Genomic DNA, 72089 nt, shown 5'->3' on the forward strand with positions numbered 1-72089 from the left:
AAAACTTGTGAACAATAATTCAACATTGCCTTTAAGGATGTACTCGCTAAATCCACTAAAGACCTTCTTATAACACATTATAAGGCTATTCAACGTTTATGCATTCTCCTTCTTTACGTCTGCAGGACCGCCTGTCCTAACTGCTCCAGACCTACTGCCTCTCCTTTCTGCACAGGACCGCCCCTTTCCGCCCGGGCCTACTGTCCTTCCACTACTATACACAGTATAGAACATATCATTTTTCTTTCAGTTCAAGATCACAGAGCCATCTCTGTATGGCTCCTAGGAGGACTCACTAACTAACCCCGTACGGGTTCACTTCCTGTCCTCGTTCTTCTATCAACATCATTAAACATTTCTTACAATCAACTAGTTAGTTACATTTAACTTTTACATATCAGCATTATTAGTATTTTCTTTCAAAACATCATCATTCTTTAAGTGCTTTTGATGAACATCCCCTTTAAGAGGGGACCAAGTCTCTAAGAGGTAGTGCAACTTCTCAAGCTGCAAGTCCGTACGCAGCAAGGACTCCGGTGCTGGTTCCTAGACCAGTGTCTTCGCAAAGAGTCCTTTTCTTGCATAAAACCAGTAGAGAGCACCTTTAAGAAGGTGCAAACTATTTACAACATCAGTTTTTGAATCATTCACCGTCCATGATTCGGCAAACTGTGCAAAAATAGAAAACAAACAAAAACAATAGGGATCCCGGGTCAACAAAGGGATCCCTTTAAGAGTTAACCCTAGACGGGTTTTAGCTGCAAAACAGTGAAAAAGATGAACTTACTTACAATTCAATAAAGCATTCTTGTTTAATTAGTCACTTGAACCACTCAGGAGGTAGCACCGGCGGAGGCAACCCCCTAGGGTATTGCGCACCGCCTGGTACTGCGTAAGGGAACGTGTTGTCCCATCTGGGGGTCTGCGTACCCACTGTCTTCAGTTCTGGAGCAGCAAGAGCACCACCCACCTGAAGAGGTGCCTCCTTGGCCACGAGGGTGGTCGAGGTGACGATGCTACATGTCGTGGTCTTGACCATAGTGCACGTTGGGGTGACCTCGGTGGTCCTGGTGATGGTCATGGGCTGACCACAAGGGGGCACCTTTGCTACAGGGGTCAGCTTCACTGGCACCTTAATCGGGGGTGTCACAGGGTTTTGCCTCTTGCGGACATTCAGGGCAAACCACCCCTTTTCCCCAAAGTGCCTGGTGTAACTGACTTCGTCCCCCGGGTAGAGATCCCGGTCTGGGTGGCCCTCTCTGAGATGCGACTCCACGTCCCTTCGGTTGACAAACACCTCCGCATACAGGCCCGGCTCTTTAATGAAGCCCCAGCCTCCGCGGAGCTTGAAGGTGGTGATGGTGCCATGCCTGCGCGGGGCCTGGTGAGCGGTGGGGTCCTTGCGGGCCCAGTCCTTGACCGCCAGGTCTTTTTGATGGTAGGCCTCCAGCCCGGCCTGGTACGCCTCTTCCTTCTCTTTCCACTGCCGTGCCAGCTGGGCCTGATATTCCTCCCAGCTCAGGGCCTGTACCATCTCCCCCTCCCGTGTCTTCACCCCGGGGAACCCCATGAGGTTGGATCCTGGGTTCACCCAGCGGCATACCGTGCGCTCCGCATGGGCCTCACACAGCAGGGTAGTTGGCAGAATCGGGGCCTTCAGGAGGTGCTCCATACCCGTTGCCTCCTCCCATGGCAACAGGCGCTGGCGTCTATGGGTCCCAGGGAGAGGGGGTGCCGCAACGGGGCCTACTAACAAGCCCTCTGCTAGCGGGACAGGGTCGGCGGACTCACCAGCCAATGCAGGCTTCTCCTCCGCGACGGGTTCCGCTGGCGGTGTCGGCGGGGGCCTCAGCAACAACTCCGGTAGTGGCACAGGATCCGATGCCAGAGGACTTCCTTCCGGCGCTACTTGGTGCGGAGCTTGGGCCTTCATGTTCAGCTGAAGAAGTTGATGGATCAAGTCTCCCATCTCAGCCTGCAAGAGGTCAGTGCTATCCGTGGAGAATTGGCTGCAGTATTTGTCCGGGTAGTTGGGGGAGACTTCTGCTTCCACCCCACATTCGGGTTCCGAGCTGCTGGCCATGGCGTCCTCCACGTGAGTCGCTTCCTGGTTCTTTTCCCGCTCTCTCCTTCTTGGGCAGTTTCGCTTTCTCTGCCTCCGCCCACCATTGAGAATCAGGAGGCGGATCTCGGCTGCTGACGGTCACGTCCTCACGGTGCAGAAATATTTAGACTGGGCGGCCATTGTCTTTCGCGCTCTTCAGCTTGTCTACGCCCACTCCACGCCCCTCTTCTTCTCCTGCGCTCTCCTCAGCACTATAATGGCGGCGGATTTTGGCGGCAAGTGGCACAGCACAGTCTTTGCAATAAGTCACAGTCCAAGTATAATAAATCACAGTTCCAAGGCACACATGACCCGATTCTTCAGGCTTAAGTAGATCCTGTTCGTGACGCCAAAATTGCAGCGCCCCCACTGCTGCAGGGCCGAGGGGTACCCGGTACCGGGACTCTGAGTCTCTGCTCTGGGGATGTCACGGTGGCTAGACCCGGTCCGTGACCCTGCTGAGGGGCGCACAATGAAAGGTGGTGGTATGGTGCTGATGTTATGGTGCGGTGTAGTGCCGGTCGCGGTCAATAACGAGGACACCAAGTTGCAGTCTCTTTACCTCTTTACTGAAGGCTTCTGAGTCCTCAATCCGGAATACGGTTAACCAGGCTGCGCAAGTCCGGTCGGTCCGATGGCACCTCCAGAGTTCCCTTTGCAGGTGGAAATCTGTGCCTACCTTCCTGCGCATGTGTGTTGTGGTCCTCCCCTGCTGTGCTTACGGGATAGTACCCACAACTGTTGTGTCTGTTTCTCGTGTTCCCTCACAACTCGATTCTGATGTTCTCCCTCTACGTCCCCCTGATCTTACGGTTAGGACGCACCCGTATGACGGGGAGGCTCGGAGCTCTTCCGGGACTCCAGCGTCGCCCCACTCCTGTTGTTACCCCCCTGTGTCTTCCTGGGTCTGGGTGAGACAGCCCGCCTGTAACTGACTGTCCTGCCGTAGGTTTGAAGTTTGGCCTGGAGCTCTATACTTCCTCGGCGTTCCGGCCACCGGTTATGCGCCTCAATAGGATGTTGTCTCGTCTTACAGCACGACTCCTACTGGTATTCTCCTTGTTGCGTTGATCTTGTTTCTCACTCAGCACAATAAACTTCGCTTCTTATCCTTTCTTGGGGTACCGCCGCTATATCGTGCAGGCACGGTCCCGTAACGTTCTCTCTGGTTGCTAGGCCTCTGTCAGGATCCCACCCCTGACAGGGACCCCTCTGAATCTTCCCCTACAACACCCTCTGCCACAAGGTGTTGCCTGGTTCCAACCCAGTCAGCTTTCTCTCCTAACTTCCTGCCTAACCCCCAGTTTTACCAGATTGTGAGGAGTGGCCTAATGAATAGAACCCTTAGCTCCCCCTGGAGGCCAGACTATGAAATGTATTGGTGTCTGTGATACCTGGTCAGATGAACTCCTTCAGTGCCATCAGACGTACCATAGCCCCCCTTAGCGGCGGAGCCACAGTACTGCAACGACCAGGACTCTGGGGCGCTGCATTAGCCTTTTTTATTTGCAAGCTAAACATTTCCCGATCTTTTAACTGTTCCTTGTAGAATATTGGTCTATCTAAACAGTCTGTCAATCACATGATGCATGAGAAAAACATTTGTTCGTTGAGTGAAATTCTGAATTGATGTTCTCAGCAGCCGTTCTTCCATCACTCAGAGTGATCATGTTAATGATTGTTCTATGTACATGAAGGTGCAATTAGCCTGTCTAAACAGGCTATGAATCGAATGTTGATCGGCTTCAAGCAACCGGTCGGCGGACTTTTAAAAGCTGCAATTCTCCAGTGTAAATGTACCCTGAGCGACCCATGCTGCCCCACTCACCATACTGATCACCAGTACTGCCCCACTCACTATACGGAACCCCACCAAGCTGTCGCACTTTCCATATGAAACGTCTCACACTGCCCCAGTAGCCATAATGAGGCCAATGCTGCCCTTTCTCCATACTGAGTCCACCATGTGGCCCCCTCTCTATGCTGAGCCACCATGCTGCCCTTTCTCCTTAATGACCTCCCCATGCTGCCCCTTCTCCATACAGAGCCCCACATGCTTTCCCTTCTCAATACTGAGCCCCCCATGCTGCCTTTTCCGTACTGAGCATCACACGCTGTCCCACTCTCCATACTGAACCCACATACTGCCACTTTCTTTATAGTGAGCCCGCCATGCTGTCTCATTCTCCATAAAGATCCCTCCACATTACCCCACTCTCCATAGTGAGCCCCCATGTTCTACATATTGAGCCCACCAATCAATCCCCTCTCCATACCGAGTCCTCATGTTGATATTTCTCCATACTGAGCCCCTATTGCTGCCCTTCTCCATACCCTGCTGCCATTCTGCACCTCGCCATACTGCTCCTGCCATGCAGTTGCAGCGCCCGCCAGAGCCATGGGGTACTAAGTATCGGGTCCAGTGGTCGTTAAAGGGATGGTCACCATGGCAGCAACCCAGTCCGTGGCACTGGGCATCCAAGTAAAAGGGAAATGACTTTAAAGGGGATGTTAAATAAAGTTTGTTCATGACACCACCTGTGGTATTCGGCCAGGGATGACCAATGCTGCTTAAAGGGGTCCACTGGGGTGATGTTATGGCAGCAAGAATGGTATGGCTTCCCACAGGTTTAGCTGGGTCCCCAGGGCTCCCGATGCAGTGGATAAAGATGGTGTAGTGCCAGAAAGAACTAGAGCACACAAGATTGCAGTCTCTTTACCTCTTTACTGGTGCAAGGCAGCGACAGTCCAGGGTACTGGATCACAGGTGCTGGTATGGTCCGACCAGCTTGTAAGCGGTTCAAAAATCCCCCTAGCCAGGTAGGGTTGGAAGCCTTCAACTATGCGCCGTGTTGTAGTCCCTTGCTGCCTTAGGCCTCACAATAAGTCCTCACTTTCTCTCTATCCCCCTTTAGGTAGGATACTACCCGCATGACAGGTAACTCGAGCCTTTTTACAGGGTCTCTCCGATTACTCCAGGCTCTATGTGTTACTGTGCCTTCGGATATTAATGGTGGACAGGAGACTTGCAATCTGCTGTCCACCGGTTTCTTCTGTGTGGCATGAAGTTACCCCCACAACCTTGGTCTTCTGGCCACCGGTTTCTGTGCTTCAGTGTGGAGGAAGCTCAGTCGCAGCTTTCCTCCAGCTCTTCACTCTCTTTTGCTTCTCTTCCTCCTTCATTCTCTCTACAAAACTGTTCTGTTCCTTTCTTTACTTTCCAGGAGCTGCAGAACCATACATCTGCATGGCCCCACTGTCTTCCTTACTCCTCTCCTCTCACAGACTGACTAACTCTTCCTCCAAGCCAGAATATTTATAAGGGAGCCACCCATAAACTGGATCAGAGCTCCCCCTTCTGGCTTGGAGTCAGAACATGTTGCATGTATGTGATACCTGTTAAAGGGATCCTTCCTCGCTTCCAAGCATGGCATCACTCTCCCCATGAGGAAAGCAATACCACTGTAACAACCGGTTACTTGGGATGTTACACTCCCTCTTTACCACAGAGCCCACTCTATGCTCCTCTTTCCCCAAACCGAGTACCCCAATGCTGCCTCTTCTCCATACTAAGCTCACCCATTACTGCTCTTTCTCCATACTGAGCACCCACACTGTCCTCTCTTCATACAGAGTCCATCCCCCACACTGTTATCCTTCCAATTTGTCTCTCGCACTATTCAGTTTCATGTTTGGGGCATGGTTAATTAAAATCCATTATTTATTGGTTGCAATTAAAACTTGGTCATACAATGGTATTTTTTGTGCACTGTTTTAATCGCAACCAATAAAAAATGGATTTTAACTATTGATAATTCACACTTGAAGCTGGACTAGATGAGTTGACCTTCTTTTGCACCACAAGTTGCTCTAACCCCCGGTCTACAGTAAAACTCCCACTAATTTCCAGTCTACAGTAAAAGCCCTCTCAGTTTTCGACTCTACACGCTTACCTGCTCCCGATGCTTCTCCTTCTGTGTGGCGCTCTTCAGTGACTTCTGCAGTTGGAAGAGGTGACCTCAACATGCTACAGCAATATCATCAGTGTGAGTACAATGCCACACATTAGGGCAGGGAGCTTATTGGAGCTCCTCTGACCCCGGTAGTGCCATCACGCGCAGTGGTTTGTATTCGTGTCTTACATCCTGGTGCAGCTTCCCGTAACCCGTCTCCCTAGGCATCGGACATCCAGTGCCTGGTGACAAGTACGGGCCTGGAAAGGTGATAACTTCTTTTTACCAAAATACCTCATTAGTTAAAAAAGAAAAGAAAGCAAGTTCCCTTTGTAATTATTAGTGACTGCGTTATCAGATTGTGTAACAGATTTCCTTTTACTTTTCTCGCTTACCAGGCAGTGCCAGACATGGTGTCAGGCAAATTCTGCATCTCAGCAATCTGAGGAAGGCACCTGGACACAGCTGAAGGAAATAAGGAGATCTGGAATATATATTTCTTTTGTTTTTGTTTGTGGTTTGAGTAATGAAGGAGATTATATTTTTATATGGTACAGAAGGGTTTATGTATAGAATATATTTTGAGTTAACTTTCTTTGGTCTTCTGTATTTTTTTGCTTAATTTTTAATTTTATGAAATGTTCTCAGCACACTCTTCCTCTTCTACTGCAGTAGTCCGATGGTTGGTATAATTCTGCTCTTCCGGGCTTTATGAGGACTCTGGCAGATAGCAGCTCTCCATTAGGATGTACACTCACAGGAGTTGTCAGCATAGTCTCTGCTTGGAGATGTCACGTCGTCCACCGTGTACATAGCCTTCGGAAAAACATGCAGGCCATGGACAGGATTCTTAATTTTAGATGAAGAGGTGCATCCTTGATCATATTCTGTGAATGTGGATAATAGGAATGATTTGTTAACACAATCAACTTTTTACAGAAAAAGTTAAGAAAAATTGATATTTCCTTTGCTCGCTTATTATTTCTATTAATATTGTAATCTTAATCCGCCATATGTGTATCCTGAGATAAACTGGCATCTGACGATTGTATAAATATTGTGTACTGAATACTCTCACTATACAACTTTACCATAAAAATCTGCCATCCTTTCTAATGTGAGTATGTAAGACATTGTTTCCCGACATGTACTGGACACTGACTATTGTATGAATGTTGTGTATATTGTTACTATGCAATTTATAGAACATACTATATATACTTACATTTGATAACGGAAGCAAGAAATCGCTTCCGCTTGGTAGTACGGCCCGGATTACGGTTCTGCAGGTTTTGTTGGATTTTTCCAGATTCAGGTGTAATATCTGGAGTACAGGTCTACCTGAGGTGTGGATGGAGTTATGATCTCAAGGAGATGGACAGTCCTCGGGATCTTAGCTGGTATTTTGAATGAGAAGACTGCCCCCACATTTACGGCAAAATGTCTTCTCTTCTCTGATTTTTGTGAAACGCCCAACTCTATGGAGACAGAAAAAACATGGATCAGACAAGAAAGGGCAGAAATATTAGTTATTAGAGGGAGGACATGGATTATTCATGGAAAATTAGATCTCAGTCTTCAGTGATCTTCTGATCTCATGATATTAGTTGAATTAATGTAGTTTCTTTATAATTATATAATAAAATATCTCCTTACCTGTATCCACACCCTGCACACACGTAGTTATACGTGTAATTGATGTCATACGCGTGATACATGCTCACTGGTGGTAGTTCAGGGTGAGCAGAGATGACCATTTCAGTATAGGATAGCCAGAGTGGACCATGGCCATCGTTTTGCATGCCATCAATGTGCCAGCAGGCGGCATGGCACAATTCATGTGCCAATGTGTCTCTAAGGCGCTCTAAAGATAGAAAATATACCATTACTATAACTTATAAAGATACTTTACATGACAAGTGCCAATATGATAGACCATATTTTAGGGAAGACTCAAGAGACATTTGCCCTGGAGCTTTGGAAATTTCACCAACTATAGGACCTGAAGAATCTCCATCACCCCGGCTGACTCTTCTGATCCATCAACACAGTAATTCCTAATTACATCCCTGGCAGTCACTATTTATGTGTGTTTTATCCATTGTTCACCTCCAGATTCCCCACAACTAAGGAAAAAGGGTCCTTGAAGGCGTTTCAATGATCCAATCCAGTTAAGAACTATGAAAGCTATGAAAGTTGCAGTAATTTCGGTCTGGTCCTAACAATCTGTTAATTCCATCAAAATATCACATTGCTGCCATATGATTGTCATATCAAACTTACCTGCGGAGTCACACACTTTATCGGACAGTTCAATAGTGGAATATTGATCATTATCCTTCCAGATGTTATAACAGAATGCAGATGTGGCCCTCAGTCTTTTACTCCACTTAAATTGTATTTTATCTTCAGGAAGCTAAAGATGAGAAATGAAGAAATAAAATACATTATATAGTAATTCAATAAAAGAAAGTTGAAAACGCAGTCCCTTCTTGGACACTACAATATGGAGGTATAACTTGTGACTACTGGTCCTAAAGACTCCCGTAGGCACCAGGGCCCGGGGGTGACTGCTACCTCCGCACCTCTATAACTCTTTACACAGAGGAATAGTAAAGGTTATCGATGATTTATTACAGAGAAGTTTACATGTAGAGATACAGATAGCACAATATAGATGATAGATGTACAACCTGGGGATAATAATATTTTACCTCGTTCCCAAACACGGTGCGATTGTACAGCTTGAACAGCCGCGTCGCCAACTCATGCTTGGTCTTTTGGAAATCTTTCACATATGGAGATGTGGGGCATGTGATATCCTGTATAAAGCAGCCTTCGATGGTACAAATAGGCCTAGAAGAACGGAAGATCATACATGAAGCCTTAGATTATATCTCAGAACATTCCTTTCCCCTACAATTTAGAAGGGATTTCCCATTTAGGGATCCAGTCACCCCAGTGGTAGAAGGTCAGGGGCACATATACAATAGGAGCAGCCAGCAATTAGCTATGAGTCCGGGCAGGTGGAGGAATCATCACTGAAATAAATATCCCAAAATGCCAATGTAAGAACCCAATATCATTGATATATGAGCGCGGGTGGAAGGATTCATTGGGTGTCAGGAGTTACACAGGGAGGAGAGGGGGACTAATTAAACCCTGATATGGATTGGGGGTTCAAATAAAGGGAAGCAATAGTGCTGGATTGTGTGAACTGAGCAGATGGCTGAGGATGTCCACCAGTAGGGTGCACCACTTATTGGTTTACAGTATATCCTATAACTTTATAGAACTTACTGCTCTTCCGAGGTGGAACTCTCCAGGTATCCGGATAATTCTGTATCTGGAAGGAAACATAGAGCAGTGAAAATCTTTTCATCTTTGGTAATTATTACATTAGGCATGTGTTTATTTTTCTTAGAGAGGAGCAAAATCTGCAGTCCTTGATTGAAAGGGAGTGAGGAGGCACCAGATATTCATGGCCACTACTCTAAGCATGATGGCTGGGACCACTTGTTGGCTATCAGGTCAAGACGCATCTGTCTATTGTTAGATTATATTTAGGTGAAATATCTGTAATCTGTATAGATTGTGAAATAATCCACAGTTTTGGACACTGACCACTGAATGGAGATGTTGGTTCCATTATTATGCAGTCATCATCATCGCTGTCACTAACGATCACCGGAGATGCGCACTGTTCAGGGACAATGGCAGCTTCATTATCAGAAGTCCTGAGTCCTGTGAATAACATAGAACATAAATTGGATCAATGGAATATGTCCCTTACCAAAAATCTAGGATGTGTTTAGAAAACACAGCTAATTACTCCTTACGTTTGTGAGATGATGCTTCCTCGCCACTAGAATAATCATCATCATCATCATCATCAGATATAACAATGACATTGGTGGAACTGTAAAAAGAAATATAGAATTATGAATCAGTTGGGAAAATTCTAATATTAAAACTCAATTAAATTATGGATGAAATTACAGATAAAAATGAATCAGATAAAATAATCCAGAGCCCAGGAACCACCAGAGTCTTATATGACGCTGGGATGAAGGACACTCAATAGAAATGTCTCCCAATGGGACCTGAGCTCAGCGTTGGAGAAGATGTGATTCATCCTACCTGCAGATGTCATTGCTGCACGATGGTAAAGATGGAATTATATCTGAGGAAGAAAAGGAAAAGGAATATAGTAGATGGTTATTATATGTAACAGCAATATTAGACAATTACAGATATTTTCAAGGACGTGAAGATTGGAGACTATACTTAGGATAGACTTTTAAAAATTTGTGTGGGTCTTTTCAAAAGAATGAAGGGGCGAACGAATGGGCCACAGTGCAACTGCAAAAGTAATCATGGTAGCCTTCATTGGTTACAGCCCAGCCCCAATGGGTGCGCTGCAGTACCAGAAATGGCTGCCCAAAGGTCAAGCCTGAGGTTACAATGTTAGAAGATCTGACCCCTATTGATTAAACACTGATAGCTTTTCTTAAGAATAGGCCATTCATGTTTAAGTCACACACAACACATTAAAAAAAATAATTACTGAGGCAGGAAACCCTACAATCCCGAGCTAAGCTGCTCTTATAAACCCACTATATCTGGGGCACATGTCAGCAGAGACTAGATTGTATCGGGGATCAGTACCTGGGTCTCTAGGTTTTATCCCAGTATTGAATTCTGCTTCCTCTTGATGGTCCGGAAGTTTCAATTTTTTTTTAGGATGGGACTAGAAAAAGAGAAGAAATATAAGACTTTAAATGTCACATAAATCATCAGAAACATCAGTAAGGGTATGAAAATAACAGACGGGGCCAGTTCTGGTTTTCACAAGGGCACATGAGTGAACAGATCCGGGGGGCAGGGACATGTTATTCTTATATCAATAATTGTAAAAATTGTTAGCGACGGTGTAGTAAGATGGATACAAACTCTTGTGATTTTCTACGGTCGCTGATTATTTACCCAATACCCAAAAAGGAATATTTTCTTCATTATCAGCTATTAAGAAGCCAACAATCAGCAGTATTGATCACATAAACCATTAGACCATAGATTGGTTATATATGAGAATAATGTACAGAAGTGACGGCTCACCTGATGGTAATCCTCATCACTGCTGTCTCCTAAATCAGACAGAACGATAATACGCTTGAAACGCTTTTTGTTCGCCATGTTTTAAATCGCAGATTACCACAAATCTTCTCTCTCCAACGCCTTCAACAACCCTCAACGGAATCAGGCGTTACACGGCATCTAGTACTGTCCGCATATTGTGACATCACCAGCCATGGAACATTGTCGCTGTGACGTCATCACAGACACCATTAGAAGCAGCCATATATGTATAGATAGGAGGCCGCATCTGTACTCACACATAGTTATTCTAATAACATGGAGTAATAACAGGATGATTATTGTGAATGAGATGTGTTTGTGAAAAGTGTTGTATTGCACTGCTGAAAAAAGCCTAGATTTATCAAGTAAAATGAATCTTTCTGCCTATGACACACAGGCATACAGGACTTTGGGACAAGTATTTTACCTTGTATATCACAGGAACAATGGCCCAGGCAGGACTCGACTATAATAAAAACAGTGGTAGAGATGCCATGCACCCTGACAGGGCAGCAGCGTTCCTCCGCCCCGATCTTCTGTTATTGGAGCAGCAGAGTACAATATGTGCTTTAATTCGAAAAACTTTAAAAAAATTCAGTTCTTAGTTTTTATTACATAATTGGTGAAAAAACATATGAAAGCAAAATAGCATATTAACAGAAGTTTGGGAGCTTCATTCCTTATCAAAAATCTGCTTGAACACTTTCAGGTCTGAGACATTTTCTATAATCTCATAGCATGAAAGGGTAGACTGATGAGGAAAGTAATGATTATGACTGCAAATTCTGCAGCATTATCACTGCTAGCCTATCTGGTCCAATCCAACAGAACAGCTTGATACGTGCTGTTCTGTGTAACCCAAGAGAGTGTTCATGCTGAACCGTATTCACCACTGAAAGTGCCTGCAATGGCCTTTGGAATAATAATAATAATAATAATAATAATAATAATAATTTTTATTTATATAGCGCCAACATATTCCGCAGTGCTTTACAACTTATAGAGGGGACTTATACAGACAACAGACATTACAGCATAACAGAAATCACAGTTCAAAACAGATACCAGGAGGAATGAGGGCCCTGCTGCTCGCAAGCTTACAATCTATGAGGAAAAGGGGAGACACAAGAGGTGGATGGGTGAATGTAGGAAGAAACCGGAGAACCGGGAGGAAACTCATGCAAATAGGGAAGAACATAGAAACTCCTTACAGATGTTCCTTGGTCAGGGTTTTACAGGTATTTAATATTCATAAAAGGTAACAATACCAATAGCTCAGCTTATCTCTAATCTTAGCACACATGCATCTCATTGGCTAAAGTTAATTCTGAAGAGTCTAGGAACGGTTCTACTGTTAGTTTTGTTTCTTCATTATTTCTGAGTTGACAGTTCCAAAAACTGCTTATTTCAACACACGCACACAGACTCAAACTCCATTCCGGAAAGGAGAAAATGCATGACGAATATCAAAAATGGTGTCAGGATAGATAAACATAAATCCTGCTCTCACAAACTCATGACCCCAGCGCTGCAAAGCTCCGGTGCTAACCACTGAACCACCACACTGCCCATAATTATGGAAGACGCATTGATGCTTTATTGGCAACAGGAAATAAAGTATTACTTTAATTTCCATTCTATCCAAAGGATCCTACAAATTCTGAAGGCCACTGTGTATGTTAAGGGTAGTAATATGATCTTTATGTTGCCTAAACATTCTAATTCTAATATATACAAAAATGTCAATTTCCAAAATCAGAAATACCTGGGAAAACCCTAAAAACCTATATAACCTCTCTCATACCCATTTTGTGGTCCCATTCACGGGATTGTCCTGGAAAAATTGCAACTTTTTGCAAGTATGATTCAATTACTTAAACTTTTCTAGATATTACTTTGTGGTTTGTGAATTAGAACAGTCTTGTCCTCTTCTGAATTGCAATGTCTAGACAATACTCTGTGAGCCAAAGAATCTGGACTCCGATGGATACGTTGTAGGAAACTATCAAAGAGGTTTGTGCAGCTACTGCCGCTGTACGTAGTTCAGGGCGAACCCGAGACTGAATCCACTTTCAGGTCAGAATCCTGAAAATGTAACTGTGGTGTTCTCTCATTCACCGACCGCAAACTAGCATCTAAAAAAAAAAGTGAAATCGAAAGTGTATAAGAAAGTTATAGAAGTTTTTATTCATGCATTGAATATGTAAGGTAAGGGTAATTTATGGAGACACTGACCATGTTGGAAGAGGTACCCATCACAGGGATAACACAAAATAATGCAGATGGACAAGCATCAGTTCAAGAAAATTTTACTCGCTGGGTGGCAACGAGCTTGATGGTTACAGAGGTTTTTAAGAGGTCCCAGGTTTCACCAGAAATGGATAATTAATATATACAAAAACATGAAAAGATCATGTACCATGTTTGTAATCCTGTTGCCTGCTGACATTAAAAGATAATTGGCTCAGGAATTTAGTATCCGAGTCATACATGCCGTATTGCTGAAACGTTAACAAGTAAAATGTAACCATATGAAACTAATATCAATATGGTTCAGTGTAAAAAGATGTAAGAGTCAGGTTTTATACCTGCTACCTTTCATACACATGTTCCATCAGTAATGTTCACTTTATTGCTGTGTAACGGATTGGGTCCTTCATTGCAAATACTTCACATCAGTGGTTTCAGATACTTCTAAGAGTATGTGGCCTCAGAATGCAACATCGGCAGCAAATAACATCACACACACTGTCAAAAGAACTGGTGTTTAGAGTCACGACAGAATACCTCAACCCGTGTGACCCTCACACTTCAACTCATGTAATTGTAATTGATGTTATAGGTGTGATACATGGTCACTGGTCATAGCACAGATTGAACACAGGAGATCTTTTTGAGTGATGAAAATCCACAATTGAACACATGCATTGTTTTTTACTCTCCATCAGTGAGAAAGTAGGAAGCACACACACTACGCCCCCAGTCCCATCAGGAAGGTACCTACCAACTTGGATCCAGGAACTCAGATCGCTGAGTCTCCCACTGATTGCCAAAATTCTCCTTTTGAGTGGAACAGTAGTTGATCAAATATACTACTGTTCTATTAAATCTCCATAGAACTTTCATCAATCAAAAAGTTGTGGGTAGATGCAGGGCGATATTTGGCATTCATGCTGTCTTTGACATTTCGAGTGGTCATGTTCCCTCCTGGTAAGTCAGATTCTAGATATGTGCACACAATGCCTTTATGTGGCAGATGCAAAAGGGGTTAACAGAAGTGTGGGATGCATTCTTCAGGAGTCTTCCACTAGGAAGCTGTTCACTACTTTATTTAATACTTTATTTAATACAATTGAAAGAAAAACCGGGCAATCAAGATGTCAGAAAAAATTACCGAAAATATTAAAAAAAAGAAATTTCAAAACAAAACTCACCAGCATATCCAGAAGCATCTCCTCTAGTGATGAGCGAACATGCTCGCCACTACTCGTTACTCGCCCGAGTATCACTATGCTCGGTGTACTCGGCGAGCACCGAGCATTTCCGGGATTATTCGGCGGCAACCGGTGTCTCCACGCAGCATTTTTGGCAGACTTTAGAGACCCAATCACGCTACAGGGATTGTCTGCCAGGCCATGAAACGCCGCAGCCATCTTTGTTGTGGTCGTGCAGTGATTGGCTTGGCCGCACAGTATCATCCCGAGTATAAGAGACCTAACGCCGCTCTGCTCGGATTCAGTGAGAGTAGGGAGAGCTGCTGCCGAGATAGGGTCAGAATCGTGGTTTTTATGGTTAGTGTAGGTCTGCAACTGTTAAATCCACAACTCCTGAGAAACCAACAGTCCTTTTTAGGGCTAATTCGTGGGTCCCGATATTGCAGCGCCAGATAGGCAGGGCACGGCATATCCACATCAGTGCAAGGCCTGCAGGCACTGTATGTGCGTACATAGCGTCCACTGCATCTCTCCCAAAGCTCCATAACTGTCTGCTGCTGCAGCTTCTTTACTATATACAGTACAGACCAAAAATTTGGACACACCTCATTTAAAGATTTTTCTGTATTTTCATGACTATGAAAATTGTACATTCACACTGAAGGCATCAAAACTATGAATTAACACATGTGGAATTATATACTTAACAAAAAAGTGTGAAACAACTGAAAATATGTCTTATATTCTAGGTTCTTCAAAGTAGCCACCTTTTGCTTTGATCACTACTTTGTACACTCTTGGCATTCTCTTCATGATCTTCAAGAGGTAGTCACCGGGAATGGTCTTCCAACAATCTTGAAGGAGTTCCCAGAGATGCTTATCACTTGTTGGCCCTTTTGCCTTCACTCAGCGGTCCAGCTCACCCCAAACCATCTCGATTGGGTTCATGTCTGGTGACTGTGAAGGACAGGTCATCTGGCGTAGCACCCCATCACTCTCCTTCTTGGACAAATAGCCCTTACACAGCCTGGAGGTGTGTTTGGGGTCATTGTCCTGTTGAAAAATGAATGATGGTCCAACTAAATGCAAATCGGATGGAATAGCATGCCGCTGCAAGATGCTGTGGTTGCCATGCTGGTTCAGTATGCCTTCAATTTTGAATAAATCCCCAACAGTGTCACCAGCAAAGCACCCCCACACCATCACACCTCCTCCTCCATGCTTCACGGTGGGAACCAAGCATGTAGAGTCCATCTGTTCACCTTTTCTGCATCGCACAAAGAAATGGTGGTTGGAACCAAAGATCTCAAATTTGGACTCATCAGACCAAAGCACAGATTTCCACTGGTCTAATGTCCATTCCTTGTGTTCTTTAGCCCAAACAAGTCTCTTCTGCTTGTTGCCTGTCCTTAGCGGTGGTTTCCTAGCAGCTATTTTACCATGAAGGCCTGCTGCACAAAGTCTCCTCTTAACAGTTGTTGTAGAGATGTGTCTGCTGCTAGAACTCTGTTTGGCATTGACCTGGTCTCTAATCTGAGCTGCTGTTAACCTGCGATTTCTGAGGCTGGTGACTCGGATAAACTTATCCTCAGAAGCAGAGGTGACTCTTGGTCTTCCTTTCCTGGGGTGTTCCTCATGTGAGCCAGTTTCTTTGTAACGCTTGATGGTTTTTGTCACTGCACTTGGAGACACTTTCAAAGTTTGCCCAATTTTTCGGACTGACTGACCTTCATTTCTTAAAGTAATGATCGCCACTCATTTTTCTTTACTTAGAATTTGTATTAGGGCAAGAAAAAAGCAGCTAACAGTCTATTCAGTAGGACTATCAGCTGTGTATCCACCAGACTTCTGCACAACTCAACTGATGGTCCCAACCCCATTTATAAGGCAAGAAATCCCACTTATTAAACCTGACAGGTCACACCTGTGAATTGAAAACCATTCCCGGTGACTACCTCTTGAAACTCATCAAGAGAATGCCAAGAGTGTGCAAAGCAGTCATCAAAGCAAAAGGTGGCTACTTTGAAGAACCTAGAATATAAGACATAATTTCAGTTGTTTCACACTTTTTTGTTAAGTATATAATTCCACATGTGTTAATTCATAGTTTTGATGCCTTCAGTGTGAATGTACAATTTTCATAGTAATGAAAATACAGAAAAATCTTTAAATGAGAAGGTGTGTCCACACTTTTGGTCTGTACTGTACATAGCTCCAGTTTTTTTTTCTCCCAAAAATTAATCCCCCCCAAAAAAATATACGCTCTGTTCTGTCAGACAGAGGCCTGTTTAAAAACCATAGTTTTTCAGGCATACGTAGCATAGTTGTGTGTGCTAGCCTTGTTCTACTAATTTTTTTGTGTGTTTTAAATTCACCAAAAAAGGCCTCATATATCTGCGTGCTCCAAGCTGGGCATATTAGGCCGTTTTGCCACTATTGTTGCTTTCTGTTACTCTAATTATATACAGCACTATTTGGCATTTTTTTTAAAAACAGACCACATATTTGCCAGAGTGGTATTTCCGTGACAGCCCTCATTTATCTGCGTGCTCCAAGTTTGGGCTTTGTAGGTCGGTGGACCACTTTTTTTTCTGTCTGTTACTGTGATTATATACAGCAATATTTAGCATAAAAAAATATAAAAAGGCCACATATTGGCCAGTGTGGTATTTCCGTGACAGCCCTCATATATCTGCGTGCTCCAAGTTGGGCATTTTAGGCCGTTTTGCCACTGTTTTGCTGTCTGTTACTCTAATTTTATACAGCACTATTTGGCTTTTTTTTTAAAAAAAAACAGCCCACATATTTGCCAGTGTGGTATTTCCGTGACAGTCCTCATATATCTGTGTGCTCCAAGTTTGGGCATTGAAGGCCGATGGACCACTTTTTTTGCTGTCTGTTACTCTACTTATAAACAGCTCTGTTTTGCATAAATTAACTTCACAAAAAGCCCCCAAAAATTGAATACAGTCTGTTATGTCAAACTGAGGCCTTCCTGGTGTTTGGGTTTGAAAAATCGTAGATTTGCAGGCATACTGATCAGATATTATTGCGCTACTAATAAATACATTTGTGTTGAGCATTTGAAATATCACAGTAGTCCATTTAAAATGGGCAAGGGGCAAGGGACGGGAAAGTGAACTTGATGATGATGGTGCATGCAGAGGATAAGGTGGTGGCCAAGGTGAAAGTGGGCAACAACAAAGACCCACATCTTCTCGCTTAACCTTCCTGTCCCAGTTTCTAGGGGACCACAGCACACCACTATTGAAGCCAGAGCAGTTTGAAACGGTTGTTGGTTGGATAGCAGATAATGCATCAAGTCACTGCACCACCACCACCATGTCTTCCACACGGTCAAGTCTGAGTAGCCGTGAGTATGGCCCGGATATTCCTCACCCTGATCCTCCTTCCTCCCACCATGCCGAGTGCCCTGAGATAACTAATCCCACACTTGGACAGTCTGAAGAGCTGTTCAGTTTTCCATTTCAAGATTCAGAACTCTCGGCCCGTCAACTTGAAGTGGGGACAGATGAGATTGCCCAAAGCTTTGACCTGCCCAAGTCACATGAAGGCGATGGTGGGAAAATGAAGAGATTAACGATGATGAGACACAGTTGCCAGAAAGTCAGGAGGAGGAGCAGGGTGCAGATGTGGAAGACGAGGTGGTGGATGACTATGTGACTGATCCAACTTGGCAGGAGGACATGCAGAGCGAGGGCAGCAGCACACATGGGAAAGAAGGCATATCACCCCAATAGGCAGGAAGAAGCAGTGTGGTGGCCACAGACAGAAGGTGTGCATCCATTCCCCGTAACACCAACATGAGGGAAGTTGCCATTTCAACTGTTAGATCTTCCTGAGTCTGGTTATTTTATAAAGACTCTGCCAATAACCCCAAACAGGCCATTTGCAACACCTGCCATGCCCGCATCAGCAGGGGTAGAAAAACAACCAGCCTGACCACCACCAGCATGATCAGGCACATGGTAGCAAAGTGTTATGATCCGGTGACTTTGGAGCCGCATGAAACTTTCTCTGGAGTAGGTGGAACCTGTACTGACCGCAAACCCTGAACTAACACCGCAACTAGAAGTAGCCGTGGGGTGTGCCTAACAAACCCTAGACACCTCGACACAGCCGGAGGACTAAATACCCCTATAGATAGAAATAGGAATACTATCTTGCCTCAGAGCAGAACCCCAAAGGATAGGCAGCCCCCCACGAATATTGACTGTGAGTAGGAGAGGAAAGACACACGCAGGCAGAAAAACAGAGTTCAGCAAAAGAGGCCACTCTAGCTAAATAGGGAAAGATAGGACAGAATACTAAGCGGTCAGTATTAAAACCCTTCCAAAAACATCCACAGCAGATAATACAAAAAGTTCCACAATCTAACTAAAGACCTGGAATGTATATCTGCAACTCCAGAGAATCCAACAAGACTGAGAAGATACTGACACAATCTAAGCTGGACAAAAAACAATGAATAGCACTGAATTATTAAGCACACAGCATGCGTGCCAAAGAAACAAAAAACAGACACTTATCTTTGCTGAATTTGGTAGCAAGGCAGAGGAACCAAGCAAGGACCAACACCTCCAAAAACAATGGACAACTGGCAAGGACTAATGAATCCTGCACGCCTAAATACCCCAGTCAGAACTGCAATCAGCAGATACACCTGCCCAGGACTGCAACTCAGGGACAACTGAAATGCAAATGCAACTGCATTACCACCTACAACCACCGGAGGGAGCCCAAAAGCAGAATTCACAACAGCAAAGCACCCGACTTTGTGGGCCGAACCCCAGGCTCCACGACCACTGTCTGCAGGTCACACAACTGCTTCTTCCACTGTTTTGCATAGAAGCCAACACCCAGTACATCGCGCATGTGAAGATGCCTCTAGCCCTGCACTTGTTGTGGCCCACAGTCAAGCAGCACCATCATCAAGCCCATCCACGTCCTTGTCCCAGCACACCCTTCAGTTGTCTATAACCCAGTCTTTGGAACGCAAGCGGAAATACCCAGCCAACACTCAACAGGCTACAGTCCTAAATTCTAATATTTCTCTTCTGCTTGCGCTTGAAATGCTGCCTTTTAGGCTCTTTAGACGGAAGCTTTTCACAACCTGATGGCAGCAGCCGTCGCAAGGTACTCGGTCCCCAGTCTCCACTATTTCTCCCAGTGTGCCATACCGGCATTACACAAGCATTTGTCAAACAACATTACTTGTGCCCTCAACAATGCTGTTACAGGGAAAGTCCACCTAACTACAGACACATGGACAAGTGCTTGTGGGCAGGTATGGTACATCTCACTGACGGCACACTGGGTTAACATAGTGGAAACCGGGACCCTGTCGGACCTTAGGATGGAACACATCCTCCCCACGCCGAGGATTGCTGGACCTGCGTCAATCAGGGTTGCCCACACAATCTATAGCTCCTGCACCTCCTCCATCTCTGAAATCAACACATCAGTAAGAAGCTGGAAGCACTGCAGCACTGCCTCAGCCAAGCGGCAACAGGCTGTGCTGAAGCTAATTTGCATAGGTGACAAACCGCACAATGCAGAAGAGTTGTGGACAGGGCTGAAAGAGCAGTCAGATGTTTGGATGACACCGCTGAACCTACAGCCAGGCATGGTCGTGTGTGACAATGGCCGTAACCTGGTGGTGGCTCTGAGGCAAGGTGAGCTCACACCTTGCTTGGCCCATGTGCTTAACCTCGTGGTTCAACGTTTTCTGAAAAGCTACCCGGAGCTGCCGGATCTGCTAGTGAAAATACACCATCTGTCTGCCCATTTTAAAAAGTCAGCTACAGCTTCAGCCACCTTTGCCGTGCTTCAGCAGCGTTTGCAGCTTCCAGCTCACCAGCTGGTGTGTAATGTCCCCACGCGATGGAACTCTACCCTGCATATGCTGGAAAGGATTTGTGAGCAGAAGAGGGCAGTTGTTGATTACCAACATCAACAAGGTCGTTGATATTCAGTTCAGACTCCACACATAAGACCTCAGTAGTGAACATGGATGTCCGACATATGTACCATCCTCCAAAACTTTGAGGACTGCACCAAGATGATGAGCACTGAGTGATAACGCCATAATTAGAATCACTATCCCGCTTCTCAGTATTCTGAGAACCTCTTTGCTCACAATTAAAGAGGATGCATTGCAGGCAGAGCACGAGGACATGGAGCAAGGAAAGATGCAGAGGGATTACACTCAGCCCAGCCTCATATCTTCTCAACGTGGATTGGTAGTCAATGAGGAGGAGGAGGAAGAACAGGAGCTACTTTCATGCACTATAGATGGTACTACAAACACAGCTGTCATACCATCTGTTCAGCGGGAATGGCTTGAGGACAGGGAGGAGTAGGATGAGGATGAGAAGGAGGAGGACAGCATGGTCAGTCGCCCTGTTGGTGAGGACACGAAAGTCTTGCCTGTTAGCAGTCTGGCACGCATGGCTGACTTTATGCTGCACTGCGTTTCACGTGACCCTCGCATTACAAAAATTTTGGGTGACACTCATTACTGGTTGGTGACACTTCTGGACCCACACTACAAGGAGAACTTTCAATCTCTTCTACCAGAGACAGAGAGGTGTACTAAAATGTTGCAGTACCAGAGGGCCCTTGTAGTGGAATTACTTAGAAAATTCCCATGTGAGAATGCTGGCAGCAAACGTCAGAGTTTGTTGTACAGCCAAGGAGTCCAAGCGAGAGAGGTAGAAGTACAATCCAGCTCAGGCAGGGGAACAATGGCAAAGTTCTGGGACAGTTTTTTCAGACCCTCCCATCGTGACGGCACAGAGACAAGGGGTGCTGTCAAAAGAATTGCAATGCTTGGGAAGATGGCGAGGGAGTACCTTGAAGATAGTACAAACGTCCTCCTTGATTCCTCTGTGCCTTTTAATTATTGGGTATCCAAGCTGAACACGTGGCATGAACTGGCTCTCTTCGCCTTGGAGGTCCTGGCCTGCCCTGTCAAAGCAGGTTTTTAGTGCCGCTGGTGGAATCATAACAGATAAGCGCATCCGCCTGTCAACTGAAAATACTGACAGGCTGAGTCCTATAAAAATGAACAAAGGCTGGATTGGGTGAAAACTGCGAAACATAACCTCAAATACATTCTCTCTTTTGGGGAGGTGTATTCTCATGCACCTCTTCACAACCACACATGGGTATACACTTCCAGATTTGGTCTGTTTGTTGTTATCCTCCTCCTTATCCTCATCCTCATCATCCAGAACCACTAGATGACCAGGGTGAATGTGCTCTGTACTGTTATAGGCTGGTGCATTTTGGGGAAGGGGGCTGTGAGGGCACTATTTTATTTAGTAAAAAAAGGACCCCACATTGGGGAATTGGGCATTACATTACATTGGGTCTACATCTTAACTCTGTCTCCTGCAATGTCTCTTCTTTACCTGCCACTAGATCACCAGGATGAACGTGCTCTGTATGGTGAATTTTGGGCAAAGGAGCTGTAATGGCACTATTTTATTTAGTAAAAAAAAAGGACCCCACATTGGGGAATTGGGCATTACATTACATTGGGTCTACTTCTTAACTCTGTCTCCTGCAATGTGTCCCTTACCTGCCACTAGATCACCAGGGTGAACGTGCTCTGTACGGTGAATTTTGGGCAAGGAGGCTGTGATGGCACTATTTTATTTAGTAAAAAAAGGACCCCACATTGGGGAATTGGGAATTACATTACATTGGGCCTACTTCTTAACTCTGTCTCCTGCAATGTATCCTTTACCTGCCACTAGATCACCAGGGTGAACGTGCTCTGTACGTTGAATTTTGGGCAAGGGATCTGTGATGGGCACTATTTTATTTAGTAAAAACAGGACCCACATTGGGGAATTGAGCAGTACATTACATTGGGTCTATTTCTTATCTCTGTCATCTGCAATGTCTCTTCTTTACCTGCCACTAGATCACCAGGGTGAACGTGCTCTGTATGGTGAATTTTAGGCAAGGGGACTGTGATGGCACTATTTTATTTAGTAAAAAAAAGGACCACACATTGGTGAATTTGGCATTACATTACATTGGGCCTATTTCTTAACTCTGTCTCCTGCAATGTGTCCTTTACCTGCCACTAGATCACCAGGGTGAACGTGCTCTGTACGGTGAATATTGGGCAAGGGGGCTGTGATGGCACTATTTTATTTAGTAAAAAAGGACCACACATTGGGGAATTGGTTGTCAGCTCATGCCCTTCATTACAAGTCTCAGAGACCCACACCCCTACATCGGGCCTACTTCTTAACTCTGTTTCCTGCAATGTCTCTTCCTTATCTCTGACGACATGACCTGGGTGAACGTGTTCTGTACATTTATAGGCCACAGAATTTTCAGCAAGGGGGGTTGTGATGGCAATAGTATAAGTATATTTTTGAAAAAGGTACGCCCCATTGGTGAAACCACATCCTTGTTGGCAAAGACTTCATAACATTTGTGTACCTTAAAGAGCTCACTTGAAAAGCTCCTTTTTGTGTTGCCTGGTTGCTCACATTGGACACAATACACTTCATATAAATTAAATTTGATGAAGCAATGCTGTTAGTTTGGCTCAGTAGTTCATTACAAATATTTCTTTGTCGACTATATTAGTTTCTCTCCTTGAGAGCGATAACTTTGGCTGCCTAAAATGTACAAATGGCGAATATATAAATGGCGATTTGTTGCCAAGATTAAAATACTGTATACCGAATGCATTCAGACAATCACATAGCTGCATTCCTGGTAAAGCATTTACAGATGTGACAGACAATGCTCATAGTGACACAATCTTGAGAAATGTTTGTTTATTCACTTCACAAACAGTTCTAAGCCTCTATATGTTTGCTGTTTGTCATTGTAAAACATTAAGGTTTACTGAAACTCTGCCTGTGGTGGATTGATCTTAATCCTTGTGGCTTTTATTTTCTAGGGGTTTATGGCCCCTCGTCTGATAACTCCATGATATCTCAGTTTCATACAACCTTGAAAGATGACCACTTGAAGGTTTGGTTGAAACTAGAGTTACTACATAGTGTACATCACTATATAAGACCAGAGAAACATGACTAAGACAGTTGCCAAAACTAGGGTACGCCCATGCAGCATAGGTAATCTCCCAGGGGTTCTCTGTCTTGGCCTTGCTTCTCTGATATTCCAGATGGATGATGTTTAAAAGCCTCTTGTGGATGATGTAAGTATACTGTATGTAGTTAATCTTCATATATACGTAATCACTATATGTATTTAATCCCTATATGTACTTATTAAACTTTTGTATGTTAACATATACAAAAGTGTACGCACTCACACTATTCAATCATACTATTCCTTGAATTTTGTAGTTTGCAATAAAATTGTGTTGTATTGCAAGTATTAGCCTTATAGCCGTATCTGAACCTTAGTGTTAAAAATATGGCAAATAAAATTGCCAAATTCTCCTGTAAATAATTCAGCAAAGAGGAAACCATCATACCATTAAAAAATATGAGTGGATTTTCATGGGCCCATCCAGTATGTGAGTTCCAAGGCGTAATGGGGTGCATATGACTGACTATGCAGCAGGGCTGGTCTTGCTGCCAATGTCTAAAACAAAGGAGTACGGGAGTATAAAATGCCTATTGTGAAGTGTCTTTTCATGGGCCCATCCAGTATGTGGGTTCCAAGGCATAATGGGGTGCATATGACTGACGATGCGGCTTGGCTGGCCTTGCTGCCAATGTGTAAAACAAAGGAGCACAGTGTACAAAATGCATATTGTGAAGTGGATTTTCAGGGGCCCATCCAGTATGTAGGTTTCAAAGTCTTATTGGGGTGCATATGAATTGGTAGCAGGGCAGGCCTTGAATTCAATGCAACAATTTTTCAGGAGTCTCACCTGGACATATTATGAAAGGGGTATTGTGGTGCATCGTAATTCTTGGCAGCCCATCCATTCACAGGCTACAACAGCTTAGCAGACCCGCTGTTTAATAATGGCCCTTTAAGAAGATTAATGCCGCCTGATGCACCAGCAAAAATAGGCTCTGTGACTTTAAGAGTCCCTCCTTCATAAAGGAAACAAGATAGGTCTGCTTATGTGTCACACACCACATGGCCAGCCAGTGGCGTAACTACAAAGTTATGGGCCCCGGTGCAAACTTCCAAATGGGGCCCCCCCCCCCCACACGCCCCCCCCCACACCCCCCCATCTTCCCCTAGATACGCCTCGGACTGTTGCAGGAATCTCCTGCACTGCAACATGGTGTTGGGTGCCAGCGCAGCCCGCACAGTGGTATATCCAGCACAGACCGCACAGTGGTATATCCAGCACAGCCCGCACAGTGGTATATCCAGCACAGCCCGCACAGTGGTATATCCAGCACAGCCCGCACAGTGGTATATCCAGCACAGCCCGCACAGTGGTATATCCAGCACAGCCCGCACAGTGGTATATCCAGCACAGCCCGCACAGTGGTATATCCAGCACAGCCCGCACAGTGGTATATACAGCACAGCCCGCACAGTGGTATATCCAGCAAAGCCCGCACAGTGGTATATAGAGCACAGCCCGCACAGTGGTATATAGTGCACAGCCCGCACAGTGGTATATAGAGCACAGCCCGCACAGTGGTATATCCAGCACAGCCCGCACAGTGGTATATCCAGCACAGCCCGCACAGTGGTATATCCAGCACAGCCCGCACAGTGGTATATAGAGCACAGCCCGCACAGTGGTATACAGAGCATAGCCCGCACAGTGGTATATCCAGCACAGCCCACACAGTGGTATATACAGCACAGCCCGCACAGGGGTATATAGAGCACAGCCAACACAGTGGTATATCCAGCACAGCCCGCACAGGGATATATAGAGCACAGCCCGCACAGGGGTATATAGAGCACAGCCCGCACAGGGATATATACAGCACAGCCCGCACAGGGATATATACAGCACAGCCCGCACTGGGATATATACAGCACAGCCCGCACAGGGATATATACAGCACAGCCCGCACAGGGGTATATAGAGCACAGCCCGCACAGGGGTATATAGAGCACAGCCCGCACAGGGATATATACAGCACATCCCGCACAGGGGTATATAGAGCACAGCCCACACAGGGATATATACAGCACAGCCCGCACAGGGGTATATAGAGCACAGCCCGCACAAGGATATATAGAGCACAGCCCGCACAGGGATATATAGAGCACAGCCCGCACAGGGATATATAGAGCACAGCCCACACAGGGGGATATATAGAGCACAGCCCGCACAGGGGGATATATAGAGCACAGCCCGCACAGGGGTATATAGAGCACAGCCCGCACAGGGATATATAGAGCACAGCCCGCACAGGGATATATACAGCACAGCCCGCACAGGGGTATATAGAGCACAGCCCGCACAGGGGTATATACAGCACAGCCTGCACAGGGGTATATAGAGCACAGCCCGCACAGGGGTATATAGAGCACAGCCCGCACAGGGATATATAGAGCACAGCCCGCACAGGGATATATAGAGCACAGCCCGCACAGGGATATATAGAGCACAGCCCGCACAGGGATATATAGAGCACAGCCCACACAGGGGGATATATAGAGCACAGCCCGCACAGGGGGATATATAGAGCACAGCCCGCACAGGGGTATATAGAGCACAGCCGCACAGGGATATATAGAGCACAGCCCGCACAGGGATATATACAGCACAGCCCGCACAGGGGTATATACAGCACAGCCCGCACAGGGGTATATACAGCACAGCCCGCACAGGGGTATATAGAGCACAGCCCGCACAGGGGTATATAGAGCACAGCCCGCACAGGGATATATAGAGCACAGCCCGCACAGGGATATATAGAGCACAGCCCGCACAGGGATATATAGAGCACAGCCCGCACAGGGATATATAGAGCACAGCCCACACAGGGGGATATATAGAGCACAGCCCGCACAGGGGGATATATAGAGCACAGCCCGCACAGGGGTATATAGAGCACAGCCCGCACAGGGATATATAGAGCACAGCCCGCACAGGGATATATACAGCACAGCCCGCACAGGGGTATATAGAGCACAGCCCGCACAGGGGTATATACAGCACAGCCCGCACAGGGGTATATAGAGCACAGCCCGCACAGGGGTATATAGAGCACAGCCCGCACAGGGATATATAGAGCACAGCCCGCACAGGGGGATATAGAGCACAGCCCGCACAGGGGTATATACAGCACAGCCCGCACAGGGGTATATAGAGCACAGCCCGCACAGGGGGATATATAGAGCACAGCCCGCACAGGGATATATAGAGCACAGCCCGCACAGGGATATATAGAGCACAGCCCGCACAGGGATATATAGAGCACAGCCCGCACAGGGATATATAGAGCACAGCCCGCACAGGGATATATAGAGCACAGCCCGCACAGGGGTATATAGAGCACAGCCCACATCTCATCCCCCCCCCCCCGATAATGGCCCCACAGTCCAGTTAAAAAGAAAAAAAAAAACTCTCCTCACCTTTCCTTTTGCCCGCGCTGCTCCCGGCGGCTGCAGTCTGCCCAGGACACAGCAGGTGCGCAATGATATGACGTCATCGCGCACGTGCAGTGTACTGTCAGAGGCAGAGCGGGGAATAATGGGAGAGGGAGCGTCAGGTGACGCTCTCTCCTCCATCATTGCATTGAACTGTACCGGTGTCATAGACGCCGGTATAGTTAAATGCGGCGGCGGCACTGGCGGGGGGGAACAGTGCAGCGGGCGGCCCACTACTGGCACCGGCTCTTCTGGCATTTGCCAGAAGTGCCTGATGGCCAGTCCGGCCCCGCAGGTCAGGGGCCAGCCCTGGGCCCCTGACCTGCAGGGCCCGGTCACAATGGCGACCGCTGCGACCGCGGTAGTTACGCCCCTGTTGCCAGCTAGGGTTGTTAAACGTTGCAATGAGATTTCACAGTGAATGCATTTGTAGTGGTTGAAAGCAATGTTAAAGTTGAAAAATGCTTTAAAAATGCTGCGTTTGAAATAAGCCCAAGTGGGGGAGGAAATCTTCGGTCTGGGGTTAAATATTTGCCCTTACAGGCAAGTCATTAACCCCTTAATCCCATTGGACGTACTATCCCGTCAAGGTGACCTGGGACTTAATTCCCAGGGATGGGATAGTACGTCCAGCGCGATCAACTGCGCCTACGGGGGGAGCGCGGCCGATCGCGGCTGTGTGTCAGCTGACTATCGCAGCTGCTGACATCCGGCACTATGTGCCAGGAGCGGTCACAGACCGCTCCCGGCATATTAACCCCCGGCATACTGCGTGCGATCAACCATGATCGCAGTGTTCCCGGGGAATAGGGAAACATCGCACAGGGAGGGGGCTCCCTGTGGGCTTCCCTGAGACCCTCGGAGGAACGCGATGTGATCGCATTGCTCCAAGGGTTTCTTACCTCCTCCCTGCAGGCCCGGATCCAAAATGGCCGTGGGGCTGCATCCGGGTCCTGCAGGGAGGTGGTTTACCAGCGCCTGCTCAGAGAAAGCGCTGTTAAGCCTGCAGCACTGTAAGTCAGATCCCTGGTCTGACACAGTGCTCTGCAAAGTGTCAGATCAGCGATCTGACCGTATAGCATGATGCCCCCCCATGATAAGTAAATTCCTAAATAAAGAAAAAAAAAATGTTCCCATAAATACATTTCTTTATCTAAATAATAAAAAACCAATAAAAGTACACTTATTTAGTATCGCCGCGTCCGTAACGACCGGACCTATAAAACTGTCCCACTAGTTAACCCCTTCAGTGAACACCGTAAAAAAAAAAAAACGAGGCAAAAAACGACGCATTATTATCATACCGCCGAACTAAAAGTGGAATAGCACGCGATCAAAAATGCGGATATAAATAACCATGGTACCGCTGAAAACGTCATCTTGTCCCGCAAAAAACGAGCTGCAATACAGCATCATCAGCAAAATATAAAATAGTTATAGTCCTCAGAAAAAAGCGATGCAAAAATAATTATTTTTTCTATAAAATAGTTTTTATCGTATAAAAGCGCCAAAACATAAAAAAAGATATAAGTGAGGTATTGCTGTAATCGTACTGACCCAAAAAATAAAACTGCTTTATCCATTTTACCAAACGCAAAACGGTATAAACGCCTCCCCCAAAAGAAATTCATGAATAGCTGTTTTTTGGTCATACTGCCTCACAAAAATCGGAATAAAAAGCAATCAAAAAATGTTACGTGCCCGAAAATGTTACCAATAAAAACGTCAACTTATCCAGCAAAAAACAAGACCTAACATGTCTCTGTGGACCAAAATATGGAAAAATTATAGCTCTCAAAATTTGGTAACGCAAAAAAATATATTTTTTTTTAAAAAGCGTCTTTTAGTGTGAGACGGCTGCCAGTCATAAAAATCCGCTAAAAAAACCTATAAACGTAAATCAAACCCCCCTTCATCACCCCCTTAGTTACAGAAAAATAATAAAACTAAATTTTTTTTATTTATTTCCATTTTCCCATTAGGGTTAGGGCTAGGGTTAGGGCTAGGGTTAGGGCTAGGGTTAGGTTTAGGGTTAGGGCTAGGGTTAGGGTTAGGGCTAGGGTTAGGGCTAGGGCTAGGGTTAGGCCTAGGTTTAGGGTTAGATTAGGGCTAGGGTTAGGACTAGGGTTAGGGCTAGGATTAGGGTTAGGGTTGGGGATAGGGTTAAGGTTTGGGTTGGGGCTAGGGTTAGGGGTGTGGTTGGGGGTATGGTTGGGATTAGGGTTAGGGGTGTGTTGGAGTTGGGGTTAGGGGTGTGGTTGGGATTAGGGTTAGGGGTGTGTTTGGGTTAGGGTTTCAGTTAGAATTGGGGGTTTCCACTGTTTAGGCACATCAGGGCTCTCCAAACGTGACATGGCGTCCAATCTCAATTCCAGCCAGTTCTGCGTTGAAAAAGTAAAACAGTGCTCCTTCCCTTCTGAGCTCTCCCAAGCGCCCAAACAGAGGTTTACCCCAACACATGGGGTATCGGCGTACTCAGGACAAATTGCACAACAACTTTTGGGGTCCAATTTCTTCTCTTACCCTTGGAAAAATAAAAAATTGGGGGCAAAAATTCATTTTTGTGAAAAAATGTTATTTTTTATTTTTATGGCTCTACATTATAAACTTCTGTGAAGCACTTGGTGGGTCAAAGTGATCACCACACATCTAGATAAGTTCCTTAGGGGGTCTACTTTCCAAAATGGTGTGGTTTACTCCCACATATGGGGTATCGGCGTACTCAGGACAAATTGTACAACAGCTTTTGAGGTCCATATTCTCCTGTTACCCTTTGTAAAATAAAACAAATTGGAGCTGAAATAAATTTTTTGTGAAAAAAAGTTAAATGTTCATTTTTTTTTAAACATTCCAAACATTCCTGTGAAGCACCAAAAGGGTTAATAAACTTTTTGAATGTGGTTTTGAGCACCTTGAGGGGTGCAGTTTTTAGAATGGTGTAACACTTGGTTATTTTCAATCAAATAGACCCCTCAAAATGACTTCAAATGTGATGTGGTCCCTAAAAAAAAATGGGGTTGCAAAAATGAGAAATTGCTTGTTAAATTTTAACCCTTATAACTCCCTAACAAAAAAAAATTTGTTTCAAAAATTGTGCTGATGTAAAGTAGACTCGTGGGAAATGTTACTTATTAAGTAATTTGTGTGACATATCTCTGTGATTTAAGGGCATAAAAATTCAAATTTGGAAAATTGCGAAATTTTCAAAATTGTCGACAAATTTCCATTTTTTTCACAAATAAACGCAGGTAATATCAAAGAAATTTTACAACTATCATGAAGTACAATATGTCATGAGAAAACAGTGTGAGAATCACCAGGATCCGTTGAAGCGTTCCAGAGTTATAACCTCATAAAGGGACAGTGGTCAGAATTGTAAAAACTGGCTCCGTCATTAACGTACAAACCACCCTCAGGGCTTAAGGGGTTAACCTGCAAAGGATGTACCTTAACATATTTCCCAGAAAAATCCGTTTTGGTTTCGTTTTAGTGTGTTTTTTGTTGCACCGGGAAAAATGGCATGAATCTCGGAAAAAAAAGTTTACAGCTGTGAACTAGGAGTCAGAAATGCTTCCAGGGGCGATCCCCATGATGTCCCTGTGTCATTTGAGCAGTGTTTCCATCATTTCCAGGCGTATTTAGACCTCAAAAGGACCCCCGGGGGGATTGCAGTAAAAATACTCGGGTCTCCCATAGACTTACATTGGGCTTATTGTTCTGGCCGAGTACCCCAGTATACCAATCTGCTCGACCCAAGAAACGAGCACCCGAGCATTTTAGTGCTCGCTCATCACTAATCTCCTCCTAAAAAATGAAGCTGTTATATGCCCATTCAGTAAGAGGGAATATTTATTTTAGATAGTAGATAAAGCACCCATACAAGTGAATCTAACTTCCTCCGAATCTGCAAATATTTATTGGTTTGGTCAACAGTTTAATGTGTATTGGTGCCTTTGATTGATGACATAGGTTGAGATAATGATCCGGTATGTCCGATTTCAGATAGCAGATGCTTTTGTTCTTTAAGAGATAAGCAACTAGAGGTTTCTCACAACGGTTCTCTCATAGAAAACACAAGACTGTCCTGCAGACTTGGGCCACATGGCTGCTGGCCGAACAGTCGGACAACTGTCTAAAGTGTATGAGGGTTTAAGTCAAACTCGTGTTCAGCTGGCATATATGTTTATATGAGTATAAAGCTACTACATCTAAATTACTACAGTATCAGAACTACCATCAGAACATGCATGCATCCTCAAACCACCATCAGTACAGGAATACATCACCAGAACCATCATAGTAACATAGTAACATAGTAACATAGTTAGTAAGGCCGAAAAAAGACATTTGTCCATCCAGTTCAACCTATATTCCTATATTCCATCATAATAAATCCCCAGATCTACATCCTTCTACAGAACCTAATAATTGTATGATACAATATTGTTCTGCTCCAGGAAGACATCCAGGCCTCTCTTGAACCCCTCGACTGAGTTCGCCATCACCACCTCCTCAGGCAAGCAATTCCAGATTCTCACTGCCCTAACAGTAAAGAATCCTCTTCTATGTTGGTGGAAAAACCTTCTCTCCTCCAGACGCAAAGAATGCCCCCTTGTGCCCGTCACCTTCCTTGGTATAAACAGATCCTCAGCGAGATATTTGTATTGTCCCCTTATATACTTATACATGGTTATTAGATCGCCCCTCAGTCGTCTTTTTTCTAGACTAAATAATCCTAATTTCGCTAATCTATCTGGGTATTGTAGTTCTCCCATCCCCTTTATTAACTTTGTTGCCCTCCTTTGTACTCTCTCTAGTTCCATTATATCCTTCCTGAGCACCGGTGCCCAAAACTGGACACAGTACTCCATGTGCGGGCTAACTAGGGATTTGTACAGAGGCAGTATAATGCTCTCATCATGTGTATCCAGACCTCTTTTAATGCACCCCATGATCCTGTTTGCCTTGGCAGCTGCTGCCTGGCACTGGCTGCTCCAGGTAAGTTTATCATTAACTAGGATCCCCAAGTCCTTCTCCCTGTCAGATTTACCCAGTGGTTTCCCGTTCAGTGTGTAATGGTGATATTGATTCCTTCTTCCCATGTGTATAACCTTACATTTATCATTGTTAAACCTCATCTGCCACCTTTCAGCCCAAGTTTCCAACTTATCCAGATCCATCTGTAGCAGAATACTATCTTCTCTTGTATTAACTGCTTTACATAGTTTTGTATCATCTGCAAATATCAATATTTTACTGTGTAAACCTTCTACCAGATCATTAATGAATATGTTGAAGAGAACAGGTCCCAATACCGACCCCTGCGGTACCCCACTGGTCACAGCGACCCAGTTAGAGACTATACCATTTATAACCACCCTCTGCTTTCTATCACTAAGCCAGTTACTAACCCATTTACACACATTTTCCCCCAGACCAAGCATTCTCATTTTGTGTACCAACCTCTTGTGCGGCACGGTATCAAACGCTTTGGAAAAATCGAGATATACCACGTCCAATGACTCACCGTGGTCTAGCCTATAGCTTACCTCTTCATAAAAACTGATTAGATTGGTTTGACATGAGCGATTCCTCATAAACCCATGCTGATATGGAGTTAAACAGTTATTCTCATTGAGATAATCCAGAATAACATCCTTCAGAAACCCTTCAAATATTTTACCAACAGTAGAGGTTAGACTTACTGGCCTATAATTTCCAGGTTCACTTTTAGAGCCCTTTTTGAATATTGGCACCACATTTGCTATGCGCCAGTCCTGCGGAACAGACCCCGTCGCTATAGAGTCCCTAAAAATAAGAAATAATGGTTTATTTATTACATTACTTAGTTCTCTTAGTACTCGTGGGTGTATGCCATCCGGACCCGGAGATTTATCTATTTTAATCTTATTTAGCCGGTTTCGCACCTCTTCTTGGGTTAGATTGGTGACCCTTAATATAGGGTTTTCATTGTTTCTTGGGATTTCACCTAGCATTTCATTTTCCACCGTGAATACCGTGGAGAAGAAGGTGTTTAATATGTTAGCCTTTTCCTCATCATCTACAACCATTCTTTCCTCACTATTTTTTAAGGGGCCTACATTTTCAGTTTTTATTCTTTTACTATTGATATAGTTGAAGAACAGTTTGGGATTAGTTTTACTCTCCTTAGCAATGTGCTTCTCTGTTTCCTTTTTGGCAGCTTTAATTAGTTTTTTAGATAAAGTATTTTTCTCCCTATAGTTTTTTAGAGCTTCAATGGTGCCATCCTGCTTTAGTAGTGCAAATGCTTTCTTTTTACTGTTAATTGCCAGTCTTACTTCTTTGTTTAGCCACATTGGGTTTTTCCTATTTCTAGTCCTTTTATTCCCACAAGGTATAAACCGCTTACAGTGCCTATTTAGGATGTTCTTAAACATTTTCCATTTATTATCTGTATTCTTATTTCTGAGGATATTGTCCCAGTCTACCAGATTAAGGGCATCTCTAAGCTGGTCAAACTTTGCCTTCCTAAAGTTCAGTGTTTTTGTGACTCCCTGACAAGTCCCCCTAGTGAAAGACAGGTGAAACTGTACAATATTGTGGTCGCTATTTCCTAGATGCCCGACCACCTGCAGATTTGTTATTCTGTCAGGTCTATTAGATAGTATTAGGTCTAAAAGTGCTGCTCCTCTGGTTAGATTCTGCACCAATTGTGAAAGATAATTTTTCTTGGTTATTAGCAGAAACCTGTTGCCTTTATGGGTTTCACAGGTTTCTGTTTCCCAGTTAATATCCGGGTAGTTAAAGTCCCCCATAACCAGGACCTCATTATGGGTTGCAGCTTCATCTATCTGCTTTAGAAGTAGACTTTCCATGATTTCTGTTATATTTGGGGGTTTGTAACAGACCCCAATGAGAATTTTGTTACCATTTTTCCCTCCATGAATTTCGACCCATATGGACTCGACATCCTCATTACCTTCGCTAATATCCTCCCTTAAAGTGGACTTTAGACAAGACTTTACATAGAGACAAACCCCTCCTCCTCTCCGATTTTTACGATCCTTTCTAAACAGACTGTAACCCTGTAAGTTAACTGCCCAGTCATAGCTTTCATCTAACCATGTCTCGGTTATTCCCACTATGTCAAAGTTACCTGTAGATATTTCTGCTTCTAGTTCTTCCATCTTGTTTGTCAGGCTTCTGGCATTTGCGAGCATGCAGATTAGAGGATTTTGTTTTGTTCCAATCTCCTCGCTGTGGATTGTTTTAGAAATGTTCTTACCTCCCTTCTGAGTATGTTTTCCTGGGTCTTCTTTGTTCGAGTCTAATGTTTTTCTTCCCGTCCCCTCTTCTTCTAGTTTAACGCCCTCCTGATGAGTGTAGCGAGTCTTCTGGCGAATGTGTGTTTCCCAGGTTTGTTGAGGTGTAGTCCATCTCTGGCGAGGAGTCCATCGTACAAGTAATTCACACCGTGGTCCAGGAATCCGAATCCTTGTTGTCTGCACCATCGTCTTAGCCAGTTGTTCGCATCAAGGATCCTGTTCCATCTCCTGGTGCCATGCCCGTCTACTGGAAGGATAGAAGAAAAAACTACCTGTGCATCCAGTTCCTTTACTTTCTTCCCCAACTCTTCAAAGTCCTTGCAGATTGTCGGTAGGTCCTTCCTTGCGGTGTCATTGGTGCCAACATGTATCAGAAGAAATGGGTGGACATCCTTGGAGCTGAAGAGCTTTGGTATCCTATCAGTCACATCCTTGATCATCGCACCTGGAAGGCAGCATATTTCTCTTGCGGTTATGTCCGGTCTGCAGATGGCTGCTTCTGTGCCTCTCAGTAGTGAGTCTCCCACCACCACCACTCTTCGTTGCTTCTTGGCTGTACTTTTTGCTGTCACTTGTTGCTGCGTACCCTTTTCTTTTTTGCTTGCTGGTAGTGCTTCATCCTTAGGTGTGCCATCTTCAACCTCTACAAAGATTTGATATCGGTTCTTCAGTTGTGTGGTTGGTGATTTCTCCATGGTCTTCTTGCTTCTTTTGGTCACATGCTTCCACTCATCTGCTTTTGGAGGTTCTCTGACACTTTTTTCACCTTCTGTGACCAGTAGAGATGCTTCTGTTCTGTCTAGGAAGTCTTCATTCTCTTTGATGAGTTTCAAAGTTGCTATTCTTTCTTCCAGACCCCGCACCTTTTCTTCTAAAAGGGCCACTAGTCTACACTTCTGACAGGTGAAATTGGATTCTTCTTCTGGTCGATCTGCGAACATGTAGCACATGCTGCAGCTCACCATGTAGGTTGTCACATCTGCCATGTTGCTCCCAGATCCTGCTGACTTGCTGTGTGCTTTCCTTCTTGTGTAATCTACTCAGCCAAGCTTTCTTGCAATAATGTCCTACAGGCAAAAATTCGCGCGCCGTAAGGCGCGCGGTTTGGTGATGCTTTCCAAGCAGCTGGTCCCGGCTGTACCCAACGATCTTCTTGCTGAGGGAGACTCTTCACTTTTCCCAGAAGGCACCTGGAATATGCAAATTATCCTCCTCAAGCTTGAATCCCTGGTTTGGTGATTCATTACATGAATACTGTATCACAATCATCATCAGTAGATGACTATGCAGGATCAACAGAACCATCATCAGTACATGAATGCAGTCTCAGAACCACCAACAACACATGGAAAGATCAAGCTTAATATAGAATTAATTTGCAATGTCAGGTCATCATCTAGCATAAAAAATTGCCGACCACTGTACTGAATAGACAAAGGCAGTGGCATTATTAAACATTTAAAAGAAGCTTAATGTTTTGGAGGCATCTTATATGTTTTAGGCCCTTTATTTCTGAGCATATTAATGTGAGTCTCAGCCGTGATACCCTCATTATTTGCTCAAAAGACTTCTTGTTTCCAACCGTTTAGTTACTCTCTAATGTGCATTTACATTGGATCATAATTGAGAATTGAATATCATAAAATCAACAAATGTTGGAGTTGAAAGGGACCTCCAGGGTTATTGTGTCCAACCTGCTCAATGCAGAATTCACTAAACCATCTCAGAAAGGTATCTGTCCAGACTCTATTTAAAGACTTCCAGCGGTCATGGCGCTCACATGATGCAGTGTGGCAATTTGCTTTGTCGATAGACTGCTATTGATGAGCTGGATGATGCTGTTTCTCTTTTTTTGGGAAATCTTCTTCATGGCTGCTCTTCGATTTCACCCCAGAATCAACCTAATAACACTGAGCTATTAGGGAAAGTGGGTACCAGTTGTATTTTGCAGTATACAGGAAGAAAAAAGATTTTTCCACCACCAGGAGCAAAACAGTATCAATGCAGTGACATGACAAGGCATAAGTAATCATATGCTGAATAGTTGCAAGTCGTATTTATATAAGTCATAGCCAAGTTGATTGTCTATAAAATGATGGTAATCTCATGATCCGAGCAGTAGTGGAAGAGCAGATATGAAGCCTGAAAGTCAAACGTTCAACACATTGTTACCCTTTTGCTCGTCAGTGTAAGCCTCCTCTTAGTGTAGCGCCCCCACTGCCGCAGGGCCGAGGGGTACCCGGTACCGGGCCTCTGAGTCTCTGCTCTGGGGTTGTCATGGTGGCTAGACCCGGTCCGTGACCCTGCTGAGGGGCGCACAATGAAAGGTGGTGGTATGGTGCTGATGTTATGGTGCGGTGTAGTGCCGGTCGCGGTCAATAACGAGGACACCAAGTTGCAGTCTCTTTACCTCTTTACTGAAGGCTTCTGAGTCCTCAATCCGGAATACGGTTAACCGGGCTGTGCAAGTCCGGTCGGTCCGATGGCACCTCCAGAGTTCCCTTTGCAGGTGGAAATCTGTGCCTACCTTCCTGCGCTTGTGTGTTGTGGTCCTCCCCTGCTGTGCTTACGGGATAGTACCCACAACTGTTGTGTCTGTTTCTCGTGTTCCCTCACAACTCGATTCTGATGTTCTCCCTCTACGTCCCCCTGATCTTACGGTTAGGACGCACCCGTATGACGGGGAGGCTCGGAGCTCTTCCGGGACTCCAGCGTCGCCCCACTCCTGTTGTTACCCCCCTGTGTCTTCCTGGGTCTGGGTGAGATAGCCCGCCTGTAACTGACTGTCCTGCCGTAGGTTTGAAGTTTGGCCTGGAGCTCTATACTTCCTCGGCGTTCCGGCCACCGGTTATGCGCCTCAATAGGATGTTGCCTCATCTTACAGCACGACTCCTACTGGTATTCTCCTTGTTGCGTTGATCTGGTTTCTCACTCAGCACAATAAACTTCGCTTCTTATCCTTTCTTGGGGTACCGCCGCTATATCGTGCAGGCACGGTCCCGTAACGTTCTCTCTGGTTGCTAGGCCTCTGTCAGGATCCCACCCCTGACAGGGACCCCTCTGAATCTTCCCCTACAACACCCTCTGCCACAAGGTGTTGCCTGGTTCCAACCCAGTCAGCTTTCTCTCCTAACTTCCTGCCTAACCCCCAGTTTTACCAGATTGTGAGGAGTGGCCTAATGAATAGAACCCTTAGCTCCCCCTGGAGGCCAGACTATGAAATGTATTGGTGTCTGTGATACCTGGTCAGATGAACTCCTTCAGTGCCATCAGACGTACCATAGCCCCCCTTAGCGGCGGAGCCACAGTACTGCAACGACCAGGACTCTGGGGCGCTGCACTCCCCCCTGGTTAAATCCAGTACTCCTGGACTGGGAAGAAAACAACAATACATGTTAGCAAAAAGACATACAATTTTGAAAATGCAAGTACAAGTAAACTTTTTAACAGAGCTTCCCTTTATGGGAGGTGAGGACACTTGAACGTTACAAACATGGTTAAATACTTTAAATAACAGACTATAAATAACTTCTCTTACCCAACCGGGTATTCTATGCAGTGCAAAACTTGTGAACAATAATTCAACATTGCCTTTAAGGATGTACTCGCTAAATCCACTAAAGACCTTCTTATAACACATTATAAGGCTATTCAACGTTTATGCATTCTCCTTCTTTACGTCTGCAGGACCGCCTGTCCTAACTGCTCCAGACCTACTGCCTCTCCTTTCTGCACAGGACCGCCCCTTTCCGCCCGGGCCTACTGTCCTTCCACTACTATACACAGTATAGAACATATCATTTTTCTTTCAGTTCAAGATCACAGAGCCATCTCTGTATGGCTCCTAGGAGGACTCACTAACTAACCCCGTACGGGTTCACTTCCTGTCCTCGTTCTTCTATCAACATCATTAAACATTTCTTACAATCAACTAGTTAGTTACATTTAACTTTTACATATCAGCATTATTAGTATTTTCTTTCAAAACATCATCATTCTTTAAGTGCTTTTGATGAACATCCCCTTTAAGAGGGGACCAAGTCTCTAAGAGGTAGTGCAACTTCTCAAGCTGCAAGTCCGTACGCAGCAAGGACTCCGGTGCTGGTTCCTAGACCAGTGTCTTCGCAAAGAGTCCTTTTCTTGCATAAAACCAGTAGAGAGCACCTTTAAGAAGGTGCAAACTATTTACAACATCAGTTTTTGAATCATTCACCGTCCATGATTCGGCAGTCCTTTGATAACTGTGCAAAAATAGAAAACAAACAAAAACAATAGGGATCCCGGGTCAACAAAGGGATCCCTTTAAGAGTTAACCCTGGACGGGTTTTAGCAGCAAAACAGTGAAAAAGATGAACTTATTTACAATTCAATAAAGCATTCTTGCTTACTTAGTCACTTGAACCACTCAGGAGGCAGCACCGGCGGAGGCAACCCCCTAGGGTATTGCGCACCGCCTGGTACTGCGTAATGGAACGTGTTGTCCCATCTGGGGGTCTGCATACCCACTGTCTTCAGTTCTGGAGCAGCAAGAGCACCACCCACCTGAAGAGGTGCCTCCTTGGCCACGAGGGTGGTCGAGGTGACGATGCTACATGTCGTGGTCTCGACCATAGTGCACGTTGGGGTGACCTCGGTGGTCCTGGTGATGGTCATGGGCTGACCACAAGGGGGCACCTTTGCTACAGGGGTCAGCTTCACTGGCACCTTAATCGGGGGTGTCACAGGGTTTTGCCTCTTGCGGACATTCAGGGCAAACCACCCCTTTTCCCCAAAGTGCCTGGTGTAACTGACTTCGTCCCCCGGGTAGAGATCCCGGTCTGGGTGGCCCTCTCTGAGATGCGACTCCACGTCCCTTCGGTTGACAAACACCTCCGCATACAGGCCCGGCTCTTTAATGAAGCCCCAGCCTCCGCGGAGCTTGAAGGTGGTGATGGTGCCCTGCCTGCGCGGGGCCTGGTGAGCGGTGGGGTCCTTGCGGGCCCAGTCCTTGACCGCCAGGTCTTTTTGATGGTAGGCCTCCAGCCCGGCCTGGTACGCCTCTTCCTTCTCTTTCCACTGCCGTGCCAGCTGGGCCTGATATTCCTCCCAGCTCAGGGCCTGTACCATCTCCCCCTCCCGTGTCTTCACCCCGGGGAACCCCATGAGGTTGGATCCTGGGTTCACCCAGCGGCATACCGTGCGCTCCGCATGGGCCTCACACAGCAGGGTAGTTGGCAGAATCGGGGCCTTCAGGAGGTGCTCCATACCCGTTGCCTCCTCCCATGGCAACAGGCGCTGGCGTCTATGGGTCCCAGGGAGAGGGGGTGCCACAACGGGGCCTACTAACAAGCCCTCTGCTAGCGGGACGGGGTCGGCGGACTCACCAGCCAATGCAGGCTTCTCCTCCGCGACGGGTTCCGCTGGCGGTGTCGGCGGGGGCCTCAGCAACAACTCCGGTAGCGGCACAGGATCCGATGCCAGAGGACTTCCTTCCGGCGCTACTTGGTGCGGAGCTTGGGCCTTCATGTTCAGCTGAAGAAGTTGATGGATCAAGTCTCCCATCTCAGCCTGCAAGAGGTCAGTGCTATCCGTGGAGAATTGGCTGCAGTATTTGTCCGGGTAGTTGGGGGAGACTTCTGCTTCCACCCCACATTCGGGTTCCGAGCTGCTGGCCATGGCGTCCTCCACGTGAGTCGCTTCCTGGTTCTTTTCCCGCTCTCTCCTTCTTGGGCAGTTTCGCTTTCTCTGCCTCCGCCCACCATTGAGAATCAGGAGGCGGATCTCGGCTGCTGACGGTCACGTCCTCACGGTGCAGAAATATTTAGACTGGGCGGCCATTGTCTTTCGCGCTCTTCAGCTTGTCTACGCCCACTCCACGCCCCTCTTCTTCTCCTGCGCTCTCCTCAGCACTATAATGGCGGCGGATTTTGGCGGCAAGTGGCACAGCACAGTCTTTGCAATAAGTCACAGTCCAAGTATAATAAATCACAGTTCCAAGGCACACATGACCCGATTCTTCAGGCTTAAGTAGATCCTGTTCGTGACGCCAAAATTGCAGCGCCCCCACTGCTGCAGGGCCGAGGGGTACCCGGTACCGGGACTCTGAGTCTCTGCTCTGGGGTTGTCACGGTGGCTAGACCCGGTCCGTGACCCTGCTGAGGGGCGCACAATGAAAGGTGGTGGTATGGTGCTGATGTTATGGTGCGGTGTAGTGCCGGTCGCGGTCAATAACGAGGACACCAAGTTGCAGTCTCTTTACCTCTTTACTGAAGGCTTCTGAGTCCTCAATCCGGAATACGGTTAACCGGGCTGCGCAAGTCCGGTCGGTCCGATGGCACCTCCAGAGTTCCCTTTGCAGGTGGAAATCTGTGCCTACCTTCCTGCGCATGTGTGTTGTGGTCCTCCCCTGCTGTGCTTACGGGATAGTACCCACAACTGTTGTGTCTGTTTCTCGTGTTCCCTCACAACTCGATTCTGATGTTCTCCCTCTACGTCCCCCTGATCTTACGGTTAGGACGCACCCGTATGACGGGGAGGCTCGGAGCTCTTCCGGGACTCCAGCGTCGCCCCACTCCTGTTGTTACCCCCCTGTGTCTTCCTGGGTCTGGGTGAGACAGCCCGCCTGTAACTGACTGTCCTGCCGTAGGTTTGAAGTTTGGCCTGGAGCTCTATACTTCCTCGGCGTTCCGGCCACCGGTTATGCGCCTCAATAGGATGTTGTCTCGTCTTACAGCACGACTCCTACTGGTATTCTCCTTGTTGCGTTGATCTTGTTTCTCACTCAGCACAATAAACTTCGCTTCTTATCCTTTCTTGGGGTACCGCCGCTATATCGTGCAGGCACGGTCCCGTAACGTTCTCTCTGGTTGCTAGGCCTCTGTCAGGATCCCACCCCTGACAGGGACCCCTCTGAATCTTCCCCTACAACACCCTCTGCCACAAGGTGTTGCCTGGTTCCAACCCAGTCAGCTTTCTCTCCTAACTTCCTGCCTAACCCCCAGTTTTACCAGATTGTGAGGAGTGGCCTAATGAATAGAACCCTTAGCTCCCCCTGGAGGCCAGACTATGAAATGTATTGGTGTCTGTGATACCTGGTCAGATGAACTCCTTCAGTGCCATCAGACGTACCATAGCCCCCCTTAGCGGCGGAGCCACAGTACTGCAACGACCAGGACTCTGGGGCGCTGTATTAGCCTTTTTTATTTGCAAGCTAAACATTTCCCGATCTTTTAACTGTTCCTTGTAGAATATTGGTCTATCTAAACAGTCTGTCAATCACATGATGCATGAGAAAAACATTTGTTCGTTGAGTGAAATTCTGAATTGATGTTCTCAGCAGCCGTTCTTCCATCACTCAGAGTGATCATGTTAATGATTGTTCTATGTACATGAAGGTGCAATTAGCCTGTCTAAACAGGCTATGAATCGAATGTTGATCGGCTTCAAGCAACCGGTCGGCGGACTTTTAAAAGCTGCAATTCTCCAGTGTAAATGTACCCTGAGCGACCCATGCTGCCCCACTCACCATACTGATCACCAGTACTGCCCCACTCACTATACGGAACCCCACCAAGCTGTCGCACTTTCCATATGAAACGTCTCACACTGCCCCAGTAGCCATAATGAGGCCAATGCTGCCCTTTCTCCATACTGAGTCCACCATGTGGCCCCCTCTCTATGCTGAGCCACCATGCTGCCCTTTCTCCTTAATGACCTCCCATGCTGCCCCTTCTCCATACAGAGCCCCACATGCTTTCCCTTCTCAATACTGAGCCCCCCATGCTGCCTTTTCCGTACTGAGCATCACACGCTGTCCCACTCTCCATACTGAACCCACATACTGCCACTTTCTTTATAGTGAGCCCGCCATGCTGTCTCATTCTCCATAAAGATCCCTCCACATTACCCCACTCTCCATAGTGAGCCCCCATGTTCTACATATTGAGCCCACCAATCAATCCCCTCTCCATACCGAGTCCTCATGTTGATATTTCTCCATACTGAGCCCCTATTGCTGCCCTTCTCCATACCCTGCTGCCATTCTGCACCTCGCCATACTGCTCCTGCCATGCAGTTGCAGCGCCCGCCAGAGCCATGGGGTACTAAGTATCGGGTCCAGTGGTCGTTAAAGGGATGGTCACCATGGCAGCAACCCAGTCCGTGGCACTGGGCATCCAAGTAAAAGGGAAATGACTTTAAAGGGGATGTTAAATAAAGTTTGTTCATGACACCACCTGTGGTATTCGGCCAGGGATGACCAATGCTGCTTAAAGGGGTCCACTGGGGTGATGTTATGGCAGCAAGAATGGTATGGCTTCCCACAGGTTTAGCTGGGTCCCCAGGGCTCCCGATGCAGTGGATAAAGATGGTGTAGTGCCAGAAAGAACTAGAGCACACAAGATTGCAGTCTCTTTACCTCTTTACTGGTGCAAGGCAGCGACAGTCCAGGGTACTGGATCACAGGTGCTGGTATGGTCCGACCAGCTTGTAAGCGGTTCAAAAATCCCCCTAGCCAGGTAGGGTTGGAAGCCTTCAACTATGCGCCGTGTTGTAGTCCCTTGCTGCCTTAGGCCTCACAATAAGTCCTCACTTTCTCTCTATCCCCCTTTAGGTAGGATACTACCCGCATGACAGGTAACTCGAGCCTTTTTACAGGGTCTCTCCGATTACTCCAGGCTCTATGTGTTACTGTGCCTTCGGATATTAATGGTGGACAGGAGACTTGCAATCTGCTGTCCACCGGTTTCTTCTGTGTGGCATGAAGTTACCCCCACAACCTTGGTCTTCTGGCCACCGGTTTCTGTGCTTCAGTGTGGAGGAAGCTCAGTCGCAGCTTTCCTCCAGCTCTTCACTCTCTTTTGCTTCTCTTCCTCCTTCATTCTCTCTACAAAACTGTTCTGTTCCTTTCTTTACTTTCCAGGAGCTGCAGAACCATACATCTGCATGGCCCCACTGTCTTCCTTACTCCTCTCCTCTCACAGACTGACTAACTCTTCCTCCAAGCCAGAATATTTATAAGGGAGCCACCCATAAACTGGATCAGAGCTCCCCCTTCTGGCTTGGAGTCAGAACATGTTGCATGTATGTGATACCTGTTAAAGGGATCCTTCCTCGCTTCCAAGCATGGCATCACTCTCCCCATGAGGAAAGCAATACCACTGTAACAACCGGTTACTTGGGATGTTACACTCCCTCTTTACCACAGAGCCCACTCTATGCTACTCTTTCCTCAAACCGAGTACCCCAATGCTGCCTCTTCTCCATACTAAGCTCACCCATTACTGCTCTTTCTCCATACTGAGCACCCACACTGTCCTCTCTTCATACAGAGTCCATCCCCCACACTGTTATCCTTCCAATTTGTCTCTCGCACTATTCAGTTTCATGTTTGGGGCATGGTTAATTAAAATCCATTATTTATTGGTTGCAATTAAAACTTGGTCATACAATGGTATTTTTTGTGCACTGTTTTAATCGCAACCAATAAAAAATGGATTTTAACTATTGATAATTCACACTTGAAGCTGGACTAGATGAGCTGACCTTCTTTTGCACCACAAGTTGCTCTAACCCCTGGTCTACAGTAAAACTCCCACTAATTTCCAGTCTACAGTAAAAGCCCTCTCAGTTTTCGACTCTACACGCTTACCTGCTCCCGATGCTTCTCCTTCTGTGTGGCGCTCTTCAGTGACTTCTGCAGTTTGAAGAGGTGACCTCAACATGCTACAGCAATATCATCAGTGTGAGTACAATGCCACACATTAGGGCAGGGAGCTTATTGGAGCTCCTCTGACCCCGGTAGTGCCATCACGCACAGTGGTTTGTATTCGTGTCTTACATCCTGGTGCAGCTTCCCGTAACCCGTCTCCCTAGGCATCGAACATCCAGTGCCTGGTGACAAGTACGGGCCTGGAAAAGTGATAACTTCTTTTTACCAAAATACCTCATTAGTTAAAAAAGAAAAGAAAGCAAGTTCCCTTTGTAATTATTAGTGACTGCGTTATCAGATTGTCTAACAGATTTCCTTTTACTTTTCTCGCTTACCAGGCAGTGCCAGACATGGTGTCAGGCAAATTCTACATCTCAGCAATCTGAGGAAGGCACCTGGACACAGCTGAAGGAAATAAGGAGATCTGGAATATATATATTTCTTTTGTTTTTGTTTGTGGTTTGAGTAATGAAGGAGATTATATTTTTATATGGTACAGAAGGGTTTATGTATAGAATATATTTTGAGTTAACTTTCTTTGGTCTTCTGTATTTTTTTGCTTAATTTTTAATTTTATGAAATGTTCTCAGCACACTCTTCCTCTTCTACTGCAGTAGTCCAATGGTTGGTATAATTCTGCTCTTCTGGGCTTTATGAGGACTCTGGCAGATAGCAGCTCTCCATTAGGATGTAAACGCACAGGAGTTGTCAGCATAGTCTCTGCTTGGAGATGTCACGTCGTCCACCATGTTCATAGCCTTCGGAAAAACATGCAGGCCATGGACAGGATTCTTAATTTTAGATGAAGAGGTGCATCCTTGATCATATTCTGTGAATGTGGATAATAGGAATGATTTGTTAACACAATCTACTTTTTACAGATAAAGTTAAGAAAAATTGATATTTCCTTTGCTCGCTTATTATTTCTTTTAATACTGTAATCTTAATCCGCCTGATATGAACTGGCATCTGACGATTGTATAAATATTGTGTACTGAATACTCTCACTATACAACTTTACCATAAAAATCTGCCATCCTTTCTAATGTGAGTATGTAAGACATTGTTTCCCGTCATGTACTGGACACTGACTATTGTATAAATGTTGTGTATATTGTTACTATACAATTTATAGAACATACTATATATACTTACATTTGATAACGGAAGCAATAAATCGCTTCTGCTTGGTACGGTAGTACGGCCCGGATTACGGTTCTGCAGGTTTTGTTGGATTTTTCCAGATTCAGGTGTAATATCTGGAGTACAGGTCTACCTGAGGTGTGGATGGAGTTATGATCTCAAGGAGATGGACAGTCCTCGGGATCTTAGGTGGTATTTTGAATGAGAAGACTGCCTCCACATTTACGGCAAAATGTCTTCTCTTCTCTGATTTTTGTGAAACGCCCAACTCTATGGAGACAGAAAAAACATGGATCAGACAAGAAAGGGCAGAAATATTAGTTATTAGAGGGAGGACATGGATTATTCATGGAAAATTAGATCTCAGTCTTCAGTGATCTTCTGATCTCATAATATTAGTTCAGTTAATGTAGTTTCTTTATAACTATGTAATAAAATATCTCCTTACCTGTATCCACACCCTGCACACACGTAGTTATACGTGTAATTGATGTCATACGCGTGATACATGCTCACTGGTGGTAGTTCAGGGTGAGCAGAGATGACCATTTCAGTATAGGATAGCCAGAGTGGACCATGGCCATCGTTTTGCATGCCGTCAATGTGCCAGCAGGCGGCATGGCACAATTCATGTGCCAATGTGTCTCTAAGGCGCTCTAAAGATAGAAAATATACCATTACTATAACTTATAAAGATACTTTACATGACAAGTGCCAATATGCTAGCCCATATTTTAGGGAAGACTCAAGAGACTTATGCCCTGGAGCTTTGGAAATTTCACCAACTATAGGACCTGAAGGATCTCCATCACCCCGGCTGACTCTTCTGATCCATCAATGCAGTAATTCCTAATTACATCCCTGGCAGTCACTATTTATGTGTGTTTTATCCATTGTTCACCTTCAGATTCCCCACAATTAAGGAAAAAGGGTCCTTGAAGGCGTTTCAATGATCCAATCCAGTTAAGAACTATGAAAGCTATGAAAGTTGCAATAATTTCAGTCTGGTCCTAACAATTTGTTAATTCCATCAAAATACCACATTGTTGCCATATGATTGTCATATCAAACTTACCTGCGGAGTCACACACTTTATCGGACAGTTCAATAGTGGAATATTGATCATTATCCTTCCAGATGTTATAACAGAATGCAGATGTGGCCCTCAGTCTTTTACTCCACTTAAATTGTATTTTATCTTCAGGAAGCTAAAGATGAGAAATGAAGAAATAAAATACATTATATAGTAATTTAATAAAAGAAAGTTGAAAATGCAGTCCCTTCTAGGACACTACGATATGGAGGTATAACTTGTGACTACTGGTTCTAAAGACTCCCGTAGGCACCAGGGCCCGGGGGTGACTGCTACCTCCGCACCTCTATAACTCTTTACACAGAGGAATAGTAAAGGTTATCGATGATTTATTACAGAGAAGTTTACATGTAGAGATACAGATAGCACAATATAGATGATAGATGTACAACCTGGGGGATAATAATATTTTACCTCGTTCCCAAACACGGTGCGATTGTACAGCTTGAACAGCCGCGTCGCCAACTCATGCTTGGTCTTTTGGAAATCTTTCACATATGGAGATGTGGGGCATGTGATATCCTGTATAAAGCAGCCTTCAATGGTACAAATAGGCCTAGAAGAAAGGAAGATCATACATGAAGCCTTAGATTATATCTCAGAACATTCCTTTCCCCTACAATTTAGTGGTAGAAGGTCAGGGGCACATATACAATAGGAGCAGCCAGCAATTAGCTATGAGTCCGGGCAGGTGGAGGAATCATCACTGAAATAAATATCCCGAAAATGCTAATGTAAAAAGCCAATATCATTGCTATATGAGCGCGGGTGAAAGGATTCATTGGGTGTCAGGAGTTACACAGGGAGGAGAGGGGGATTATCTAAACCCTGACATGGATTGGGGGTGCAAATAAAGGGATGCAATAGTGCTGGATTTTGTGAACTGAGCAGATGGCTGAGGATGTCCACCAGTAGGGTGCACCACTTATTAGTTTACAGTGTATCCTATAACTTTATAGAACTTACTGCTCTTCCGAGGTGGAACTCTCCAGGTATCCGGATAATTCTGTATCTGGAAGGAAACATAGAGCAGTAAAAATCTTTTCATCTTTGGTAATTATTACATTTGGCATCTGTATAATATTCTTAGAGAGGAGCAAAATCTGCAGTCCTTGATTGAAAGGGAGTGAGGAGGCACCAGATATTCATGGCCACTACTCTAAGCGTGATGGCTATGACCACTTGTTGGCTATCAGGTCAAGACGCATCTGTCTATTGTTAGATTATATTTAGGTGAAATATATGTAATCTGTATAGATTGTGAAATAATCCACAGCTTTGGACACTGACCACTGAATGGAGATGTTGGTGCCATTATTATACAGTCATCATCATCGCTGTCACTAACGATCACTGGAGATGCGCACTGTTCATGGACAATGGCAGCTTCATTATCAGAAGTCCTGAGTCCTGTGAATAACATAGAACAGAACAGAAAATGGATCAATGGAATATGTCCAATACCAGAAATCTAGGATGCGTCTAGAAAACACAGCTAATTACTCCTTACGTTTGTGAGATGATGCTTCCTCGCCACTAGAATAATCATCATCATCATCATCATCAGATATAACAATGACATTGGTGGAACTGTAAAACAAATATAGAATTATGAATCAGTTGGGAAAAAAATCTAATATTAAAACTCAATGAAATTATGGATGAAATTACAGATAAAAATGAATCAGATAAAATAATCCAGAGCCCAGGAACCACCAGAGTCTTATATGACGCTGGGATGAAGGGCACTCAATAGAAATGTCTCCCAATGGGACCGGAGCTCAGCGTTGGAGAAGATGTGATTCATCCTACCTGCAGATGTCATTGCTGCACGATGGTAAAGATGGAATTATATCTGAGGAAGAAAAGGAAAAGGAATATAGTAGATGGTTATTATATGTAACAGCAATATTAGACAATTACAGGCATCTTCCAGGACATGAAGATTGGAGGCTATTCTTAGGATAGACTTTTAATGATTTGTGTGGGTCTTATCAAAAGAATGAAGGGACAAACAAATTGGTCGCAGTGCAACTGCAAAAGTCATCATGGTCGCCTTCATTGGTTACAGCCCAGTCCCAATGGGTGAGCTGCAGTACCAGAAATGGCTGCCCAAAGGTCAAGCCTGAGGTTACAATGTTAGAAGATCTGCCCCTATTGATTAAACACTGATAGCTTTTCTTAAGAATAGGCCATTCATGTTTAAGTCACACACAACACATTAAAAAACATAATTACAGAGGCAGGAAACCCTACAATCCCGAGCTAAGCTGCTCTTATAAACCCACTATATCTGGGGCACATGTCAGCAGAGACTAGATTGTATCGGGGATCAGTACCTGGGTCTCTAGGTTTTATCCCAGTATTGAATTCTGCTTCCTCTTGATGGTCCGGAAGTTTCAATTTTTTTTTAGGATGGGACTAGAAAAAGAGAAGAAATATAAGACTTTAAATGTCACATAAATCATCAGAAACATCAGTAAGGGTATGAAAATAACAGACGGGGCCAGTTCTGGTTTTCACAAGGGCACATGAGTGAACAGATCCGGGGGGCAGGGACATTTTATTCTTATATTAATAATTGTAAAAATTGTTCGCGACGGTGTAGTAAGATGGATATAAACTCTTGTGATTTTCTACGGTCGCTGATTATTTACCCAATACCCAAAAAGGAATATTTTCTTCATTATCAGCTATTAAGAAGCCAACAATCAGCAGTATTGATCACATAAACCATTAGACCATAGATTGGTGATATATGAGAATAATGTACAGAAGTGACGGCTCACCTGATGGTAATCCTCATCACTGCTGTCCTCTGAATCAGACAGAACGATAATACGCTTGAAACGCTTTTTGTTCGCCATGTTTTATATCACAGATTACCACAAATCTTCTCTCTCCAACGCCTTCAACAACCCTCAACGGAATCAGGCGTTACACGGCATCTAGTACTGTCCGCATATTGTGACATCACCAGCCATGGAACATTGTCGCTGTGACGTCATCACAGACACCATTAGAAGCAGCCATATATGTATAGATAGGAGGCCGCATCTGTACTCACACATAGTTATTCTAATAACGTGGAGTAATAACAGGATGATTATTGTGAATGAGATGTGTTTGTGAAAAGTGTTGTATTGCACTGCTGAAAAAAGCCTAGATTTATCAAGTAAAATGAATCTTCCTGCATATAACACACAGGCACACAGGACTTTGGGACAAGTATTTTACCTTGTATATCACAGGAACAATGGCCCAGGCAGGACTCGACTATAATAAAAACAGTGGTAGAGATGCCATGCACCCTGACAGGGCAGCAGCGTTCCTCCGCCCCGATCTTCTGTTATTGGAGCAGCAGAGTACAATATGTGCTTTAATTTGAATAACTTTAAAAAATTCAGTTCTTAGTTTTTATTAAATTGCATAATTGGTGAAAAAAAAACACAGGCAAAGTAGCATATTAACAGAAGATTGGATGCTCCATTATCAAAAATCTGCTTGAACACTTTCAGGTCTGAGACTTTTCCATAATCTCATAGCATGAAAGGGTAGACTGATGAGGAAAGTAATGATTATGACTGCTAAATTCTGCAGCATTAGCACTGCTAGCCTATCTGGTCCAATCCAACAGAACAGCTTGATACATACTGTTCTGTGTAACCCAAGAGAGTGTACATGCTGCACCGTATTCACCACTGAAAGTGCCTGCAATGGCCTTTGGAATGTAGGAAGAAACCGGAGAACCGGGAGGAAACTCATGCAAATAGGGAAGAACATAGAAACTCCTTGCAGATGTTGTTCCTTGGTCAGGGTTTTACAGGTATTTAATATTCATAAAAGGTAACAATGCCAATAGCTCAGCCTATCTCTAATCTCAGCACACATGCATCTCATTGGCTAAAGTTAATTCTGAAGAGTCTAGGAACGGTTCTACTGTTAGTTTTGTTTCTTCATTATTTCTGAGTTGACAGTTCCAAAAACTGCTTATTTCAACACACGCGCACAGACTCAAACTCCATTCCGGAAAGGAGAAAATGCATGACGAATATCAAAAATGGTGTCAGGATAGATAAACATAAATCCTGCTCTCACAAACTCATGACCCCAGCGCTGCAAAGCTCCAGTGCTAACCACTGAACCACCACACTGCCCATAATTATGGAAGACGCATTGATGCTTTATTGGCAACAGGAAATAAAGTATTACTTTAATTTCCATTCTATCCAAAGGATCCTACAAATTCTGAAGGCCACTATGTATGTTATGGGTAGTAATATGATCTTTATGTTGCCTAAACATTCTAATTCTAATATACAGGTCCTTCTCAAAAAATTAGCATATAGTGTTAAATTTCATTATTTACCATAATGTAATGATTACAATTAAACTTTCATATATTATAGATTCATTATCCACCAACTGAAATTTGTCAGGTCTTTTATTGTTTTAATACTGATGATTTTGGCCTACAACTCCTGATAACCCAAAAACCTGTCTCAATAAATTAGCATATCAAGAAAAGGTTCTCTAAACGACCTATTACCCTAATCTTCTGAATCAACTAATTAACTCTAAACACATGCAAAAGATACCTGAGGCTTTTAAAAACTCCCTGCCTGGTTCATTACTCAAAACCCCCATCATGGGTAAGACTAGCGACCTGACAGATGTCAAGAAGGCCATCATTGACACCCTCAAGCAAGAGGGTAAGACCCAGAAAGAAATTTCTCAACAAATAGGCTGTTCCCAGAGTGCTGTATCAAGGCACCTCAATGGTAAGTCTGTTGGAAGGAAACAATGTGGCAGAAAACGCTGTACAACGAGAAGAGGTGACCGGACCCTGAGGAAGAAGTGGATTGAGTCTGGTGTGGAAACATCCAGAGCCACCGTGCACAGGCGTGTGCAGGAAATGGGCTACAGGTGCCGCATTCCCCAGGTAAAGCCACTTTTGAACCATAAACAGCGGCAGAAGCGCCTGACCTGGGCTACAGAGAAGCAGCACTGGACTGTTGCTAAGTGGTCCCAAGTACTTTTTTCTGATGAAAGCAAATTTTGCATGTCATTCGGAAATCAAGGTGCCAGAGTCTGGAGGAAGACTGGGGAGAAGGAAATGCCAAAATGCCTGAAGTCCAGTGTCAAGTACCCACAGTCAGTGATGGTGTGGGGTGCCATGTCAGCTGCTGGTGTTGGTCCACTGTGTTTCATCAAGGGCAGGGTCAATGCAGCTAGCTATCAGGAGATTTTGGAGCACTTCATGCTTCCATCGGCTGAAATGCTTTATGGAGATGAAGATTTCATTTTTCAGCACGACCTGGCACCTGCTCACAGTGCCAAAACTACTGGTAAATGGTTTACTGACCATGGTATTACTGTGCTCAATTGGCCTGCCAACTCTCCTGACCTGAACCCCATAGAGAATCTGTGGGATATTGTGAAGAGAAAGTTGAGAGATGCAAGACCCAACACTCTGGATGAGCTTAAGGCCGCTATTGAAGCATCCTGGGCCTCCATAACATCTCAGCAGTGTCACAGGCTGATTGCCTCCATGCCACGCCGCATTGAAGCAGTCATTTCTGCAAAAGGATTCCCGACCAAGTATTGAGTGCATAACTGAACATTATTATTTGATGGTTTTTTTGTTTGTTATTAAAAAACACTTTTATTTGATTGGCCGGGTGAAATATGCTAATTTATTGAGACAGGTTTTTTGGGTTATCAGGAGTTGTAGGCCAAAATCATCAGTATTAAAACAATAAAAGACCTGACAAATTTCAGTTGGTGGATAATGAATCTATAATATATGAAAGTTTAATTGTAATCATTACATTATGGTAAATAATGAAATTTAACACTATATGCTAATTTTTTGAGAAGGACCTGTATACAAAAATGTCAATTTCCAAAATCAGAAATACCTGGGAAAACCCTAAAAACCTATATAACCGCTCTCATACCCATTTTGTGTTCCCATTCACAGGATTGTCCAGGAAAAATTGCAACTTTTTGCAAGTATGATTCAATTACTTAAACTTTTCTAGATATTAGTTTATGGTTTCTGAATTAGAACAGTCTTGCTATCTTCTGAATTGCAATGTCTAGACAATACTCTGTGAGCCAAAGAATCTGGACTCCAGATGGATACGTTATAGGAAACTATCAAAGAGGTTTGTGCAGCTACTGCTGCTGTACGTGGTTCAGCGCGAACCCGAGACTGAATCCACTTTCAGGTCAGAATCCTGAAAATGTAACTGTGGTGTTCTCATTCACCGTCCGCAAACTAGCATCTAAAAAAAAAAAAGTGAAATCGAAAGTGTATAAGAAAGTTATAGAAGTTTTTATTCATGCACTGAATATGTAAGGTAAGGGTAATTTATGGAGACACTGACCATTTTGGAAGAGGTTCCCATCACAGGGATAGCAAAGAATAATGCAGATGGACAAGCATCAGTTCAAGAAAATTTTAAAAGGTCCCAGGTTTCAACAGAAATGGATAATTAATATATACAAAAACATGAAAAGATCATGTACCACGTTTGTCATCCTGTTGCCTGCTGACATTAAAAGATAATTGTCTCAGGAATTTAGTATCCGAGTCATACACGCCGTATTGCTGAAACGTTGACAAGTAAAATGTAACCATATGAAACTAATATGAATGTGGCTCAGTGTAAAAAGATGTAAGAGTCAGGTTTTACACCTGCTACCTTTCATACACATGTTCCATCAGTAATGTTCTCTTTATTGCTGTGTAATGGATTGGGTCCTTCATTGCAAATACTTCACATCAGTGGTTTCAGATACTTCTAAGAGTATGTGGCCTCAGAATGCAACATCGGCAGCAAATAACATCACACACACTGTCAAAAGAACTGGTGTTTAGAGTCACGACAGAATACCTCAACCCGTGTGACCCTCACACTTCAACTCATGTAATTGTAATTGATGTTATAGGTGTGATACATGGTCACTGGTCATAGCACAGATTGAACACAGGAGATCTTTTTGAGTGATGAAAATCCACAATTGAACACATGCACTGTTTTTTACTCTCCATCAGTGAGAAAGTAGGAAGCACACACACTACGCCCCCAGTCCCATCAGGAAGGTACCTACCAACTTGAATCCAGGAACTCAGATCGCTGAGTCTCCCACTGATTGCCAAAATTCTCCTTTTCAGTGGAACAGTAGTTGATCAAACATAATACTGTTCTATTAAATCTCCATAGACCTTTCATCAATCAAAAAGTTGTGGGTAGGTGCAGGGATATATTTGGCATTTATGCTGTCACAGCCTGGAGGTGTGTTTGGGCTCATTGTCCTGTTGAAAAATTAATGATGGTCCAACTAAACGCAAACCGGATGGAATAGCATGCCGCTGCAAGATGCTGTGGTAGCCATGCTGGTTCAGTATGCCTTCAATTTTGAATAAATCCCCAACAGTGTCACCAGCAAAGCACCCCCACACCATCACACCTCCTCCTCCATGCTTCATGGTGGGAACCAAGCATGTAGAGTCCATCCGTTCACCTTTTCTGCGTCGCACAAAGAAACGGTGGAACCAAAGATCTCAAATTTGGACTCATCAGACCAAAGCACAGATTTCCACTGGTCTAATGACCATTCCTTGTGTTGTTTAGCCCAAACAAGTCTCTTCTGCTTGTTGCCTGTCCTTAGCAGTGGTTTCCTAGCAGCTATTTTACCATGAAGGCCTGCTGCCCAAAGTCTCCTCTTAACAGTTGTTGTAGAGATGTGTCTGCTGCTAGAACTCTGTGTGGCATTGACCTGGCCTCTAATCTGAGCTGCTGTTAACCTGCGATTTCTGAGGCAGGTGACTCAGATAAACTTATCCTCAGAAGCAGAGGTGACTCTTGGTCTTCCTTTCCTGGGATGTTCCTCATGTGAGCCAGTTTCTTTGTAGCGCTTGATGGTTTTTGTCACTGCACTTGGAGACACTTTCAAAGTTTATACGAGTAGCAAAGAAAAGGCAGCACTCACCGATCCTTTACGAGAGGTAACTTTATTTTCTGAACTTACATAAAACTCTTCACGGCCGGGGGTGCAGATGAAAAGAGTACGGCAAGTCAGGCTTGTCGCACTCTTTTCATCTGCACCCCCGGCCGTGAAGAGTTTTATGTAAGTTCAGAAAATAAAGTTACCTCTCGTAAAGGATCGGTGAGTGCTGCCTTTTCTTTGCTACTCGTATGGACTTTGTGATGTGGTTCGGCCGAAGCACCCAGAATCCGACGGTCACACTCCCATCGTAGGTGAGCAGGATTTGTTTTTCCTCTTTGGCGGTGGTGCGGTAAGCTGTGCTTTCTATTATTTGCTGGAATACACTTTCAAAGTTTGCCCAATTTTTCTGACTGACTGACCTTCATTTCTTAAAGTAATGATGGCCACTCATTTTTCTTTACTTAGAATTTGTATTAGGGCAAGAAAAAAGCAGCTAACAGTCTATTCAGTAGGACTATCAGCTGTGTATCCACCAGACTTCTGCACAAGACAACTGATAGTCCCAACCCCATTTATAAGGCAAGAAATCCCACTTATTAAACCTGACAGGCAACACCTGTGAATTGAAAACCATTCCCGGTGGCTACCTCTTGAAGCTCATCAAGAGAATGCCAAGAGTGTGCAAAGCAGTCATCAAAGCAAAAGGTGGCTACTTTGAAGAACCTAGAATATAAGACATAATTTCAGTTGTTTCACAATTTTTGTTAAGTATATAATTCCACATGTGTTAATTCATAGTTTTTTATGCCTTCAGTGTGAATGTACAATTTTCATAGTCATGAAAATACAGAAAAATCTTTAAATGAGGTGTGTCCACACTTTTGGTCTGTACTGTACATAGTTGCAGTTTTTTTTTCTCCCAAAAATTAATCCCCCCCAAAAAATATACGGTCTGTTCTGTCAGACAGAGGCCTGTTTAAAAACCATAGTTTTTCAGGCATACGTAGCATAGTTGTGTGTGCTAGCCTTGTTCTTCTAATTTTTTTGTGTGTTTTAAATTCACCAAAAAAGGCCTCATATATCTGCGTGCTCCAAGTTGGGCATTTTAGGCCATTTTGCCACTATTGTTGCTTTCTGTTACTCTAATTATATACAGCACTATTTGGCATTTTTTTAAAAACAGACCACATATTTGCCAGAGTGGTATTTCCGTGACAGCCCTCATTTATCTGCGTGCTCCAAGTTTGGGCTTTGTAGGTCGGTGGACCACTTTTTTTTCTGTCTGTTACTGTGATTATATACAGCACTATTTAGCATAAAAAATATAAAAAGGCCACATATTGGCCAGTGTGGTATTTCCGTGACAGCCCTCATATATCTGCGTGCTCCAAGTTGGGCATTTTAGGCCGTTTTGCCACTGTTTTTGCTGTCTGTTACTCTAATTTTATACAGCACTATTTGGCTTTTTTTTAAAAAAAACAGCCCACATATTTGCTAGTGTGGTATTTCCGAAACAATCCTCATATATCTGTGTGCTCCAAGTTTGGGCATTGAAGGCCGATGGACCACTTTTTTTGCTGTCTGTTACGCTACTTATAAACAGCACTATTTTGCATAAATTAACTTCACAAAAAGCCCCCAAAAATTGAATACAGTCTGTTATGTCAAGCTGAGGCCTGACTGGTGTTTGGGTTATTTGAAATAGCACAGTAGTCCATTTAAAATGGGCAAGGGGCAAGGGACGGGAAAGTGGACTTGATGATGATGGTGCATGCAGAGAATAAGGCTGGTTTCACACTTGCGTTTTTGGATGCTGCGTTTCAGCGCTAAAAAAACGCATGCGTTTTTTTTTTCTATACTTAACATTAAAAAAAGCATGTGTTTTTTCGCATGCTTTTTGACGCGTTTTCGGTAACGCATGTGTTTTTTGACCCGTGCGTTCAGTTGCAGAAATGCAACCTGTAGTAATTTCTAGCGGCATTTTTTTGCCGCAAAAAAAGCATGCATTTATTCACGGCAAAAAATGCATTGCTGTCTATGTAAACGCATGCTTTTTTAAGCACATGCGTTTGCATGCGTTTTTAAACGCATGCGTTTCTATAGAAAAACACAAGAAAACACAAAAAAAAACAAGAAAACCCTAACCCTTGGGTTACTAGGGATCCTAACCCTTACCCTAATCCTAACCCTAAGGTTAGGATCCCTATTAACCCTAGGGATCCTAACCCTAACCCGAACCCTAAGGGTTAGGGTTAGGGTTAGGATCCCTAGGGTTATGGTTAGGGTTAGGGTTAGGATCCCTAGTAACCCTAGGAATCCTAACTCTAGCCCTAGGAATCCTAACCCTAACCCTTAGGGTTAGGGTTAGGATCCTAACCCTTAAGGTTAGGGTTAGGATCCCTAGGGTTATGGTTAGGGTTAGGGGTAGGGTTAGGGTTAGGGTTAGGATCCCAAGGGTTATGGTTAGGGTTAGGGTTAGGATCCCTAGTAACCCTAGGAATCCTAACTCTAGCCCTAGGGATCCTAACCCTAACCCTTAGGGTTAGGGTTAGGATCCTAACCCTTAAGGTTAGGGTTAGGATCCCTAGGGTTATGGTTAGGGTTAGGGGTAGGGTTAGGGTTAGGGTTAGGATCCCAAGGGTTATGGTTAGGGTTAGGGTTAGGGTTAGGATCCAAAGGGTTATGGTTACGGTTAGGGTTAGGGGTAGGGTTAGGGTTAGGGGTAGGGTTAGGGTTTGGATCTCTATGGTAAGGGTTAGGGTTAGGGGTAGGGTTAGGGATAGGGTTAGGGTTTGGATCCCTTTATCACATTGATGGTGGGTGGTGGCTTATCAGTGACCTGGTGACCGGGACATTCTAATAAAAAGCTACCCCTAACCCTAACCCTAGGGATCTTAACCTTAACCTTAACCCTAACACTAACCCTAACCCTACCTAATTCTATTAATAGTGGGTTTTCTAGTTGATTTTGATGATTGGCAGCTGTCACACACTTCTCAGCATGCGTTTAAAAAAACGCAAAAAACGGCACGCCGCATTTTGCCGCATTTTTTTTCATGCAAAAACGCATGCATCTAAAAAACGCACCGTTTGCATGCGTTTACATGCGTTTTTTCACCACATGCGTTTTTTTAAAAAACGCTGCAGATCAAAACGTAAGTGTGAAACCAGCCTAAGGCCGTGGCCAAGGTGAAAGTGGGCAACAACAAAGACCCACATCTTCTCGCTTAACCTTCCTGTCCCAGTTTCTAGGGGACCGCAGCACACCACTATTGAAGCCAGAGCAGTGTGAAAAGGTTGTTGGTTGGATAGCGGATAACGCATCAAGTCACTTAACCATCACCACCACCACCATGTCTTCCACACGGTCAAGTCTGAGTAGCCGTGAGTGTGGCCCGGATATTCCTCACCCTGATCCTCCTTCCTCCCACCATGCCGAGTGCCCTGAGATAACTGATCCCACACTTGGACACTCTGAAGAGCTGTTCAGTTTTCCATTTCAAGATTCAGAACACTCGGCCGGTCAACTTGAAGTGGGGACAGATGAGATTGCCCAAAGCTTTGACAAGCCCCAGTCACATGAAGGCGATGGTGGGAAAGCGTCAGAAGAGGTTAACGATGATGAGACACAGTTGCCAGAAAGTCAGGAGGAAGAGCAGGGTGCGGATGTGGAAGACGAGGTGGTGGATAACTATGTGACTGATCCAACTTGGCAGGAGGACATGCAGAGCGAGGGCAGCAGCACACATGGGAAAGAAGGCATATCACCCCAATAGGCAGGAAGAAGCAGTGTGGTGGCCACAGATAGAAGGTGTGCATCCATTCCCCGTAACACCAACATGAGGGAAGTTGTCATTCCAACTGTTAGATCTTCCTGAGTCTGGCTATTTTTTAAAGACTCTGCTGATAACCCCAAACAGGCCATTTGCAGCACCTGCCATGCCCGCATCAGCAGGGGTAGAAAAACAACCAGCCTGACCACCACCAGCATGATCAGGCACATGGTAGCAAAGCACCCGACTTTGTGGGCCGAACCCCAGGCTCCACGTTACACGCTGAAGTTTACACCACTGCTTCTTCCACTGTTTTGCGTAGAAGCCAACACCCAGTACATCGCGCATGAGAAGATGCCTCTAGCCCTGCACTTGTTGTGGCCCACAGTCAAGCAGCACCATCATCAAGCCCATCCACGTCCTTGTCCCAGCACAGCCTTCAGTTGTCTATAACACAGTCTTTGGAACGCAAGCGGAAATACCCAGCCAACACCCAACAGGCCACAGTCCTAAATTCTAATATTTCTCTTCTGCTTGCGCTAGAAATGCTGCCTTGTAGTCTCTTTAGATGGAAGCTTTCCGCAACCTGATGGCAGCAGCCGTCCCAAGGTACTCGGTCCCCAGTCTCCACTATTTCTCCCAGTGTGCCGTACCGGCATTACACAAGCATGTGTCCCACAACATTACTTGTGCCCTCAACAATGCTGTTACAGGGAAAGCCCACCTAACTACAGACACATGGACAAGTGCTTGTGGGCAGGTACGGTACATCTCAGTGACGGCACACTGGGTTAACATAGTGGAAGCTGGGACCCTGTCGGACCTTGGGATGGAACACATCCTCCCCACGCCGAGGATTGCTGGACCTGCGTCAATCAGGGTTGCCAACATAGTCTACAGCTCCTGCACCTCCTCCATGTCTGAAATCAACACATCAGTAAGAAGCTGGAAGCACTGCAGCACTGCCTCAGCCAAGCGGCAACAGGCTGTGCTGAAGCTAATTTGCATAGGTGACAAACCGCACAATGCAGAAGAGTTGTGGACAGCGCTGAAAGAGCAGTCAGATGTTTGGATGACACCGCTGAACCTACAGCCAGGCATGGTCGTGTGTGACAATGGCCGTAACCTGGTGGTGGCTCTGAGGCAAGGTGAGCTCACACCTTGCTTGGCCATTATGCTTAACCTCATGGTTCAACATTTTCTGAAAAGCTACCCGGAGCTGCCGGATCTGCTAGTGAAAGTACACCATCTGTCTACCCATTTTAAAAAGTCAGCTACTTCTTCAGCCACCTTTGCCATGCTTCAGCAGCGTTTGCAGTTTTCAGCTCACCAGCTGGTGTGTAATGGAACTCTACCCTGCATATGCTGGAAAGGATTTGTGAGCAGAAGAGGGCAGTTGTTGATTACCAACATCAACAAGGTCATCGATATTCAGTTCAGACTCCACACATAAGACCTCAGTAGTGAACATGGATATCCGACATATGTACCATCCTCCAAAACTTTGAGGAATGCACCAAGATGATGAGCACTGATAACGCCATAATTAGTGTCACTATCACGCTTCCCAATATTCTGAGAACATCTTTGCTCACAATTAAAGAGGATGCATTGCAGGCAGAGCAAGAGGACATGGAGCAAGGAACCATGCAGAGGGATTACACTCAGCCCAGCCTCATATCTTCTCAACGTGGATTGGTAGTCAATGAGGAGGCGGAGGAAGAACAGGAGCTACTTTCATGCACTATAGATGGTACTACAAACACAGCTGTCATACCATCTGTTCAGTGGGAATGGCTTGAGGACAGGAAGGAGGAGGATAAGGATGAGAAGGAGGAGGACAGCATGGTCAGTCGCCCTGTTGGTGAGGACACGGAAGTCTTGCCTGTTAGCAGTCTGGCACGCATGGCTGACTTTATGCTGCACTGCGTTTCACGTGACCCTCGCATTACAAAAATTTTGGGTGACATTCATTACTAGTTGGTGACACTTCTGGACCCACACTACAAGGAGAACTTTCAATCTCTTCTACCAGAGACAGAGAGGTGTACTAAAATGTTGCAGTACCAGAGGGCCCTTGTAGTGTAATTACTTAGAAAATTCCCATGTGAGAATGCTGGCAGCAAACGTCAGAGTTTGTTGTACAGCCAAGGAGTCCAAGCGAGAGAGATAGAAGTACAATCCAGCTCAGGCAGGGGAATAATGGCAAAGTTCTGGGACAGTTTTTTCAGACCCTCCCATCGTGACAGCACAGAGACAAGGGGTGCTGTCAAATGAATTGCAATGCTTGGGAAGATGGTGAGGGAGTACCTTGAAGATAGTACAAACGTCCTCCTTGATTCCTCTGTGCCTTTTAATTATTGGGTATCCAAGCTGAACACGTGGCATGAACTGGCTCTCTTCGCCTTGGAGGTCCTGGCCTGCCCTGTCAAAGCAGGTTTTTAGTGCCGCTGGTGGAATTATAACAGATAAGCGCATCCGCCTGTCAACTGAAAATACTGACAGGCTGAGTCCTATAAAAATGAACAAGGGCTGGATTGGGAAAGACTTCTGTACACCACCAAGTGAAAACTGCAAAACATAACCTGTCCTCAAATACATTCTCTCTTTTGGGGAGGAGTATTCTCATGCACCTCTTCACAACCACACATGGGTATACACTTCCAGATTTGGTCTGTTTGTTGTTATCCTCCTCCTTATCCTCATCCTCATCATCCAGAACCACTAGATGACCAGGGTGAATGTGCTCTGTACTCTTATAGGCCGGTGCATTTTGGGGAAGGGGGCTGTGATGACACTATATTATTTAGTAAAAAAAGGACCCCACATTGGGGAATTGGGCATTACATTACATTGGGCCTACTTTTTAACTATGTCTCCTGCAATGTGGTCCTTTACCTGCCACTAGATCATCAGGGTGAACGTGCTCTGTACGGTGAATTGTCGGCAAGGGATGCGTGATGGCACTATTTTATTTAGTAAAAACAGGACCCCAAATTGGGGAATTGAGCATTACATTACATTGGGTCTACATCTTAACTCTGTCTCTTGCAATGTCTCTTCTTTACCTGCCACTAGATCACCAGGGTGAACGTGCTCTGTATGGTGAATTTTGGGCAAAGGGGCTGTAATGGCACTATTTTATTTAGTAAAAAAAAAGGACCCCACATTGGGGAATTGGGCATTACTTTACATTGGGCCTACTTCTTAACTCTGTCTCCTGCAATGTGTCCCTTACCTGCCACTAGATCACCAGGGTGAACGTGCTCTGTACGTTGAATTTTGGGCAAGGGATCTGTGATGGCACTATTTTATTTAGTATAAACAGGACCCACATTGGGGAATTGAGCAGTACATTACATTGGGTCTACTTCTTATCTCTGTCATCTGCAATGTCTCTTCTTTACCTGCCACTAGATCACCAGGGTGAACGTGCTCTGTACGGTGAATATTAGGCAAGGGGACTGTGATGGCACTATTTTATTTAGTAAACAAAGGACCACACTTTGGTGAGTTGGGCATTACATTACATTGGGCCTACTTCTTAACTCTGTCTCCTGCAATGTGTCTTTTACCTGCCACTAGATCACCAGGGTGAAAGTGCTCTGTACGGTGAATTTTGGGCAAGGGGGCTGTGATGGCACTATTTTATTTAGTAAAAAAGGACCACACATTGGGGAATTGGTTGTCAGCTCATGCCCTTCATTACAAGTCTCAGAGACCCACACCCCTACATCGGGACTACTTCTTAACTCTGTTTCCTGCAATGTCTCTTCCTTATCTCTGACGACATGACCTGGGTGAACGTGTTCTGTACATTTATAGGCCACAGAATTTTCAGCAAGGGGGGTTGTGATGGCAATAGTATAAGTATATTTTTTAAAAAGGTACGCCTCATTGGTGAAACCACATCCTTGTTGGCAAAGACTTCATAACATTTGTGTACCTTATAGAGCTCACTTGAAAAGCTCCTTTTTGTGTTGCCTGGTTGCTCATATTGGACACAATACACTTCATATAAATTACATTTGATGAAGCAATGCTGTTAGTTTGGCTCAGTAGTTCATTACAAATATTTCTTTGTCGACTATATTAGTTTCTCTCCTTGAGAGCGATGACTTTGGCTGCCTAAAATGTACAAATGGCGAATATATAAATGGCGATTTGTTGCCAAGATTAAAATACTGTTGCGGCGCCCCCACCACCGCAGGGCCGAGGGGTACCCGGTACCGGGCCTCTGAGTCTCTGCTCTGGGGTTGTCACGGTGGCTAGGCCCGGTCCGTGGCCCTGCCGAGGGGCGTCCAGTAGAAAGGGGTTAGGGATGGAGGTGATGTTATGGTGCGGTGAAGTGCCGGTTGCCGTAAATAATGAGGACACCAGGTTGCAGTCTCTTTACCTCTTTACTGAAGGCTTCAGGGTCCTCAATCCGGAATACGGTTAACCGGGCTGCGCAAGTCCGGCCGGTCCGATGGCACATCCAGAATTCCCTTTGCAGGTGGAAATCTGTGCCTACCTTCTAGCGCTTGGGTGTTGTGGTCCTCCCCTGCTGTGCTTACGGGATAGTCCCCACAACTGTTGTGTCTGTTTCTCGTGTTCCCTCACAACTCGATTCTGATGTTCTTCTACGTCCCCCAGATGCTATGGTTAGGACGCACCCGTATGACGGGGAGGCTCGGAGCTCTTCCGGGACTCTAGCGTCGCCCCACTCCTGTTGTTACCCCCTTGTGTCTTCCTAGGTCAATTGGGTGAGACAGCCCACCTCTAACTGACTGTCCTGCCATAGGTTTGAAGTATTGCCTGGAGCCTAATACTTCCTCGGCGTTCCGGCCACCGGCTGTGCGCCTCAGTAGGATGTTGCCTCGTCTCACAGCACGACTCCTACTGGTATTCTCCTTGTTGCGTTGATCTCGTTTCTCACTCAGCACAATTAATCTCGCTTCTTATCCCTTCTTGGGGTACCGCCACTATATCGTGCAGGCGCGGTCCCGTTACTTTCTCTCTGTTCGCTAGGCCTCTGTCAGGATCCCACCCCTGACAGGGACCCCCCTGAGTCTCTCCCTGCAACACCCTCTGCCACAAGGTGTTGCCTGTTCGATTCCCAGTCAGCTTTCTCACTAACTTCCTATCCAACCCCCAGTTTTACCAGACTGTGAGGAGTGGCCTAATACATAGTACCCTTAGCTCCCCCTGGCAGCCGGACTGTAAAAATGTATTGGTGTCTGTGATACCTGGTCAGATGAACTCCTTCAGTGCCATCAGACGTACCATAGCCCCCCTTAGCGGCAGAGCATCAGTACTGCAACGACCAGGACTCTGGGGCGCTGCACTCCCCCCCGGTTAAATCCAGTACTCCTGGACTGGGAAGAAAACAACAATACATGTCAGCAAAAAGACATACAATTTTGAAATGCAATAACAAGTAAACTTTAACAGAGCTTCCCTTTATGGGAGGTGAGGACACTTGAACGTTACAAACATGGTTAAATATTTAAGATAACTTACTATAAATAACTTCTTTTACCCAACCGGGTATTCTACTAAGTGCAAATTTCTGAACAATAAGTTAACATTGCCTTTAAGGACGTACACGCTAAATCCACTAAAGACCTTCTTATAAAACATTATAAGTAGTGTTGAGCGATACCTTCCGATATCGGAAAGTATCGGTATCGGAAATTATCGGCCGATACCGTCAAAGTATCGGATCTAATCCGATACCGATACCCGATCCCAATGCAAGTCAATGGGACGAAAATATCGGAATTAAAATAAACCCTTTCTTTCCTTGTAGGTTAATTCTACATGAAGGAAAACAACTAAGAATAATGTAGGATGTATTGGGGGAGGTGGCGGAGACATTAAAGGCACAGAGGTTTAGCCCAATCAAATAGAATAGCAGGATTTTTATTTGTTTTTATGACGTTCATCCTTAGAAATATTTTGACTATGTTAATTTTTTACTTATTTTGTCAGATATTGATGTTTCACTACTTCCACGTCCTTCACCTTCTTTTTTACTTCTCCCACACTTTCTTCTTCATTATCCTCATCATCAGCTTCTTTGACATCAACTATCTTCACCTTATTCATCTTCTTCTTCTTCTACCTCTAATTTTTTTTTTTTACATTGTTCATATTCTTTTTATTTAACTATTATCTTTTTCATATTCAACTTCTTCATCATATTCTTATTTGTGACAGGCATTCCCGTAGTTGTTATCTATAAAAGTTTGAAGATTACACCTTCCGTTCTGCCTGTCACAAAAGAGTTACATTTGTCCGCGTTCAGTTTGGCCTGCAGCATCAGGCTTTATCCAGGGGCACCACGAGGAGGAACGGACTCACCCCCATACACTGCTTAGTCTTCTTCTGCTTATAATTTAGATAATATCTTTTGCTCTTATATTTAGTCTTATGCTTAATATTCTTCTGCTCTTTGTTCTGCAGCCTCTTGTTCTTCTGCTTCTCGGTCTTCCAGGTTGTCGTCGTTGTCTCCAGGGTCGTCGTCTCCGGGGTCGTCGTCATCGTGGTCGTCGTCATCGGGGTCGTCTTCAGGGTCATCGTCTCCAGGGTCGTCGTCATCTCGGTGGTTGTCGTCTCTGGTGTCGTCATCATCTTAGGGGTGGTCTTCCGGGTCATCGTCTTTAGGGTCTTGAACTTGGAAATGTAGCAGAAGGTACAAGAAGGCTGAGAAAATGCCGAGAAACAGCTGATGGAACTGGAACTCGGATGGCTACCCGAAGGTCCAAGAGCCAATGGAACTACGGTGGACCAGCTGACGTTACTGGAACCCGGTTACTAAGCAGGAGGCACCCGTGCCTGAAAGCACTACCAAGGACCACCTGACGTTGGTGGAACTCGGATACCCAGAGAGAGGCACCTAAGCCAAAGGCTCTGCCCGGAACCAGCTGACGGTACTGGAACCAGGATGGGGAGCAGAAGGTACAAGAGCAAAAGACACTGCCAAGAACCAGCTGACGGTACTGGAACCCGGATGGGTAGCCGAAGGTCCAAGAGCCAATGGAACTACCGAGGACCAGCTGACGTTACTGGAACCCGGTTACTAAGCAGGAGGTACCCGTGCCTGAAAGCACTACCAAGGACCACCTGACGTTGGTGGAACTCGGATACCCAGAGAGAGGCACCTAAGCCAAAGGCTCTGCCCGGAACCAGCTGACGGTACTGGAACCAGGATGGGGAGCAGAAGGTAAAACAGCAAAAGACACTGCCGAGAACCAGCTGACGGTACTGGAACCCGGTTACTAAGCAGGAGGTACCCGTGCCTGAAAGCACTACCAAGGACCACCTGACGTTGGTGGAACTCGGATACCCAGAGGGAGGCACCTAAGCCAAAGGCTCTGCCCGGAACCAGCTGACGGTACTGGAACCAGGATGGGGACCTATTCAAGCTTGTCTTCCTAGAGCCCCAACTGGCGGTGTTAGAGCCCAGGGTCAGCAGGAGGAGGAGCAGGAGGAGGAGCAGGGGGAGGGGAGTGTAGGCCGAAGCCTGCACTGGCGGCAGCTTTGGGTCTGTTGTGTCTGCGTGGCGGTCGCAGGACACGTTGCCGGCTACACAGCAGGGGAACAGCTGGCGGTGCTGGACCCCACTGACACATTGGCGAGGTGTTTGGCTCTGTGTAGCCAGCACTTCCGGACAGCAACTAGCGGTGTTGGAGCCCGGGCTCTGCAGGTGGAGCAGAGTGTAGGCCGAAGCCTAATTGAACCGATTTTAAAAGTAACCTTTAACCCCCCCTCAGGGGTTACAAACTAGAAGAGCCACAGCTTATGCAGCAGTAGTGCTGCACAAGTCAAAGGTTGCTCTTTTAATTTTTCTCCTTGCACACGCTGAATGAAACACGTATAACATTTAGCCCTTTATACAGTCAAACTGTGTTGGAGGCGAGAGTTCCCTTCGTAATGAGATGCAGCACAGATGTCAAGAATCCCACCTTGGAGCTGGGCGCAGCCTCCTGAGCGTCGTTATTTGCTGTACAGGAGTCTGCGCTGTCGTGTTATCCCTTGGCCTTGCGCTGTTAGCGCTGCCCATCTTCTGACATCATTTAATGTCGGCCGTTGCGCTTTGCGATGACCATGAATCCCAGCCCCGCAGTGTCTTAACATTGTTAAAACACTGCGGGGCTGGGATTCATGGCCTGGCGCAGTACATATGTTCGCCTCTCACACTCGGGTCCTTACACCCGCTTCAGACTGTGCGGCGTCAGCTGATCCCTTATCGCATGCCACGGCCATGAAGCCGCACAGTCTGAAGAAGGCGGAAGGAGATGAGGGACAGGCGAACATAGGCACTGCTCATGCCCATCAATCACACCCTCGCAGTCCAAATAAATAAGACACCGAGGGGCGTTGTGTGGGTCAGGGCGGCCGCAGAGGCGCAGCCAGCCAAACAATGATGCCAGAAGACGGGCAGCGCTACCAAGGGGGTTGCAGCGTGTCATTACTAAGGAAAGTCACACCTCCGGGACAGTTAAATGGTCACAGAGGACACATTTTAGACGTGTTCGGTTCCCCATGGGCAAGGAGAATAAGTTTCCGAGCCACCTTGCACACATGCAGCATTACTGCTGTACAAGGTGGCTGTAAAACATAGAAACACCTGGGGGAGGGGGGACAGGTTCCCTTCAATTTCAGTTCTTGTGTCTGCGTGGCGGTCGCAGGACACGTTGCCGGCTACACAGCAGGGGAACAGCTGGCGGTGCTGGACCCCACTGACACATTGGTGAGGTGTTTGGCTCTGTGCAGCTAGCACATCTGGGCCCCAACTGGCGGTGTTAGAGCCCAGGGTCAGCAGGAGGAGGAGCAGGAGGAGGAGCAGGGGGAGGGGAGTGTAGGCCGAAGCCTGCACTGGCGGCAGCTTTGGGTCTGTTGTGTCTGCGTGGCGGTCGCAGGACACGTTGCCGGCTACACAGCAGGGGAACAGCTGGCGGTGCTGGACCCCACTGACACATTGGCGAGGTGTTTGGCTCTGTGCAGCCAGCACTTCCAGACAGCAACTAGCGGTGTTGGAGCCCGGGCTCTGCAGGTGGAGCAGAGTGTAGGCCGAAGCCTAATTGAACCGATTTTAAAAGTAACCTTTAACCCCCCCTCAGGGGTTACAAACTAGAAGAGCCACAGCTTATGCAGCAGTAGTGCTGCACAAGTCAAAGGTTGCTCTTTTAATTTTTCTCCTTGCACACGCTGAATGAAACACGTATAACATTTAGCCCTTTATACAGTCAAACTGTGTTGGAGGCGAGAGTTCCCTTCGTAATGAGACGCAGCACAGATGTCAAGAATCCCACCTTGGAGCTGGGCGTAGCCTCCTGAGCGTCGTTATTTGCTGTACAGGAGTCTGCGCTGTCGTGTTATCCCTTGGCCTTGCGCTGTTAGCGCTGCCCATCTTCTGACATCATTTAATGTCGGCCGTTGCGCTTTGCGATGACCATGAATCCCAGCCCCGCAGTGTCTTAACATTGTTAAAACACTGCGGGGCTGGGATTCATGGCCTGGCGCAGTACATATGTTCGCCTCTCACACTCGGGTCCTTACACCCGCTTCAGACTGTGCGGCGTCAGCTGATCCCTTATCGCATGCCACGGCCATGAAGCCGCACATTCTGAAGAAGGCGGAAGGAGATGAGGGACAGGCGAACATAGGCACTGCTCATGCCCATCAATCACACCCTCGCAGTCCAAATAAATAAGACACCGAGGGGCGTTGTGTGGGTCAGGGCGGCCGCAGAGGCGCAGCCAGCCAAACAATGATGCCAGAAGACGGGCAGCGCTACCAAGGGGGTTGCAGCGTGTCATTACTAAGGAAAATCACACCTCCGGGACGGTTAAATGGTCACAGAGGACACATTTTAGACGTGTTCGGTTCCCCATGGGCAAGGAGAATAAGTTTCCGAGCCACCTTGCACACATGCAGCATTACTGCTGTATAAGGTGGCTGTAAAACATAGAAACACCTGGGGGAGGGGGGACAGGTTCCCTTCAATTTCAGTTCTTGTGTCTGCGTGGCGGTCGCAGGACACGTTGCCGGCTACACAGCAGGGGAACAGCTGGCGGTGCTGGACCCCACTGACACATTGGCGAGGTGTTTGGCTCTGTGCAGCTAGCACATCTGGGCCCCAACTGGCGGTGTTAGAGCCCAGGGTCAACAGGAGGAGCAGGGGGAGCGGAGTGTAGGCCGAAGCCTGCACTGGAGCAAGTTGAAAGGGAACCTTTAACCCCCCCCCCCCCCCAGGCTTCTGTAGCTGAAAGAGCCATCGAGTACAGCAGTAATGCTGGAAAAGGTAAACCTAGCTCTTTTAATTATGGTCCTTGCACATGCTGAACCAAACACTTATGAAATGTGTCCCCTCACACCGTTAAACCGTCCGGTAGGTGGAACTTTCCTTTGTCATGTGACGCAGCACAGCCGTCATTCTTACCCCCTTGGCGCCGTGCGCCGCCTCCTCAGCGTTGTTTGAATCTGTCCCGGAGCCTGCGCTGTTAGGTTTCCCCTTGGCCATGCACACATTTTGCGCTGCCCGTCTTCTGACATCATTTGGTGGCAGGCTGGCAGCGCCTGTGCGGCCGCGCTGGCCGAGAGCCCGCCTCGCTGTGTCATCTAATGTAATCCCACTGCGGGCCTGGGATCCGTGGCCATGCACAGTGCATATCCTCGCCTCTCACTCCCCTCCCTACGGCTTCTTCAGACTGTGCGGTGTCACGGCCATGGCATGCTATTAGGGATCAGCTGACACTGCACAGTCTGAAGAAGCCGTAGGGAGATGAGTGAGAGGCGTAGGTTCAGATATGCACTGCGCATGTCCATGGATCTCAGGCCCCCAGTGGGATGAAATCAGAAGACAATGCGAGGCGGGCTCTCGGCCAGCGCGGCCGCACAGGCGCAGCCAGCCTGCCACCAAATGATGTCAGAAGACGGGCAGCGCAAAATGTGTGCATGGCCAGGGGGTAACCTAACAGCGCAGGCTCCGGGACAGATTCAAACAACGCTGAGGAGGCGGCGCACGGCGCAAAGGGGGTAAGAATGACAGCTGTGCTGCGTCACATGACAAAGGAAAGTTCCACCTACCGGACGGTTTAACGGTGTGAGGGGACACATTTCATAAGTGTGAGGTTCAGCATGTGCAAGGAGCACCACAAAAAGAGGCACTTTTTCCCTTTGCATCATTACTGCTGCACAAGGTGGCTCCTTCAGTAACAAACGCCTGGGGGGGGGGGGGACAGGTTCCCTTAAATTTAACTTGTTGTGCCTGCGTGGTGGTCGCAGTACACGTTGCCGTATACACAGCTGGGGAACAGCTGACGTTACTGAACCCCAATAACAGAGGAGTGAGTGTTGGGACTGTGCGTACAGCACTACCAGGCAACAACTAGCGGTGTTGGAGCCCAGGGACAGGAGGAGGAGGTGGAGGAGATAGGAGGGATTGCCACACACACAGCTGGGGAACAGCTGACGTTACTGAACCCCAATAACAGAGGAGCGAGTGTTGGGACTGTGCGTACAGCACTACCAGGCAACAACTAGCGGTGTTGGAGCCCAGGGACAGGAGGAGGAGGAGGAGGTGGAGGAGATAGGAGGGATTGCCACACACACAGCTGGGGAACAGCTGACGTTACTGAACCCCAATAACAGAGGAGCGAGTGTTGGGACTGTGCGTACAGCACTACCAGGCAACAACTAGCGGTGTTGGAGCCCAGGGACAGGAGGAGGAGGTGGAGGAGATAGGAGGGATTGCCACACACACAGCTGGGGAACAGCTGACGTTACTGAACCCCAATAACAGAGGAGCGAGTGTTGGGACTGTGCGTACAGCACTACCAGGCAACAACTAGCGGTGTTGGAGCCCAGGGACAGGAGGAGGAGGAGGAGGTGGAGGAGATAGGAGGGATTGCCACACACACAGCTGGGGAACAGCTGACGTTACTGAACCCCAATAACAGAGGAGCGAGTGTTGGGACTGTGCGTACAGCACTACCAGGCAACAACTAGCGGTGTTGGAGCCCAGGGACAGGAGGAGGAGGTGGAGGAGAGAGGAGGGATTGCCACACACACAGCTGGGGAACAGCTGACGTTACTGAACCCCAATAACAGAGGAGCGAGTGTTGGGACTGTGCGTACAGCACTACCAGGCAACAACTAGCGGTGTTGGAGCCCAGGGACAGGAGGAGGAGGTGGAGGAGATAGGAGGGATTGCCACACACACAGCTGGGGAACAGCTGACGTTACTGAACCCCAATAACAGAGGAGCGAGTGTTGGGACTGTGCGTACAGCACTACCAGGCAACAACTAGCGGTGTTGGAGCCCAGGGACAGGAGGAGGAGGTGGAGGAGATAGGAGGGATTGCCACACACACAGCTGGGGAACAGCTGACGTTACTGAACCCCAATAACAGAGGAGCGAGTGTTGGGACTGTGCGTACAGCACTACCAGGCAACAACTAGCGGTGTTGGAGCCCAGGGACAGGAGGAGGAGGTGGAGGAGATAGGAGGGATTGCCACACACACAGCTGGGGAACAGCTGACGTTACTGATCCCCAATAACAGAGGAGCGAGTGTTGGGACTGTGCGTACAGCACTACCAGGCAACAACTAGCGGTGTTGGAGCCCAGGGACAGGAGGAGGAGGAGGAGGTGGAGGAGATAGGAGGGATTGCCACACACACAGCTGGGGAACAGCTGACGTTACTGAACCCCAATAACAGAGGAGCGAGTGTTGGGACTGTGCGTACAGCACTACCAGGCAACAACTAGCGGTGTTGGAGCCCAGGGACAGGAGGAGGAGGTGGAGGAGATAGGAGGGATTGCCACACACACAGCTGGGGAACAGCTGACGTTACTGAACCCCAATAACAGAGGAGCGAGTGTTGGGACTGTGCGTACAGCACTACCAGGCAACAACTAGCGGTGTTGGAGCCCAGGGACAGGAGGAGGAGGTGGAGGAGATAGGAGGGATTGCCACACACACAGCTGGGGAACAGCTGACGTTACTGAACCCCAATAACAGAGGAGCGAGTGTTGGGACTGTGCGTACAGCACTACCAGGCAACAACTAGCGGTGTTGGAGCCCAGGGACAGGAGGAGGAGGAGGAGGTGGAGGAGATAGGAGGGATTGCCACACACACAGCTGGGGAACAGCTGACGTTACTGAACCCCAATAACAGAGGAGCGAGTGTTGGGACTGTGCGTACAGCACTACCAGGCAACAACTAGCGGTGTTGGAGCCCAGGGACAGGAGGAGGAGGTGGAGGAGATAGGAGGGATTGCCACACACACAGCTGGGGAACAGCTGACGTTACTGAACCCCAATAACAGAGGAGCGAGTGTTGGGACTGTGCGTACAGCACTACCAGGCAACAACTAGCTGTGTTGGAGCCCAGGGACAGGAGGAAGAGGAGGAGGTGGAGGAGATAGGAGGGATTGCCACACACACAGCTGGGGAACAGCTGACGTTACTGAACCCCAATAACAGAGGAGCGAGTGTTGGGACTGTGCGTACAGCACTACCAGGCAACAACTAGCGGTGTTGGAGCCCAGGGACAGGAGGAGGAGGTGGAGGAGATAGGAGGGATTGCCACACACACAGCTGGGGAACAGCTGACGTTACTGAACCCCAAAAACAGAGGAGCGAGTGTTGGGACTGTGCGTACAGCACTACCAGGCAACAACTAGCGGTGTTGGAGCCCAGGGACAGGAGGAGGAGGAGGAGGTGGAGGAGATAGGAGGGATTGCCACACACACAGCTGGGGAACAGCTGACGTTACTGAACCCCAATAACAGAGGAGCGAGTGTTGGGACTGTGCGTACAGCACTACCAGGCAACAACTAGCGGTGTTGGAGCCCAGGGACAGGAGGAGGAGGAGGAGGTGGAGGAGATAGGAGGGATTGCCACACACACAGCTGGGGAACAGCTGACGTTACTGAACCCCAATAACAGAGGAGCGAGTGT

At 46.1% G+C, this 72089-nt stretch overlaps 2 protein-coding genes across 2 annotated transcripts; both read right to left on the reverse strand.

The window, feature by feature from the left end:
- Positions 1 to 6520: 6520 nt before the first annotated feature.
- Positions 6521 to 11305, reverse strand: LOC143809087 (germ cell nuclear acidic protein-like). The gene is made up of 11 exons (XM_077292247.1): positions 11176 to 11305; positions 10726 to 10807; positions 10198 to 10240; positions 9897 to 9976; positions 9682 to 9801; positions 9358 to 9403; positions 8772 to 8913; positions 8341 to 8473; positions 7714 to 7921; positions 7283 to 7535; positions 6521 to 6944 (listed from the first exon to the last, which is right to left on the reverse strand). The coding sequence occupies exons 1-10, from the start codon at positions 11251 to 11253 to the stop codon at positions 7451 to 7453; spliced, it is 1017 nt and encodes a 338-aa protein (XP_077148362.1). The 5' UTR covers positions 11254 to 11305; the 3' UTR covers positions 6521 to 6944; positions 7283 to 7450.
- Positions 11306 to 44647: 33342 nt separating this feature from the next.
- On the reverse strand, positions 44648 to 49321 carry LOC143809088 (germ cell nuclear acidic protein-like). The gene is made up of 11 exons (XM_077292248.1): positions 49194 to 49321; positions 48744 to 48825; positions 48217 to 48259; positions 47915 to 47994; positions 47695 to 47814; positions 47371 to 47416; positions 46819 to 46960; positions 46387 to 46519; positions 45760 to 45967; positions 45324 to 45581; positions 44648 to 44997 (listed from the first exon to the last, which is right to left on the reverse strand). The coding sequence occupies exons 1-10, from the start codon at positions 49269 to 49271 to the stop codon at positions 45497 to 45499; spliced, it is 1017 nt and encodes a 338-aa protein (XP_077148363.1). The 5' UTR covers positions 49272 to 49321; the 3' UTR covers positions 44648 to 44997; positions 45324 to 45496.
- Between the last annotated feature and the right edge of the window lie 22768 nt (positions 49322 to 72089).

The sequence above is a fragment of the Ranitomeya variabilis genome, chromosome 2 (genome assembly GCF_051348905.1).
Source record: "Ranitomeya variabilis isolate aRanVar5 chromosome 2, aRanVar5.hap1, whole genome shotgun sequence".
NCBI lineage: Eukaryota > Metazoa > Chordata > Amphibia > Anura > Dendrobatidae > Ranitomeya > Ranitomeya variabilis.

Coding starts and splice junctions, on each gene's coding strand:
- LOC143809087 (XM_077292247.1), bottom strand. CDS start 11,253: ATGGCGAACAAAAAGCGTTTCAAGCGTATTATCGTTCTGTCTGATTTA. Junction 9,802..9,896: donor GGAAGCATCATCTCACAAAC/GTAAGGAGTAAT, acceptor TGTTATTCACAG/GACTCAGGACTTCTGATAAT. Junction 9,404..9,681: donor ACCAACATCTCCATTCAGTG/GTCAGTGTCCAA, acceptor GTTTCCTTCCAG/ATACAGAATTATCCGGATAC.
- LOC143809088 (XM_077292248.1), bottom strand. CDS start 49,271: ATGGCGAACAAAAAGCGTTTCAAGCGTATTATCGTTCTGTCTGATTCA. Junction 47,815..47,914: donor GGAAGCATCATCTCACAAAC/GTAAGGAGTAAT, acceptor TGTTATTCACAG/GACTCAGGACTTCTGATAAT. Junction 47,417..47,694: donor ACCAACATCTCCATTCAGTG/GTCAGTGTCCAA, acceptor GTTTCCTTCCAG/ATACAGAATTATCCGGATAC.